We start from the raw sequence: 62955 nt of genomic DNA on the forward strand, positions 1-62955 counted from the left end.
CAAGGGATATAAAAGGTGTGAACTGCCATTCTGACATTTTTAAATGCTGTTATCTTCAGATCAAAGGTAAATTATATGGTTACTCATGTTTGGAAAAAATAACATTCATTTTCATATCATAGTGATGGATAACCCTCATCTATTATCATCATAATAATAATTGCAACATTTTAAGCATGATCTGTGATGATGACGACAACGATGATGATATAACCAAAATACACAGGAAAAAAATTGTCGATATTTCAGGGGAACTCCCCTTGGCCTCCCTGTAGTCCTAACCTTTCTGCGATAGAACTCCATATCTCTGATAAACAAAAAGGTTAAAAGCATATTAGAATATTGTAATGAATGATTAAATGTTATCATGACCATTCTAACTCGTAAGGCCCTTAAAAAGTAACTGGAAGCATGGCTGTTCTTAGCTTCCATGCAAGAACTCCTTTATAAACATATGTTATTGACCCAAGAGTGAACTCAAAGTAAAAGGACACTAAAAGTCAGTCAAGACTAATTTAAGCACTGCAGATCTGTTTATTGCAGCTGGTACTGTACAAATGTCTAACTTACTTATTGTGACAATGGTATACACACACACACACACACACACACACACACTGGATTTACATATATGGCCCGAGCTTCATTCAGATAAAAGACAAAAGTCTTTATTGGGCAACAGTTTGGTTCACAGAAATGCATTCTAAGGCTAAGGCAGAGGTAGCAAAAGCACAAGGTGAAGGAAGAGTCAAAAACATAAAAGCTAGGTCAGATACCTCAGGGAATACGCAAGCAGTAATGGCTGGAACACCAGACACAGAAGTAATAAGATGAACTGACACAGGGGAAGGAAAACAAAGAGACTATCACAACAAGGAGCATGATTGGCACAGGAAACACTAATTAGAGCAGGGCAGCGATTAAAAAAGGTCGGAGATACGAGAAGAACTGAAGGTTTAGTATTCTAAAACAAAGAATTAATGAAAAACAACCTTTTACAGCAGCATACAACAGCATGTAACATAAATCCTCTTCCCTATGTAGCAATAAATATCTTACTATATTGATCGTCGTGTATGTATGTACACATGACTGTATGTACCATATCTCCTCCTTAACAGCTGGACCAATCTTAACGAAACTTTGCATGGACATTGTTACACATACAGCAATTATTAGCACTTATATATTCTTTTAAAAAGATTTCCTATAAATCTTATAAAAGCCTTTTGATTTTTGTATTCATCGGCCCCCTGTAAACGTGATGTCACGTGACATATGTCACCTGCACGTAACTTAATAGTCACCAAAATTTGTATTTGTGATGAAATTTTGTTCAACTTACTACTAAAAACAGAATAAAGACTTTTAAGGTGCCGTTTACACGAAGCCGTTTTCACTGGAAACGGTGTCGTTTTGATGCGTTTCAGCCTTTCGTTTACACGATGGCGTTTCAGAAACGATCCGCGTTTACACGAGGACATGTGAAACGATGAAAACGATGTAGTTCCCATGCCAGGCCACAAGTTGGCGTTGGTTTTCTCTTTGCAGTTTGTTTACGCAAGACGCGCATGCGTGGAGTGACACAGTAGGTAGTGCGGCAAATTGTTCATTACTTACAAAACGGCCAATGTGAGAGGTTTTGTGTGGACAGATGATGAGGTTGGATCGCTGCTGCACACAACGCTGAATTACAAAACGGTAAAAACACAGGAAAAGCATAAGAAGCACTCGTGAATCCGCGAGTACTGTTTATCAGTTTGCGCGTGCGCGAAAAACTGGCCGTCGCAACCATAGTGCGCATGTGCGAGTCGACCGTTTTCAAATCACCCCGGTTTCAAGTGTTTACACGAAAACGCAAGCCGGTGCGTTTCTGAAATGCTCCACTCTGGACCCCGTTTCTGAAACACATCGTTTTCACTCTGTTGTCGTGTAAACAGAAGGGCGAAACGCATCAAAACGACACCGTTGTCGTGTAAACGCAAGGCCGAAACGCATCAAAACGACACCGTTTCAAAATGAAAACGGTCTCGTGTAAACGGCACCTAAAACATCCATTGGGTGGGTTTACATGGAAATCTTGTGTGCTTGTCTACACAGCATCTACTATGTTATACTGATTTATGCTACAATATTGTGTCATTACTTCATTTGCATTCCTGTATCAGCAGCATTTGAATGTGTCAGCAGGCCTAGATGGAGTTAATGTACGACTGAAGCAACTGAATGCTAATTTAATCCCATATTTAATCCCATAAAGTCTTCCTGCAAAGTCTAATTAATCCAGCTGGCAGATCAAAGAACAACAGTTTCATATGAAAAGCACAAAAGTCGAGTTAATGTACAAGTAGCATAAAATGGAAATAAGACGCACATTCAGAGCAAAGGTAAATTATACATTACAGTAAACCAATGAATATTTTACAAATAAGTAGAAGGTTATTTAACATTCTATTTAGTTAAGCAAGTATTTGCTCAAAATTGTCTTGATAACTTTTAAGATGTACTCTCCCTGATTGGTGTTGCAGCTTCCTCCCAACTCACAGCCTGCTGTGTGAAAATCAGAAAATGGACGTTAAGATTCTTTTTGTACTTACTAATGGACACTGCATCTAAGCCAATTTGCCATTTGGGGACCACGCAGCCTTTCCTCTAATAAGTGAGAATTATTCAAAAGCATCAAATTCCCCATGGGAACAGTAATAATAATCATATTTTGTTGCTTTCCCTGCTTATAAATCTGTGTCTGAGTCACAGGTTTGTTAGTGGGAACTTCAGTGACACATAAACATGTAGCGCAATAATAGATGGTTAAGATATACATGAGGGGTTAATTAATAGAAGAGTTGCTATGCTTAAATATCCCTTAAATACCTCTCTTTGAGAGCAGCTCACACACTTGGATCACTGGCAGAGACTTATAAAAGGAGCCGTGCTGAGAAACCCGTGTCTCACTTCATTTAGCTGCCTACTATGTGGAGACTTCAGCGGGAAGTGAGTCATTCCCTCCTGCTCCTGTGCTGTTGGTGAAGAGATGAGCTACACGACCCCAGCGCATGATTAATTAGTGATCATTATCCCATCTCCGCTCCTCTCAGTGGGTGCTGTGCTTTTGTCCTTGCCTTTATTAGTATAGCTAGCTACACAAGCCTTAGGCGTGACTGTGGGACATGGGAATGTGTGTGTCACAGAGGTCTGGCAGAGACTGTCCGATATTCCGATCATATGCTTCTCTTTTTTTTTAATGTTACATTTTTCTCTATGAGATCAGGCTGAAGAGGGAAAATGAGGAGAGAAGGAAGGAAGGAAGGAAATCTTCAATAGGGTGACAGCTAGGGTGTCATTAGACTCCTTTCAGAGAGGGGTGAACAGTAGTGTTGATGCGCTCCAGCTAAAACGCGGCTTTCGTTTTTGGTTAAAAAAAAACAAAAAACGAAACAAAGTTTTAAATGAATATTCATTCATCAAAAAAGAAAGAAATAAACAAAACAGACATTCCAATTTTCCACATAATGTTAGTGGATCTGTGACCGGCTGGGACATTTCCAAGAAATGTTGCTTTCCTTCACACGAGTCAGTAAATGTACCAGACTCGTGTGCAGTCAGAGGCCTCTTCTTTCTGTGCTGATTATAATGCTAGTATAATCCAGGCTACTACTGTCATTTGATTCTGATGATTATTTCACCCAATTAGCTCATTTGAGTACAGGGCAATTACCCAGTGACATCTTGGATAGTGCGCCCATATTTTGAATTGCATTCAGGCTTTAAATGACTGGCTGACCTGGTACCATGGTCTACAATGACAGTGTCCTGTAATTACCTGAGCGGGGGCCTCATTTAAGACCATTAAGAACATTATCTAAAAACAAATTTGAAAAATAAAGACTGGAATCAAATTAGAGATTTAAAAGATTTAAAAACATACCAATTAGAATGTTTTCATTTTGCTTCCAGTTTTGTTGCCACTGTTGATCTGCTCGTATGTGTATTCTTCCACTGCATACTTTGAATTGTGTGTATGTGTGTGTGTGTGTGTGTGTGCCTCTGTAGGTTTAGTTTAGTTTTTTTTTTTTTTCTGGCAAAAATTTAAAAGAATTACAAGAGTAACTTCAGTCTTGACTTTAGCTCTACAGATTTTAGGGCAGGGTGGGGTTGAAGGAGTGAAGTCCAGCTTGCTTTTAGACATCGTTATAATGTGCATGTGGATTTTTATTGAATTGAAAATGAATGCATGTTTAAAATATAGCTATTTAGGTTACTGTGGTATTAACATTTATAGTGACCTTTGCACACTACTTCCTTTACAATTTTACTCATGGAAAAGATAAGCTGTGCCTCTAATTTTGAAGTGCTCTTAGTCCAGGAAGGGATGCTCCATAAAAGCACCACCGAGCCCTTAGAGCTGACCCTTCTCTTAACACCTACTCGGACAGACTGCACACCTTCTGATTACCTCTCATCTGGTGTGCTGCGGCCATCACACTCTCCAATTACATCTGCTAATGGAGCAGCCTCTTCTCCAACCTGGCCTTCCATGTAGTTAGGTGTGAGGTAGCAAATGTGAAACAAGAAAAAGCAAGATTGCTAAAAGTCAGGAGAGCTTCTTCATAATTCTTGTTTCCCCAGAAAGGGAAGAAAAAGGAAAGAAAAAAGGTGAATTGACAAAAATAACAAATAAATTAAAAAAATAAAATCTGTTCACACATGCAAAGGGACTGCTCAGTTCCTTGGGGCCAGCGGTTTCATTAAAGGCTAAATTGACAATGAAACCACGCTGGGAAAGAAAGGGTTGAAACTATTACACATATTGTGTGGCCACACCCCCAATCAACAATGTCACAGCTAGTGTTTATTAGCTGGAAGCACCTGCAGTGGCATCATTAGAGAGAGGGCATGCTGTTCAGTAAAATCTCATAGGGTGCAAATGCAATGAAGTGCATTTATGCCACAGAGCTGCACAGTTACCGAGCTCTGTTCCCCAACTTCATTTCAGAGCCAGAACTAACATTTTTAATGCCACCTGTAAAGCAGATGTTCAAAAATTGTGAAACCAATTTTCAGTTACTTAAATAGGGCTAATTTAGCTAAGCACAGAATTTACACAATGGACCACCTGTTAGTTTTAAGCATTAGCATAAAACTATTTTGTAAATAGCAAAAGACACATGCACACAATTTGGCAGATGGTCATACAGAATTTAGATGTATTAGGTGGTAATATTTAAGCTACAGACTCAACATAATATTTTTTGCAACTTCATGTTCCCCAAAAAGCAGAAATACAAAAAAAAATATTTAAAAACAGCACATTATGCTGTTTGTTCAAATAAACTTAAAGATGTAAGACCACTGTAAACCTGTAATAATACTGACATTATTCTTTTCTCCTAATGCAAAGGCTGTGGCAGGTATCAACAAAACAAATCCACGTGATTTACTTTCACATATAGTTCTGCAGTGACTCACTAGCATTTTCATTGGTAACCAGATTCATGCTGTTAAGCCTTGCAGTATGGCTTCTAACTCTAAGTTGCAGTTGTTGTTTAATCTGACCACAGATGTTACACTGAGCAAACAAGTTGGGGCTGTGGTAATATTGAATCATGCTGGGGCACAAAGCATATACTGTGTGCTTTCATTGCTGTGACTGTACTTTTTGAGCTGTCGAGTAAACCACACGGGCCAAAGCTTGACATGATGCGAACACGCAAATTGCACTATTTGCTACCACTGCTTTACAGCATATTGGGTTAGAGGTGAGTGAGGCCCCTCTGGATAATGTCAATGGCTTTAACACGATGCTGTAGCAGCACTCACGCAGATAATGAAACAGCATTGCTCTGGGAGGTTAATATAGGGCCAAAGCTCTCCAGAGCAGAGACAAATAACATAGTGAGATCTTACAGATCTTACCAAAGAAGGTGAATGACATTCTGCAGTATATAACCTTTTCAAGGGGGCGGGACCCGAGATAAACTTTTCTCAAATTCCCAGAGAGCAATTAAAGTGATGACAAATGATAGCACAGGATACCGTTGATTGACATATGACCTGGTTGTAAATAAATTTGAGGGTTACCTAGGCAACCTGAGCCTTAAATGTCCGAAGCAACTGGCTGGCAGCTTCAAAGCAATATTGCAAATCGCTTCCATTGTGGACACAACTTAACAGTGACAACCTCCAATTGCCTGGGTGTCACTAATGTATTTACTACCAAGTCATATGTCAGTCAATGGTATTCTTCACTTTAACCGGCAGTCACTTCAATCACTCATCTGGAAGTTGAAAAAACTTTATCTCGGGTCCTGACACCTCTCCGCTGCCAGTGGTTATTTCAGTCATGCTGCTTGAAGTCGTGGAATGTCATTTACCTTCTACAGTCTCTGGTCACCACGCTGCTTTCAATTTCAGTTTATAATTCCTCCTAAACAAAAGGTGTTGCCACTCAGACAAAAACTCTGCATCAGTGCTGGTATAGTAGTAGAAGAAGTTGAAAACAGCATGTCTGCGAGATACAGAACGGCAAGTATAATTGGCCCATGATGGAGGCTGTGTTACTACGATCTAACAATGAGATCATGAATGTGAACATAGTTTATCCTTAAATCATGGTTACTGGACTGGTTCTTATACAGCGTTTTTCTATTCTGCTTGAGCACTCAAAGCATGTCTCATTCACCCATTCACACACATTCATAGAAGCATTATCTACATCTTAAGTGCTTTCTATCTAACACAGACAACCACACTCTGATGAATGCATTGAGACCAACTTGGGGTTCAGTATCTTGCCCAAGGACACTTTGGCATGCAGAGTCCAGCAGCCACCAACCTTCCGTTTAGCAGGTGACCTGCTCTACCTCTTGGGCCACATCCACCCCATCAGTCATCTTTCATTTAAAAGGAATATGCTGAGAAATACATGCATTTATGTATTTGCTTTCTTGCCAAGGCTGTGACGAGACAATTGATACCACTTTCCTGTCTGAAGGATAAATATAAAGCTATTTCACATTTTCCAGTTGTTATGCAATGGTAAACTAAACAGTTGCAGGCATATTTAGTGTATGCAGCTTACTGTTCCAGTCATTTAAATATGGGAAAGAAAATAACTAAATAAAGTTTATGTCACAAAGTGTCAAACTATTCATTTTAAAGGCACATGGTGTACTTTCAATATCTGATACTGTATAAAACCACATTCATTACATAGGTAGACATTAATGAACTGCATCTAATGTGGCATTAGAATGATTGATGGGGTATATAGTATATAACCTTTTGCCTGTCTGTTAACATGACACTTTGGGGCATCCTAGTCTGACCACAACATCTTTGCTGTTACTCTGACGCGGGAGTTACTTTTCGATGTCACTATCAAATGATGTAGGCTAAAGAAAACCCAAATTAATAAAGATTAGCATTGCCCTCTGCTGCCTTCTAGCCTCCCTTCAATGCCTTTTTGCTAGTGTGGAGCTGCTCTTCATATGCTTACACAACATGCCTTTGTGAGTTATCTACTCCAGCTATAAAACCCTGTGCATCTGCAGGCAACAGGATATCCTGCTGAGAAATGTGGCAGGATAACAGCTGCTGCTGATTTCTCTGGGCTTGCTCGATCATGTCCAATGGCAGTGAAGCTTTTAGAGGACTGTCACGGAGCAGAGTGGGGCCATTATACACTCTCTCCACCACTCTGATGGAAAAAGGGTTGAGCCCATCAGAGCAGTGCTGAGAGCCTCTGTACTGACAGACCGTGGCCAGACAAAGGGGAATCTATCTGCGTCCGAGCTCTCCGTGGGAAGTCTTTGACATCCCCAGCCAGCTGTGCTGTGGGGGAGAGCTTCTTCCATCATGTTTATCGACTGGGAGCTGTCCTGTAATTGAAAAGAGCTGGAATGGAGACTGTCACTTTGACTCCCTCTTCATGAATAACTCATCGATAGCTTTATGAATAACTAATCAATGATCCTGTGTCAAAGATCAGATGCGCATCCCTGCAGATCGTAGTTGGAGGAAAACACTCAGGACTTCGCCTCATTAGACTGAAGTGTAAATATCACCTCACCATCTGTCCATACTACAGGATGCAATTATCTACACTTAAAAACTAGAGACCTTCCTACAGTGGGATCTATCCAGCTACAACACCCATTAACCTGCTGACATTTGGACCCATGAATCTTCATTGCTACATTATATTGTATGTTGGATGATTGTGGGTATATTGATATATCATGCAGATAAAATCTGTCCATGGTTACCTATTAAAATATTCAAGATCACTGTACAGCAGGTTCCTGCCATGATCACACACAAACACAGATTTACAAGGTAAAAACAACAGCATCCATGATGTAGGCACTGCGGCTGGTTAAAATGTACATTCCTAAAATAAACAAGCTTGATTCACTTGATTGTGTTGGGAATTCCCAAACCAACCCACAGTCGGAGGTTGGGAGTTAGATAATATGGCTTGGAGTGACCTTTGCTGAACACTGCTTTGATATCGTACATTCTGGTGAGTGAGTCTGCAATTGGCATGAGCAGAGCAGAAAAAGGTCAACCCAGCATTCAGCCATACATTATATTTAGGAAAGTGGATTGTTTCTTGGAAGTGAAAGGCTGCTTCACTGACCAGAACCACTCCACTACATACATACACAAAAAGGAGTCAAATATTAGTTTTTATGCAGAGAATTTCCCTGTTTTCAATGTTAACAGCAGTCTTAAAGGTTACTGGGATAAAAGGAGAGTACATGAGAATATGAAGACTATTGCATAAGGCTAAACTTGACCTTTCCTTTGCAGTCACTGTACTTGGTTAGTTAGTTTGGTTAGTGAGGAGGCTGGGAAGGTTGCATTTAAATAAAAGATGTTCTTGCTAAATGCTTCTCAGCATTATTAACATTCCCACACAATCGCACTCTTTGGCTTACATGTAGTTTGTTGGGATCTGGTCACCCTGTGTGGAAGGTATTTTCAACATTGGAGGAGGCATTCGATCTCAGACTGTTCTTGATGTCTTTTTATGCAGATTGGGTTTGAACTGAATAGTGAGGTAGACTGTTTTTCATTCCACCCCTTCTTAACTTTCCTAACATTACCTATTTAAGTTGCAGCTTTGTCTAGCAACCATTAATTTTCAGTCCGGAGACATCCGCCCACTAACACATCACTTCTTGAGCTACAGATTTCTTATGACACTCAAATAGCAATATCCTTCATTTTTTCTTTTTCAATTTGATATGTACTCTCACTTTATTAGGTATACTTTGCTCTAAGGCAGTTCTGAAGGCATCTTTTACCTCACACTGTTACACCACCACCAGCAGCCTGAACCATTGATACAAGGCAGGATGGATCCATGTTGTTTACTCTAAATTCTGAACTTACCATCCAAATGTTGCAGACTTATCAGACCAGGTGGTGCTTTTCCAGTCTTCTGTTATCTAATTTTGGTGAGCCCATGTGAATCATCACTTCAGTTTTCTGTTCTTAGCTGACAGGAGTGGCAGTCAGTGCAGTCTTCTGCTGCTGTAGCCCATCTGCTTCAAGGTTCAACATATTGTGCGTTCAGAGATGCTCTTATCTGAACGATGGTTGTAACGAGTCGTTGTTTGAGTTACTGTTGCATTTCTATCAGCTCGAAGCAGTCAGATTATTCTCCTCTGACGTCTGGCATCAACAAGGCATTGTCACCCAGAGAACTGCTGCTCACTGGATATTTTTCGGATCATTCAATACTGTGAATCGCCTCCTTACTGTGAATCGCCACCTTATCGTGATGGAGGAGTTTGTGTGTCCCAGGAGCTATGTTGTCTGGGGGCTTGTCCCCCTGATAGGGTCTCCCATGGGAAATTGGTCCTGGGTGAGGGGCCAGACAAAGAGCGATTCAGAAGACACCTATGGAAACGTCAACAAGGGAACTGTTTAACCTACCAGGGTCCCACCGTGGAGCCAGGCCTGGGGAGGGAGCTCGAGGGAAAGCATCTGGTGGTCGGGCATTAGCCTGTGGTGCCCGGCTGGGTACCACAGAGATGACACGGGCCCGCCGTCCTGTAGGCCCACCAACCACAGGAGGTGTCGTAGAGGTCAGGTGCAGTGTGTGTCGGGTGGTGGCCAAGGGCAACCACGCCACATTCAAAGTCAAAATCACCTTTCTTCCCCATTCTGATGTTTGGCTTGAACTTGACTAGCTGCCACATGGGAACTTTGACACCCCCCCCCCCCTTTTTTTTTAAATCATTGGATATGATTTTGCATAGCAGTCATATGTGGGTAATTCCAGTTTCATGACCTTTCAGAAATTGTCTCGACATCCATTAAAACTCAGACGTAATTTTAAAACTGTTTTGCTGTCAGCAAATCCTGAAAAGCAGACTTATTAGAGATGCAAGGCTTTTGTTAGATGATAGCAATATAGCCGGAGCAAACAGCAAGAGTGGAAAGAGTAAGAGCTTGATTATGGCCAACAACGGGTTATTACTGCATGCCTAAAGGGTACAGACTGACTGGAATGGCCACAGAATTACAAACAGTTCATGATGATTCAGACTTCCAGTGAAGTAGCTGACAAAAAGTTATGCTTTTTCTGTCCTTTGGGCCATAAAAAGTATAAACAGTCCTCACTCGATAGATCTACTTCACACTTGTATAAAATGTATAAACACTTGCACAAAGGGAGTTAAGTTGGGGTTTCGGGTAGGCCGACTGCTTTCTCGTCACTGTCACTATATTCAAGCAGGGTGTTAAACCCCCCTCTGTCTGTCCTCTCTGTATGTGTGTAAAGAGAGATGAAAAATACACAGAACAAAACGAAGCAGAGACTCTCACAGCGAAGTGAAAAGGAGCATTTATTTTATATTGCTCATGTTAAAAGACAAACACAATGGAATCCATGCTGAAACACCTAAAGTGACATTTTGCTGGTTGACAAGAGATAAATATTTTATTCACATTCAGCATATACGCATACTTAACAGCAGCACATGGACACTGTTTCTGCAACATAAATGATGAAGGACCTGATATTGCACGGAAGGACAGGTGTCACCTTTATCCCTGAAAGGCAACTAAAATGTTCAAGCAGCACTGACACAATAACTGGTTCACATAGCAACATTTTGACCTTTAATCGTCACCTGAGGCGCTCCAGCGAAGAGCAACACATGACTAAATATCAGTGGATAAACCAATGAGGGAGAAACAAACCAGTTTCTCCATTTCATCGTATTACCATAATGTTATAAAACTGTTCTAAATAAAAACAGTCAGTAACAACTGCTTCAGTAACGGGATGGTGAAGATACTGTGCCACCATGTGGCTTAGTGGCAAATATACCCTGACCTACTCAGACTGTGTGGGAAGAAGGTCTGAATGAGACCCACAGATAGATCAATAAACACATGCTGTGACCATATGGCAAAAAAAATGAAGCTTTTGATACAAAGGGGAGTCGGAATAGCTTGACACGACAACTTCCTACTGATAACTGACGGAAAGCATTTGGATGTGACGACGAAAACCCCTGATGTGTCGTTCAGTGGAAGAAAACTGCCGTCAGTGTTTGACTAATTAATGCACAGAACAGTACATGAAAATTTCTTTAGAAAACAATCGGAACAATAGGAACTCACTACGACATTAACAATGTGAATAGAAAAATTAACGAGAAAGATTGGGTTGGAAAAAAAATTTAAGAGCAGAATGTTTTGCATTACAAAGCAGCGTGAAAAGCAGCGACTGAAGGGAATACATCATCATACATCAGTTTCATTCACAAAGTTTTGGCCTCAACTCCAACCCAACAATTTGCTTCCAGTTTTACAGACCGTGTATCTACTGACAGCAAGAGGATGGAGTGTTGATGCAACAATTAAGCACATTTCTGCTGACATTTATTCACAGGATCATGATTATTGTCATTCTTCTTCTTTTATTGCTGCTCCTGGCTCACATTACTCATCGCTACAGCTATAGCTTCTATTAAAGGGTTCAAGTGGTGACCCTCTTTCCACCTGACAAGTAAATGCTTTGCTATTTGCATTCAGGCATATCAGTATCCCTTGTAAATAATAACACACAGGCAAACATTGTTATCACACAGCAGTGAATGTGGCATTTGGGGTTCAGGAGCTCCAGTCGCACATTTTCTCAAAAGCCCTAAAAAGTTTAGGTTTTTAAAATAACTTCATAACTTTGTGCCATTCGCCCTCAGCCACTCTCTGGACTGGCAGAAGCAAAAGTCTGTTTACTGGGGTAATATTGCCCTCTGTAGGTCTGCTCTAACAATGCCATGAGAGATCCTTTTCGTGTTTGCCTCCCATTTCATTTAGTCATCTCACCTCAGTGAGCAGGCTAAGGTTAGCCACCTAACGGCGGCTAATTCGCCTGTTGAGCACAGCACAGGCCACATTTGGGCTTCTGATAAAGGCCAGGAGGAGGTAAGAGGAGAGAAAAGGGGAGTGAGAAAGGGCTGAAAAGCAGAAGTTAAGAGAGGGAGAGGGAAGAAAAATGTGTGATGAGAAGCCAAGAAGAATGGAAAGGAGAACCAGTGAGCACAGAAGTGTAATTTTAAAGATCTATTTGAAATGTGTATTTGTTACCCTTTTTTTCCTGTCATATATATATATATATATATATATATATATATATATATATATATATATATATATATTTGTCACAGTACTGGATGCCAATATCAAACGTGACCAGAGTTTCAAGCAATGAGGTCAGTGTGTATAAGTAAACCCTAATAGCCAAAAGCTCAGGCTTCACGCTACCTTAAATGTTCATTTCACGAGAATGAAAAATCTCCTTTAAGTTTGAAATGTAAGAAAGAGAGAAAAGGGGTGTAGGAGTGAAGTAAAGAACAGAGGGGTGAAGGAGAACAGGGGTGCAGAGAGTAATAATATGCATCTAATCTTTATGATCAGCAATCCTAATAGTTAATTTACATTTTCTGCTTATACGTGATTTTTTTTCACTGATAAATGAGTGCAGCTGAGAAATGTGAAGAAGAAAATAGGACAGAGGGACCAAGAGTAGATCGAGTACAATACAGTAAGACAGAATCCCAATGACAAAACAAAGTAGTCTCTACACAATATTTTCCCTCAAAAGAACAATGTTTTCCCAAATTGTGTACAGATTTCTATTATATCTATTATCATAAACAGCTTTAAAACTGTGCAATAACTGCTGTAAATGGATGAAAAAAATATTTCTATCTACTTCTACTTTTGAACCTGTTGAAATTAAGATATTAAAATGGCTTTAGATCTAAAAGGGTTTGCAACATGGTCTATCGCATCTCCAGTGCTTCATTTCAAACCTATGGTAGTGATGTGCAGCAGCCAAATTACAAGAACTGTCACTATCCAAATACCTATGAACCTTCCGGTATATTTTACACCTAAAAACATGCATTTAACAGTTCCACGTTAAAGCAATTTCAAAAGAAATATTCTTCATAATGCTCCTTGGGAGCAGCAACGGTACATGAGTGTCACATAACTACAGCATCAAATGAGGTACATGCATTCTCTTCTTACTTTCCAAGGTAAGGATGCAACCAGCCACCCCCCAAAATAATAACAAAATAAACACACAAAATAAAAACAAAACCAAAGATTGATAATCAGCCATGAGAAAACAAAATATGACCACTTTTACAAGAGAAATATGGGTACATTAACCAAAACAAAGCAACAGTTACTTCCATCTTAATGTAACAGGGTTCAAGAAAGATGACAGAGGGGGCGGACTTAAATCTGCTGTTTAGAAGAGCAATGCGTGCATAATTTTCTCATAATTTCTCCTGCAACTGCTAGCCTTGGCTAGACACTTTGTTACTTGGAAATTTGACGTTACGAAGTCATTTGCTATCATACAAGCTCTTCTGCAGAGGATATACCACGTGTGACTTGACAGCATCAAAGCGAGCTGACTCGTTTCTTCCAGAGTGCTGGGATAATATCAGCGTACAGTGATTTAAATGGTCTTTTTTAACCCAAAAAACAAACAAAAGCTGATGTAAAAGCTGATTTGGAAATCAGCAAAGAAAAAGGGCACTCGAAGGATTATCCTAGTCTGAAAACACACTGTGACTGACTCGTGAGTCTAAAGTCCCCTCACGTCATCATCATCTGTAAGTCAGTGGTAGGGTGATGTATGAAATCTTACAGCAGGTAGCATCATTTTTGTAATTTTAAAATATTTATGGTCTTTGTTTTGTATTCATCTAAACAAACTGTTACAGTGCCCTTGAATGTTCTTCACAGGAGACTGACTTCATATTTCTAAATATTCTGTAACTGTACACATGGCGTGTATCCTGAAGATAAGCATGCTCAGAAGAACTCTCTGTCTGGGAAGCAAAGTTTAGGAAAAGGATGCCTGTCTGCTTCCTGTTCCAACTGCACCTCTAATAGTCTCAGAGTCTCTGCTTGGCAATTTGGAACACACTGTGGACAAAGGTGGGAAGAATTTGCTCTGCCAAAGTGGTCCACAGATGGTGCTTAATCCAGAGCAACCTCTGATATGGTGGGTAACATGAAGGTTGTCGCTTTCTTTGATTCCTTCATTTTGTCCAGGCCAAAGAGGAGGTCCAGCTGAGTGACTGGTCGCAACCGCTGCTCATCCACAGGTCTGCAGCCAAGGACACAAGAGATCAGAGGTCAGGCACTGAGGCCTAATAGCAGGGCTATACTTCCATGCTGCACACTGTGTACAAGATGTACTACAGCTGCAGGAGAAAGTTTGAGAACCATTTAGAAATTTATATATTTCCACATAAATCCTAAAAGTAGAAAATGATCTCTCACATTGCCACCATCAGGGGAAAACCCAATGACAGTGGTGTGCATGGGAGGGCTGCACGTCACTCTGCAAAGAGAACACTGCTGCCCGTCAGCAGTTTGTTAAAGATCACACAGAAATGCCAGAAAGCTTTTGGAACAATGTTTTGTTGACAGATGAGACCAAAATAGCTGTTTTTTTTTTGTGGTTCAAATAAAAAGCTTTCTGTCAGGAGAGAGGGAAAAGCTGCATTCCAACATAACCAAATTCCATCTGTGAAACATAATGATCCTGTCACGATCTGTTTCTGTTTCTCAGCATCTGGGCCAAGACGGAGCAATGAATTTTGAATTTCAATGTCAGATTGTAATGGAAAATGTCAGGACATCTGTCCAAGGTCTGAAGAGAAAGTGGGCCATGCAGCAAGACAACAACCCTCAGCATGCAAGTATTTTACCCAGAGAATGGATAAAGAATTATAAAGTTTATGTTTTGGAATGGCCCAAATCCAACTGCACTCAATGTAAAGGCTGTGGAAGGATCTGAGGCGAGCAATTGCGAGAACTCCACATCCCAGAGATGAAGCTGTTTTGAAGATTCATCCAAGTGGACGTGCAGGACTGATTGTCAGTTACCAGAAATGGTTTGCTGCCATTATTTTGCAGAAGGGGGTCACACCAAATACTGCACACATATACACCCCTCACAGATCGGTAATAGTGGATAATTCCTACTCAATAAATTAATGAATAATTTTAATTGGTTTGCCTTTTTCTGATTTTAGGGCTTGCTTTAAGATCTGATAATGTTTTAGGTCATAGAAAATTCACAAACGTTTTCTGCAAATTTATCACTAACATAAGCTGTTTTTGACATAAAAGAAAAAAATATGCTGTAACAATTTTTTTTTTTTAAACAACATCTGTCTCACTGAACCAATGATTACTGAGGACCACAGTGACGGGGTTAAGAGCCTTCGCTATTTTCTTTAACCTCCAGATTCTTCTCCTTGGTATTATAATCAGAAAGAGCTCATCCATGAGCGTGTTTGCTCAGAGTTCTCAAAACTTAAAAATATTCTTTCAGCAACAATAGCTTGCACCAACAGCAGTTTCAATAGTCGCTTAGCAACAGCTGAACAAAGGGTTACCCAGATCAGAGATTTTTATACATCTTTTCTATAAGTCTTTTATATATGCTCAGAAAATAAAAAAATCAATCATCCATTTCTAAGAGTGTCTAGTTTAATAACAGTACTGCGTGATGCTGACAGTTGTATATGTAAAGAGTCAGAATGTAATCATTTTAATTGGTATCATTGTTTTATTATAATCACTGCTATTGTGTCGTCTTGAAGCTGTGAAAAAGCTTGAATATTTTTGAAGAAAACTGGATGTAATGGTTTATTTGTGGGAATATTAAGTTGAATGTAAGGCCATGTACCAGTAGACACATCAGTCAAATTAATATGTGCCTTAGTCACAAAGTGTCACTGAAGCTCAGTGGACACAAGTGCTGTGAAATCTTGTGGGTGATGAGTCTGAATATGAGTCATACTTTTCCTCCTCCTGGCAGTCCTGTAGCTGCTGAGCGATCTGCCTCATCTGCTCCTTGCGGACATAGTCTCGTACTCGGTACATGGCAGCATCGCGGCAGAGCTCCCGGAGGTCACTCCCAGAGTAGCCTTCTGTCTTCTCTGCAATCTCCTTCAGATTGATGGCATTGCTCAGCTGAGCAGAAAAAGACATCAAGCAATGTGAGATGATTATACAGAACTGAGCTGTCACTAATCTTTGAACTGTGCTTGTTGCTGTCAATCAAGTGCCAAGTAATCATGGGTGATCTGATTCATTTTAATGTGAAATGACAGTGGAAATACAGGTGTGAAATGAGTCTATGATAATGGCACAATAACAGCAGGGCAGAACAATTTCTTCTGCGGTTGACTAGGATAAAAAGAAATCATCTTACATTTTCTCCTGCCAAGATGAGCCTCAGGATGTCTTCTCTTTGCCTTGTGTTCTGCAAAGAGAGGATAGTTGTTCTTAGGGAAGTAAAGCATTGTGCCGTCTAGCCTCTGAATTCAGTTTGGTTTGTAATGAATTAGTTTATCACAAGTTATATTCAAGTGCATGGATCTCCCTTACAAACTGAGGAATCTCTGTATGTGCCTGCTTGGCTGTTCTCTAATTTTGACAAGTGATCTACTTCAAACTCAGTGGATGTACAGCTGGAAACCTGAGAAAGTACAATGTTGAGTTTGAGGCTGCCGAGATGGGTGTGTGTGTGTGTGTGTGTGTGTCTCATTTTCAGGGATGGTTCCCTGTTTATCAGGCAGCGAGTGGATTCTCTATGGATATTCCATACACTGGTTATTTAGTTAACTCTTTCATATACTGGGCAGATTGTCATATGCCAGTGAACACATTATTTGCTCCTGCCGGTTGTTGCTTGCCTCAGAACTAGCATTAGTTTAACCGCTCCAGCCACAGACAGTACAAAGGATGGATGTAGCTAAAAAGCCAACACTGTGAAGCCAACACGAAAGTGCCTTAGAGCTGCAGGGGGGTTTGGTGGGTTTTTGGGATACCCGTTCAGTTTTGTCTTTAGTGCTCTGTTGGGTTGACATCAAGTGACTGACTTTGCAACTGAAGCCTTGAGAAACTCATGGGTTGCTTTTGCAGAATGCTTTGGGTCATCATCCATTTGCACCGTGGAGCGCTGTCAAATCAGTTTTACAGCATTTGTCTGAATCTGAGCAGAGAGTATAGCCATGTACATTTCAGAATTCAACCAGCTAATTTACATGATCAATAAACAATAGTGTCCAGGTTCCACTGGAAGCAATACGTACCCATGCCATAACAATGCCCCTGTCATGTTTGACAGATAATGTTGTATGCTTCGGAGCTGTTTCACTCCTTCTGTGTGCAGGCTCTTTCTGATGCTTTCTGGCAAAGTCTAATCTGGTCTTCTTGTTTTTGAGTGTAAACAATGGTTTGCACCTTGGCTGTGATTCCTTAACTATGAATGTAATGCTTCTGTGTTAAAGCCCTTGAACTGAAGTTGAAGTTAAAGTCTGCACTTCAATCACTTGATTGATTTAAAATCCACTGTGGTGTTGTACAGATACAAAAAAAATATGTCACTATCCAAAAATGTACAGACCTAACTGTAGACAGACTATAGGCTGCTGGTGTATGTGTACACATCTTACCGGCAGGCCGATATGAAAAGTTGTGGGCATCCTGCGAAGAATGGCTGGATCCACGTCTTGCGGCCTGTTCGTGGCTCCCATAATCATAACCTAAATAATAAAAAAATCACAATGAACACATTATTCTAAAACAACTACCTGCTCCATTACAAATGTGTTTAATCTGGCAGATACATTGCAGTGTAAAAAAGCATTCTGGTTGCATTACCTGGGTGGTCGAGGAGGTGTCCAGGCCATCCCACAGACTCATGAACTGGGCTTTCATCATAGCTGTGGCCTCGTGGTCGATACTGGAGCGATTCCTTAGAAATGATTCTAACACAGCACGCAGACAATATTTAAACAAAACTAATCTAGCTAATTTGGCCAGCTCGCTAACACAGCCAGCAGTTGGAACTGCAGCAGTTGCTATTACACAGCATGTGGGGCCAATGAGTGCCTCAGACCAGGCCAACTTATTACAATTTGCATACATATTGAACTCATAGGATTAAAGTCAAGATTAACAGAAAGACATGATACACTTTAGATTCTGTGTGAATTACAGCTATTGAAGGTGCTACAATGTCAATCACAAGGTCAATAAATCCACTTAGAAACCATGGAAAGAATGTAATCCGTTCTGAACAATATCCTTCATGTCTAAATAAATGAAAATTAAGATTGGTCACATCACACAACGGTGCAATAAACTAACATGCTACACTTTTGACATGTGTCCTGCAAGTGAAGCTTACCAATCTCATCAATGAAGATGATACAAGGCTGAATTTTGACAGCTAACGAGAAGACCGCGGCAGTCAGCTTCTGTGATTCGCCGTACCACATGTCAGTCAGCGTGGAGGCCTGAAGGTTGATAAACCTGCATCCCGATGCTCTGGCTGTTGCCTTGGCAATCATGGTCTTACCACAACCCGGAGGACCAAACAATAAAACACCTGTAAGGACAAAAAAGTAAAAGTTTTAGAATTCATTGGTTTTCATAACGTCTTGTAATGTCTGAACAAAAACAAAATACAGATCTTTACTCTCACTTTTGCAGTTTATATAGTTTGTAATTCATTTTAATCTTCACTGGCAACTGCGCTGAGAGTTTCTTTCCTAATTTGGGCGTTTGTAACACGTGTACCATATTTGGCCAGGCTTAATCGATCTCTTCCCAGAAGCATGTTTTTTTTTTTTAAAGCTATGTGATGCAAACAAAGCCTGAAGTCTAAAGATTGAACTTGAGTTCCAAAGCAGCTAATTTTGGAAGCTGACTCATCCTGAAACGCTGTAAAGCTTTGTGCCGAGCAGTAAAGTCTCGCCACAGAAAGTACAACATTCCTCTCAGAGATCCTTCGCTGTCAAGTGGATAAATCTTGTCAAGTGCTTTTTGGCACACAACTTAAACCTTTATTTAACCAGGCAGACAGATTAAGAACATGTTCTTATTTACAACTGTGGCCTGGGAGAACACAGACAAACACAAACACAGAACCATTATGTACTGGGTAGATTTTGACAATAATTAGGCAGATAATGGTAAAAAGACAAACTGGTCTTTCATGCTGGGTAGTATTTGATGCAAAACATTAGTGTGCATGTTGAAAAAAACAGGACTTTGTTCTCATTGTTATAGATCTACAAATTTTTGAGTATGAATTTAAAGGGCACACGTGATCCCAAACATGCACAGAGCTACATTGGGCAAAATGACTAATCTCAATTTAACTTAACATATATTTTAGGAAAAATCAAACTGAATACTGAAAAAAGGTAAAATAAGCAAAGAACAAAGCCAACACTGTTACTAGAAACTTATATTGAATATAGGTTTTCTGAATGTATTTTTTTAAACTAAAAAAAACCCCAGAATAAATCCCATTCACCTAATGGCTCAGTCATACTAGAGCACTTGTGTCACACTCAAGGCCCATGGGTCAGAACCGGCCCGTGATATCATTATATCTGGCCCGTGAGATAATTAATTATAGCTATTAGTAATGGCCTGCCAATAAATAGCGCTCCCACCACTTATACTACATATTTTTGCCTTTGAGTGTGACTATATTTGAAGTATACTGGGATGCCATGCTTAGAGAGAATTCTTCTGAGTATCTCTGACAAGCCTGCCACATAAGGGACGACAATGTTGTTCTGCTTGTCATTCTTATTCTCTCTCCATATCCCAAGGACAAAACCCCCAAACACAAGATAAGCAACGTAGTGCATGCTGTCCAGTGCAGTGAAGAGTGCTGAGAACTCTACACTGAAGAGAAAACAAACAGCCTTTTCACAAACGAATGGCACAACATAGAAGAGCCACCTCAACAGGACAAGACTCAGCTGTACATCTGCATCTAAAGGAGAAAGGGCACTCTTTTGAGGATGCCAATGTTCACAGATGGTTTGAAAGAGAAAGAAGCCATCTATGAACATCCATTATTGAACAGAGGAGGTGGATTATGTCACCAACTTTCCCCCCGCTTACAGTGCTCTCCTGAGCTCCCTCCACAGGTGCCTCAACCCCCATTCACACCTTTGTTCAGGTGACCTCAATAGGTCACTTGATACAGTTGGGCGAAATCCCAAATTGGTTTCACCCAAAACCACTGATTGTAATGACCCATGCCTCCTTTCGCACCTTGGCACATGTGATTATACACATGAACAATAGAGCGTCACAACCACCTCCAGGAGACTACGCCCACTGGGGCTTAAATACCTGGGTTTCTCCACCTTTTGGTTTGAGAACTGAAGAAGGCTTTCCAATGAGAGGAGAAACGTCTTCAAGAAACAAAAAGTAGTCCAGTCGCCCTTTTTTCAAGCTCCAGAGACTTTCTTGTTTCTGCACTTTTTACTGATATCACATCACAGTTTTTATCTGGAAAATTAGCTAATTTTCATCAGCTTGAAATATTCTCATTCCCTGATGTTATTTTTGAAGAAAAATCTAATTTTATATTTTATTTAATGTGTTGAGGAAAAACATTCAAATTCATATTGCTGATTAAAATATTGTCAGTTTTAGACTGTTCAGTTTGGCCCACAACTTAGACTGTGTTTCAGTTTAGGCCGGTTCTTTGATTGGGTTTGACACCCCTGCACCAGAGTAAAAACAGGATGGCAACCTCTTTGCAACTAGGAAAAAATCAAAGGTTGTTCTATGACTACATTTAATTTTTTCACATTTGGCGACTCATTGGAAGTAGTTGCAGTGACGACTTCTAGCTGATTGCACAGGATGCCTGGTGGGAGGTAACATTTCTCCAAATAATCACAGTCTGACTTGGATTGACAGGAAATCACACTCACACAGACTGGCGATGTTTGCAAATACTTGCTGTCTCATTAAGGACACAAACCCAGGCAGATTGCCAACACGCACTCAATCTGAGTCAATGTGCACTGATGACCTCAACTTGTCCTTGATGTGTCTTTTTGCAACAGGGAAGTTGAGTCAACTGGTTTCCAACTGGTCGTATTCTTCAGTTCAAGCTGCAAAACTGAAAACTAACTGTAACAATCCATTACGTATTAGAAAAATGTCAATCCTCCAGAGAAAATGAAATTGGGTTTTAGCTGAAAATAAAAATATAGCTCTGACAGATCTGATGATGCTGGATTCATTATGAAGCTCAGCAGCTTTGTTCTCAATAACTTCCCTGTGCAGTGTTCAGCTGTTGCGCGACTCAGTGGCAAAGACAACATAATGAAAAGGGGAGCTGTAGTTCTGACACGGTTAATCTGTTATACATGAAAACATCCTAAAACTAATTTTGAACGTAAGTGTTTTAACCATGTTTAACTGTATTTCTGTGAATGTCACATCTGATCCTTTTATGTGCCTTAAAGGGAACTTATTAAGCTTGTTTGCAGCTGGATCAATGGATACTACTACAGTAGCTATGCATGACTCACAGTTAAAAATATCCTTATCTTATACAGGACCCTGGTGCAGCCCCTCAGTTCATCCATTGTCAGTGCCTATTTAGAGCAGTTTGAGGGACCACTTGTACATGCACTGTCATTATCATTATTTGACACTTTGGCATGCTTCATATAAGCATCCATAATTTAACAGTATTGACATGACGGAAATAATAAAAATACTGTCAGCTGCCAGTGCTCCCCCTCAGTCTCCTGGCAGTAAAATCTTTAGGTGGCAAAAATCCCCTGGAAGTACAAGTTTTAGAAAGCATAATTTCCAGGTCTCAGTAGATCTTAATGGGGTCCATATGGACCCCATTAAGATCTACTGAATGGGGTCCATATGGACCTCAGTGACTTTATTCACCACATGAATTCAAAAGCAAATGGCTAAGTAAGAACCAGGAACAAGAAATGCTAAAATCATGATAAATATAAACCACTGAGAATACTGTCTGTGATTGGCACCTCTGACCTTGAGGCCAATGTCGCCGAGAATAAAACTTGTCCAAGATTTTTAGTAGATGCACCTATGGTATCAATTTGAACATTGTTCTCTGGGTTATTGCATTTACAATGTTGAAACTTGCCTGCACGCCCAGCAGGGTGACGACAATACCCCACGAGGGGTAAAAAGCATAACAGCTCCCCTTTAAAAATTCTGAGTAAAATCTGATCATAATACTTTCATATTAGATTAGATTACATGCTGTGGTACCTTTGGGAGGCTGAAAGAGTTTGGAATTCACCAGAAGATGTCTTTTCTGAAAGGGCAAGATGACCGTGTCTTGAAGCTCATTGATAACCTCATCCAGACCTGCTATATCTCTCCAGGACACCTGCAGGAAAGTAGAGTAATGCCAAAATCTCTGAGTTCTTCCAGGTAAAATCCAATGATTAAAAAAAAAAAAGAAAAAAAAAAAAAAGGAATAAACACATCACTGCGCTTTATAATCTCAGTGTCATGGATTGACGATGACACCTGTTACCTTCATAGTTAGTGGATCAACTAGATGAGATGCAATGCTCATCTCATATTCTGTTAGTTTGACCCCCTCAACACCAATTGTCTTCATCAGCTGTTCTGCCTGGAGAGTCAGGAAACACAACTTAGCTGAAGACACAGAATGATCAATATTGTGCTAATTTGAATTTAATTTATGCTATCATGATATATGTTAATCAGTCAGAATGAAATAAGGAAATGTATTAATTTCATACATATATAACAAGACACAATCATTGTTTTGAGTGTACAATAACAGATCATGCTTAGTGCGTTATGAGCCAGGAAAACGCCTATTACAGCAGAATGCACCCTGAGGCTACAGTATTTCACAGATTACGTGTTGATATTGTGTGCTGAAGCATGTCATACCCTTTTCTTGGCTTGGTTTTTCTGTTTGGAGGTAGGATCCATTGCATCCAAGACCCATTTGATGCTGTAGTACGTGGCTGCACCAAAGACGGTCAACCTCACTAACATGCCTACCACTTCATTCCTAGACAGCGGCCGCATCAGGGCCTCTCTGGGCAGATCTTTCAGCAGCATCTCTGTCGGTTGATGTCAATCCATCGGCTGGATAACAAGGTAGAAAAATATAGGACATGACCTTGCGATCCGCAAGCATAATGCTCCACTCTGCAGTGTGACTGACAAAACACGTAACTTAATATTGCACAGCAGTATCTGTAGGCGTACATTACATTTACATTTTACCCGTATTAATTGTTAAACACCGCTGCAAATAGAAGTGACACGTTGTTCAGGAAGAAATATTTATTTACCTTTTAAAATTTCCACACAAGGTAGATTAAAGCTGTTCTGTTTTCATGAAGCTAAACATGCTGTCATTTATATTAAGTTTAGAATACAAGTTAAATCCATGATTTAAACTTTGCATCGGAGAAATGGAGTTAATTCGCAAGCTAGCATCTCTGGGAGAGCTAAAGCTAATAAGAGGCTGAAGCCGCAACCTGAAAGCAGCAAATTACGAATTTAACATCGCGACATTTTGACCTTACGCTGGCTAAAACGTTTCAGCCCTGCTGTGTGTGGTGGTACACATATACCTCTGCTGTAAAGTAAAAGACAAAATAGTAACACTTACAAAACGGGAACAGAACGAAATGCATTCAGAGTGCAACAACTTTTATCGCTCGGGTAGGAACAAAGAACTTAGTTCCAGGAAGCAACATGGAGTTCGTACAGTTGGCCACTGGATGGCAGAACTGCCACACAGATGATTGACACATCAGCACCATGGACAGCATCTACATCACTGCAGCAATAGCAGTCCATATCACTGCCCAAAGTAAAGGTGACAGTCTTGGGAGAACATTAGTTTTGGTGGCAAGTAAGTTGTGGACTTGTTTGTTGAACTGAATAGTTTCTAAATGTTTTAAAGTTTCTGGAGGAATATTTTGCACATATATTTTGTGCAAAATTTCAGCAACAGAATGGAATACCGTAGCTGCATAATTTATAACCACATCGACTATTGTTTTAAATTTTCACAACTTTAAAATATTTTATTATTCTGTACAGTCAAAGACTCTACAGTATCTTTTGCTTATGGAGTGGAATATTTTCCTGGGGGTGTCTGTGGCTCTGTCAAAAAGACTGCGATTGGACACCCAAACATGGGGTATGCTCCATGCAAATGTACCCCAGTAAAAGATAGCACAAATCTCAAGCCATAATCTGTGTTTGGTTTCCACTCATTTCCAGCACAGTCTGATAATGGATAATTCAGTCTTCTAAACAGCAGCCTCAAAGATAAGGCTGTAACAAATGGCCTTCTCCTAGAAGCAATTTATCACACACGGGCCAAAGGGATTGTTAATTGTCACAGACTCTAAGCTAAATTTGAAGATGCTTTTACAGCTGTTATACAGTCTAGTCCCTATTTTTATCACTGTATTACTGCTGCGAAGAAATGTGAAGTATAAAAGTGTAAAAAACTGTTAGAACAGTATAATTTACAGCATTTTACATCAAATGATTTAGTGAATACTCAGGTTTCTGCAAATTTACCCCAGGATATACAGCTCCTGCATTAACCAGAAGTCCAAATAAACAACAGTCTGGCCCAGTTCATCACTTCATTTGAGCATGATTAGCTACATTTTGTATAATTCTCCAGAAAATGGGAATTGTCTTTTTTTAATTTTCATTTTTTAATGTGCATTTGTGTTAAGTAAAATCCTCCAAAGCCTCTACCCTGTGTAGACCAATTAGTCGTCCAAATTGGATGCAGAATTACATCCTGCACAGTTACAGCTTCAGCCATCCAGTGAAGTTAAGTCCCCCCCTTGTTGTGGAAAATGGCACACTGACTGCTATTCCGCACACCTTTGGCTGTGAAAATGCTTCATAAAAAGCTTCAATCCCCCTGTACGGCAGCAGCAAGTCCCAGGAGATAGCAGCCTGACTCGGCCATTTTGATGGGTCTGGGCATAAAAGCGCAGGCTTGTGTATCTGCAAAGTGCAGCTGGGGCTCTACATTCCCACAACGCCTTGCACCTTGCCCAAACAGCCACTCTCAAGCGGGTGGGAGTACAACAAAAGAAGAAAAAAAAGAAAGAAAAGAAAAAAAAACATATTCAGCTCCCTGTCAAACCTCCATGATGCGGAGGCTGAAATAAAACTTAAAGCTAGCTGCTTGGAGCTTTCACATGCCAAAGCTCCATTCTTTGGAGAAAACAGTCTGGCAACTGATTGTTTTGCTGTTAGAAATATAAATCCCTGTTGAGTGATAATGGTTCTGCCACTATGCTGTGCTGCACTACATTTTTTTTTTTTTTTAGTTTATATATGTTGACTTTTTGTGAGTGACAAAAGGACAATGGGATTAGTTTACTTTTTAACTGCTCAAGTTAAAAGTGTTAGTGTTAAAGTGTTAAACACTTAAGTAAATGCTGGTCACACACAGCATTTAATTACCCTTTCAGTCTTAGAGGAAGAAAAATTACCTGGAGCTGCACAGGATAAGGAATCATTTGGGAGTGGATTATTTATTTGCCAGCAAAGGCTTTATTTTTGAAAACACCAAGTGCAGAACTACGTGTCTGTCTGTCTATGATTTTATTTGAAAAACAAGGATATTTGTGATTTCTAATCATAAAAAAACAATAACAGCACCATGGATCATACAGTATGTGTAACCATTCTCCTTCTCTTTAACTACCCTTTTTGGCACCTATCTGTTGATAACTGCTCAGGGACATAATGTGATTCATGTCTGTCATATGACAAATAAGCCCATCATTGTCATTTGGCATAGATAAAAACAGAGGGATGAACAGGCAAGAGATACATGAAAGAACTAATGTCTGGGTGAGACTCTGTTCAATACTGCTCAACAAAGGGATTTCACATGATGCTGAGGCTTCCTCAGGCATCTCACACTCTTTGTTCATTTTGCCAAGGTAACTCACGCAAGTCGACAACCCGCCGACATTGCCAGAGAAGGATGATAACAGCTGTAGTTCCAGACAGACAACCCTCTACTGTTTCCTCAAATCTGCAGGCCTCACTATGGTTACTGTTGCACTGGCAACACACAAAAAAATGCTTAAAAAATAAAGAGATAATTTGTTTTTATCTTCTCCTCCATCACATGAGACGAGAAAGAAGACTATGCATTCCAAGTGGCACATCAATCCATGCATATAGATTAGGTTTCTGTCAGACTTTCTGATGTGGAAATCACTTTGTTCAGTCAATCCATGTCTGTGACTGAAATTCAGGGTAATATATGTATATTTGGATATACATACTGCTTGAAAAAATTACAGGAACACTTTGAAAACACACCAGAACTCAATTGGAAAAAAAACATGCTGGATTTCTATATTGACATGGGCTGGCTAATGTGTCAGAAACAAAAGGCCACATCATTTGATGAAAATTATCAACCTACAGAGGGCTGAATTCAAAGACACCCCAAAAATCAAAGTGAAAAAATGAAGCAGCAGGCTAATCCATTTTGCCGAAATTTCATTGCAGCGACTCAAAATGGTACACAGTGATTTATACGACCCCCACGTGCTTGTATGCATACCTGACAACACTGGGGCATGCACCTAATGAGACAACAGATGGTGTCCTGGGGAATTTCCTCCTAGGTATGGACTTCCTGAATCTGGAGCTCCTGGACAGTCTGAGGTGCTACCTATGGTGTCAGATGAACCAAAACATAATCTTCCAGAGGTGTTCTATTGGATTTAGGTCAGGTGAGTGTGGGGACCGGTCAATAATACCAATTCCTTCATCCTCCAGGAACTGCCTGCATACTCTCACCACATGAGGCTGGGCATTGTCCTCCACCAGGAGGAACCCAGCACCCACTTAGGGTCTGACAGCGAGTCCAAGGATTCATCCTGATACCTAATGGCAGTCAGGGTGCTGTTGACTAGCCTGTAGAGGTCTCCATGGACATGCCTTCCCAGACCATTACTGAACCACCATCAATCGTTGCTGAATGATGTTACAGGCAGCAAAACGTTCTCCACAGCTTTCATGTCTGTCACATGTGCTCAGGGTGAACCTGCTCTCACCTGTGAAAAGCACAGGGTGCAAGTGGTGTACCCGCCAATTCTGGTATTCTATGGCAAATGCCAGTCTGGCTCAGGGCACAGGGCCTGCTAGAGGATGTCAGGCCTTCAGGCCACCCTCATGAAGTCTGTTTCTGATTGTTTGGTCAGTCGCAGCCCCCAGACACTGGAATAATCTGCCACTTTATATTCGTACTGCTGAGTCTATACAGTCATTTAAATCCTCTCTAAAATAATACCTTTTTACCTTGACTTTTAATTCAAATTCAGTTTGAGTCTCATCAGGTTTTATGTTGTGGTGTCTCTTGTTTTAGTTTGTTGTTAGTCATATTTATTGTATCGTGTTTATTGTATTTGTTTTTATGTTTTACTCTATTTATTTTATTGATCTATGGATCTATCTTCCTTATTTTGTAGTTGACGTGTAAATAACTCTGGTCAACTCTGTTGTTTTTAAATGTGCTATATAAATAAAATTGACATTTACATTGACACCAGTGGCTTGTAGGGCTGTTTTGTAGGGCTCTGGCAGTGCTCATCCTGTTCCTCCTTGCACAAAGGAGGAACATCTATCTATCTATCTATCTATCTATCTATCTATCTATCTATCTATCTATCTATCTATCTATCTATCTATCTATCTATCTATCTATCTATCTATCTATCTATCTATCTATCTATCTATCTATCTATCTATCTATCTATCTATCTATCTATCTATCTATCTATCTATCTATCTATCTATCTATCTGTCTCTCTGTCTCTCTGTCTGTCTGTCTGTCTAATTTGAAAAACATTTGTGATATCTGTAATCGGTAGTCATAAAAAAACAATAACTGCAGCATGCATCCTACGTGTATCATCTATCTATGTGTCAGTAGAAACATCTGTGAGGTTAATAGTGAGAAGCCAATTAAATACCAAAATAACAATAGTGACAAGAGTGAAAAGATAAAACATAGGATAATTACATTAACCGATGTGTGAAATCCTAAGACAGTGTTATATAAGAGACACATTTTCTCGGGAGAGCTAGCAGAACAAGCTTAAGTTACTGTCATGGAGTGAAAGTTTGAAAACGGTAACATAAGCTGATTTCTGTCGCCTGGAGACACTGAGAACAGATATAACATTCTCACATGAGATGGATTTTCAACACTTTTTCCTTTCCTTAAATGCAGACTTAAAATGTGTTATCACCTGTCATCAGTGACAGGATGTTGGGCCTGATTATCTCCTCGTAAAATGACATGCAGCCGCAGTGTTTGTGCAGACCTCCAGGAGAATGTCACAGCTGAACAGGAATTAGAAGGAGTAACATGCAACACTTAAAATTAAAAATTAACTTGTTTCTGTTCTATTTTATATCAGTTTAACTTAACAGCTGCATTAAATGTTCATACATAGATGTGCTCCTGATTTCTACACCTTAGCTTGGTGGGCTAAGTCTTTATTGTTAAGATGCTGAATACTTTTCTTTGCTTCAGTGTACTGTTGTCATATTGACTTGAGACAGTTGTAATTTAATGATGATATAAACCTGACAGCTATAAACTTAACTTCACTTTTAACTCCATTCTTTGTACTCTGCTTCCTGTTTCACCTCTGACATTTGTGATATTTTCCCCTGAACATTCTTTTACATGGTGACACTTTATATGCACTGAAAAAGAATAAATGCTGCAGTGTAGAAGAAGTATTTCAGACTGGTTTATTGCAGTAAAGTGGAATCCAATTTAATGCACCCCCCACCCCCTACCCGTCAAAAACAAAAAAGAAAAAAGAAAAAAAAAAAGGGGGGGGGGGGGTGATTAGCAAATCTTCCTGGAAAATGTTAATACATTTGACTGCCTAAATGCATCTCTATAACAGGCCAACGCAGTCAGCAGCTCCAAGACATAACCACTGCCACAGAATGGCATCCTCAGAGCTCACGTGAGAAACTGGACCTGGATTCATAATCTTCACCTCGCATAAAGCATGGTGAGCACGGGAGATGAAATTGAAATGAGCACCTCAAATTCCTCAGGAAGACTCTAATAAGAAAAGCCCCAGGGAAAGTCAGATGGGGGGACTGGTGTCTGCGTACGTGTGCAAACGTTGGCAGTCCTTATGTGGGCTTCTAAAAAGCACAGGAGTGGCAAAGCTACCCTGACAAGGAGGACGTTTAAGTTCAGAGCGTGTGAGACTTGTCCCGTCGAGTGAAAACAATTGGCCAGCTCCAGCTCCAATTCATCAAAGTGACAGCACTTGGCCACGTGGAAATGAATGAATAAATAAAGGAGAATGCATTCAGTGTGCAGATAAAGAGTAGCCTGCTGGGTAGACACTGTCAGAGAGGGCTGTCAGTATGTATACTATTCAGCCCTTGCTGGCAAAATGACATCCTCCAAGACTGAAACACTTGCATGAGGTTCTCTCCTCCCTACTATACATCACATGCAAATGATTTGTGACAGTAGAAATAAAATGTAATCTCTACAATCCCTCCTTTTGCCTTCCATCTGCTGATACCATAACCCGTACAGGGCTGTTGTCACGTGGAGTAGTTGACCTTGGAAACTCAAGCATCAACATCCTTTTCTTGACTTTCAAAAAAACAAAAAACAAAAAGTGTATGTGCCTCATGTGGATACTGAAGGTTTATTTCACCCTCTCTCCCCTGCTCTTGAGCTATGACCTGCCATGTATTCATTATTGATTATCACTTTCTGTTGCTAGAGAGTTGCCCTGGTTACCTGTAGGCATCTGTGATGCAATACAAGGCTCCCTTTATGTGCAAGTCAAAGGAAATAGAAGTGTCTTTGAAAGGGATGCTAGGATTGTAGGAGCCAATGTGAACTTAAGATGGGGTAACTTCAGTTTGTAGGTGTATAGTGTGTTCTTCATTTGTTATTGTTGGTTGTTGCTGTTACTGCTCATGTAAGGCCTTAAGTGGCATTAGATTTAATTGTAAAAATCCATTTGTTCTGTTGTTTTAGTTAGCTATTGAACTAAGCACTGCACATGCTCACTAGGACACAGATGTTAGAATTGAAGTATGGATTTGCGGCAGAGCCAAGTGCGGTGTAAAAAGGTTTTTTGATCATATTGCAACTGTAATTCAGGATTGATGCTGTTATTATCTAGCTACCATCTACAACGTGGATCATCGTAGGGATATTTTCATGTGTGTCTGATCTGTGAGAAGCTTGGATGTATGTGAATGGAAATGTGACCTGGATGAACATGATGGTGGAAATAAACACTCAAAAATACTACCTGGTTCTTATTTGACTGGAGTAAGAAGTAAGAAAGATGCAAATGAGTCAAACCCATCATTCTTGCCTGCTGCTAATACCGGTGAGTGGCTTTGAAATTACATTTTAAGTTTGCCACAACAAGAATCATACAGTAGAAACACAGAGGTCTTCTTACTGGATTCTTCATCTCTTCTATCTTCAGGGTGAAGAAAGTTGTGGAAATAACTGAAAAACCAATCATATAGTTTTAGCATAGTCAAAAAAAAAAAATACTGCAATATTTCAGTAAAGATACTTATTTTTTCTTGCCTATGGTTAGATAAGAGAATTGATAAAATTTTCATGTCTTTGGGTTAAATATGAAAGTATAGCCAGCAGGCTCTTAGCATATGTGCCAGCATTACTCAGGACCTTCCACTCTGTACGTTGTGTACGGGTATGTGGCCGCTGTAGCATACAGATGCCATGATGCATCACGGTATCAATCTTCTCTGCTAACACTTTCCCAATTTTCCATATTGCCAAACTATCCCACAGTATAAGTATGAATGAAAACTCTATTTTGCAATAGAGGCCTGAGAACATTTCTGCTGTGTCATTTGTCACTCAAAGCCAGTTAAAATGCATCACTCAGCTCTAACTTTTTATGGGATTTCTCAGATCAATCCATCATCACTCGAACAAAACAGATTTGAACAGCACAAGCAACTTCTTTTCCCCCCTTGTGTGGACAAAAAGGCTCTTATTTGAGCTGGGCTCCCTCAGCTGTGGCATATCATTCTGAGAGCGACACGTTCATCATAAATTACATACAGGCAGCACGATGGCACCCAACTTTAGCCTGAGGTAAGCAGTGGGTGGTGTGGAGAATCTTGTGTTGCTTGGCTGCACAGGGAACAATATTGATTAACACTCATGTTTCTTTTGAATCAATCTCCATCACCTTTTGGCCATTTTCTCCATTATATTTCATTGGGGAAGACGGATGATGGAGATGGCTTGATGTGTGTAGGGAGCCTATCTGTTGCACTGCAGAGATTCCATCAGCAGATTTAGTATTGTCTCCATCACCACCAGAATTGGCTAATGGAGGGTGGCACATCACTGTCACTACCTGCAACCTCCCCCATCTTCCATCTTCCATCTTTCCCAACCTCATCCTCTCCTAACCTGCACCCTCGGGGATCCAGAGACAACATTTACTTTGGCTGATTAAAACTCCTGCCAAATAACACCTTGAGTCCCGGCTAGATGCCCTCAGTGACAGGTGATGTGCGGTTTTGTCTTCAAATGTACCAGAAAACAATACACGTGTTACTCTCTGCATGTATATTTGAAGTAAAAGAATAATTTCTGGCTTGATGCTCCCACATCTGTGATGCATAAATGAAATGTCTGGTATGGACACATCACTGTGCATTTTGTAGTCGATGCATCAACTCTTACCCGAGGCAAATCCGAAATAATAGAACATTTTTCATGTCAATCAAAGTCCAAAGATAATGAATATCTTTCCATATTTCTTTATTTATTCTTTGACAGGATATTAACTCAGAAGCCATATTTTGCACCCCACCCTGCCCACCCGAGACCACAGCCACATGGCATATTTATCCTCAAAAACAATCTAAGTTTTGATTGTTCCCCAATAAGCCCCGAGTTGCTGGATAGAGCCTCTGTGTGGAGCGGATCTCACTCAGCTGGTGTCAGCCAGATTTATTTTTCCTCCCAGCACTGGAGCTTGGTTGGCGCTCAGCTCAACCCAAACCCCCTGGCACTCTAACCAATCTATCAAGTCCATCAGTGTTTCATGTAGCCTGGGGGACACTGGCTGGCAGCCTGAATGAGCTCACTCTTCCTCTTCCTGCTCTTGCCATCGCCTGCTCTCCCTGCTAAACATATCTGAGCTCTAGATACCCGCTGAACTGCTAGCTGTCTGGATTTCACTCCTTAGCTTGATTGTGAAAGCACCAACACTACCTTCTTTTAAAGAATAGAATGGAAATAGCAAAGAATGTGTGTCATGGTGGTCAAGTGGTAAAAATCCACATAGTAAAAGGCAATAAAAGCTTTTGCCAGAGAAATACAAATATACAAATTTAACAACAACCCCCCCCCCTCCCCCCGCCCATTTAAATGCACATAGCCACTTGCTTATTTATACACCCAGGAGCAATAGTAGCATATATGGATTGTTAGTAGTTCTGTTTTTGCTGCTCAACAAATTCTGGAGGCTTTTGAACTGCTATATATTTTGCTACAGTGTAAGTTCACCAGCTAGCTGCTAACCCTGCCCCCGAGGTGCAAAACACAACAACATTTCACAAAATACAACACTGCAGTCCACTGTGATGTCGCTACCAGGCACTCATCAACAATAGCTCCTTCACATTACTCTGCACTCTAATGGTATTTTTGAAGTTAAAGGCAGTGCCTTTGTGGAAAATGAAATTGTAGGATTCACAATAAAAAATTAATTAAAAAAAGAAAACACACACACACACAAAAGAATAAATGTGGTGTAGGGCAATACACTGAGAAATATGCTGTGTTGTATACTAAAATAACCTTGTAGTTAGAATTGCTCTCAAAAGGCACCCAGTAAGGCTTCGTGTGCATTTAGTTTTGTTGAAAAATATATGCTGACTTGCCAGCTGAAAATTGTGTGTGGTTACTTTTTATGTGGCTGTGAATTACTTGGAGTCTAATTGTAACCAAGTTGTTCATTGTTTCTTACTGTGCTTCACTGAACACTAAAACCCTTTTACTATTACTACTTCTACCTCTCCGTTAAAAAAACAATAATATAGTAATTGGTCACATTTTTAAACTGTGCAGGTTTCATGCATAGTGAGAGTGTATGACATAACAGCCATTTATTAAGTAAATTACACAACAAATGATGCTGTTCTGAAGACTGAATAAAATCTTGGTAATGTATCTGCGCTCAAGTCTTAATGCCTGGATGACAAATGTCAAATTTTAGAACATAGCATCACTGGAGAATAAACAGCTATGAGAGCATGATGATCCTCTGGAGAAAAAGAGTGGTGGTCATCTAAGCTGCCTGGTGCCTGTGGGAATGACTATGTTTTTGGACAATTTTCCCTAGATGAAATTTTCACAGCCAGGCTCAAGGCAGGTAGGCGAGGTACGTCTGATCATGTTGATCTTGTTCGTATCACTTTTGATCTCTACCTCCAGGGGCTCAGAGCACAGACAGGAAGTTTTCAGGTTTTGTTTGGGCAGTTGTCTGGACACTGACTTTTTTTTCCCCCTGAAGGACTCACATAGGTTGGACTTATACAGGATTTATAGAATTGGTGCCCAGTATGAGCTCATCATACACTCCCTGGACAACAAGAGTGGGAACTAATAAATTACAGCCTTCCTCACATCACCAGAATCTTGGGTTTAACAGATAGTCTTCCACATTCAACAAGAATATCAATCTGCTGTTGGCTGGTTGTTCCCTGCTCCTCTCCCAGTGTCATTTCTGCTGCTTCACTGATTATGCAGACCATGGTATTTACTGTCTGCTATCCAATTTCTCCAACTCCCCATTATCACAGTTACTATAGCCTCTTTTGGTGAAAATTCTGGTAAACAAAATCTTGAGAGCTATAACCCTGTTTCCCCCCCAAATAGGATGCTTTGTTTAAAAAAAAGAAAAGAAAAAAATCATGATTTAATTTAAAGACTATATTCAACATAAAATAGTACAATGACAACATAAAGTGTACCAAAACTGTGAACTTTTTTTTTTTTCAAAAGATTTTCTCATTTTAAATTTAATGTAAAAAATCAAAGAAGACACATATTTCAGCCCTCAACTTGTTTTAGATTATTAATACCAAATATGATAAAAATACTGTACCAAAACATGCACAAACATGACATAACATGGATGTACATACGATATATAACATGCAGTTCTGGACAAACTACTTTAAAAGCTAAGCTTTGTAAACCAATGACCAATTACTTTGCATTGGAAAAGTGTGCTGTTAACTTCCAGGTGCAGCACGATTGTTAAAATAGGAATCTATGTATATAACAGACATCCTCTGTGATTCTGGAAAGAACCTTGTGCTATACCTTTTTTTTCTTTTTCTTTTCTTTTTTTTTTTTTGAATGGAGAAGGGACCTTTGGCCAACCTCTGAGCTCAAAAGAACACATTTACACAGACTGTGATTATGCTCTCAAAAGGTCATCACAGTGAAAAGTACTTCTAATCATGTATCTAGTTTAAAATCAGTGAGAAGTGGATTAGGACTATTTTAAGAGGTCCTGGCTCTCTCCATCATCTTCTTGTTGCTTAGTGACAGGGTTGCTGTGGAGTTTCTAAAGGAATATTGACCTCCCATACTGTCATGCCAACAATATATTTATGTTCGGACTCTCCAAGGGTAGTTAATATACTGCTCAGAATGGTAAATGGACTGATTTTTATATAGTGCTTTTCTACTCTACGTGAGCACTGAAAGCACTATATACAACATGCCTCATTCACCCATTCACACAAGCACTTTTTTCTATGCCTAAGTGCTTTCTATCTAACATTTGCACTTGCGGTTCAGTATCCTGCCCAAGGATCCTTTGGCATGCAGACTGGAGCAGCCAGGGATCAAGCCAGCAACCTTCTGATTAATAGGTGACCTCCTCTACTGTACCTCCTGAGCTACAGCCCCTCAATTAATGAGAATTAAGATTATGGTGCATGTACTTTAGAAACATGACTTGACATTTTGATGTAGTGTAGTAGAAATAAGCAAACCACAACACCAGTGTTTCAGCCATCTCACCCATTAAAATATTTTACAAGAAATACTCAGTTAATTATTTACAAATGCACTACAAGTTAAAAACAATGTGAGACTAGATTATAAAGTGGGTGGCCAAATGCCCCATTGACCCAGTAAAGTGTTGGAGAAATTCTGAGATTTTTAGCAGGAGCTTACATTGATATTCTTATTAGATTCTGAGTTAAATCAAACAGTGGGCTCACACCAGCCAAACATTGGTGAGTTCTTGGAGTAAAGTGCTTCCAGGGCCCTTTTACACAGGGGTTGTGGATCAGATATACAGTACTGTCCAAAAGTCTTAAGCCACCCTGCATTTAAAAAAAATTTTTTTTTAAAAGGAGCCAGACTTGTAATTTGTTTAAGTGGGCTTGAGCAATAGTTCTTCAGGCTTCCTGAAGGTCTTTCAAAGGAGAAACACTGACATTTGAATCATTCAAGCATACAAAAGATACCTAACTCAAGGGCTGAACCAATGTTTTTCTACACTTTCTTAAGGAAGGGTTGAGGTGTGCCAAGTTACACAAGAATGTGACTAAAAATCAGTGGTAACAGGTCTTATCAGGACCAAATCAAATCCAGATTTGAAAATTTTGGTTCATATTGTTTTCAATATGGGCAGAGGTCATGAGAGAGGTACAACGGTGAGTGTCTGCACCCACCCATAGAACATGGTAGAGGCTCTGTTGTGGTTCGGGGCTGCTTTTCAGCCAATTGTGTTTGGAAGCTTGTCAAAAGTGATTGAATTATGAACAAAGACAAATACTGTCAGATTTTGATCCACCGTGCAGTTGAGTTCATCATCGCAATGATTGTAAACACACTGCCAATGCAATGCACTGGATAGAAAAACATAACTGAAGACTATCAGTCATGGATTGGCCTCCCCAGAGCCTGGACATCATTGAAGCAGCGTGGGATCTTGACAGAGAACGGCTAGCCAAAGGCATCCAACATCTAAAGAAGAGCTTTGAAAGTCCTCCACGAAGCCTGGAGAACTATTCCTGAAGGCTATTTGAAGAAATGACAAGAAAGCTGCCTCAGAGAGTTCAGGCTGTGTTGAAGAATTAAAGGTGTTCACACCAAATACTGACTTTCAGGCTTGTTAGAACTGTACAAACTCTGTTTTTGCCTCATATGCTTATTCTAAAGAGCTACTGGACTGAAAGGGGCTGTTATGTCTCCGGTTGTTACTGTGAAAATCCTGGCATATTTTGTCATCACAACCTTGGCCCAGCTCTATGATGAATGTAAAGCTAGCTATACATTGTGTCCTTTTTTGAAAAACCTTTCAGAGTCATGTTAAATATTTATTTGAAAGCATGTTTTAAATGCAAACCTCTAATGAGGTAAGTTTGGAGAAAACTTCAGTCAAAAAAGTAGTCTAGTGCAACGTTCCTCACAGGCTTTTCTTTTCTCCTCACACACAGCAAATTACATGTGTATGAGTACTTCTTGTCTTTATCTTACCCACCAGTGGGTGGAGGGAGGTTATGTTTTCACTCCTTTTTGTTTGTCTGTCAGTCTGTTAGCAATATAACTCAAATGTTTTTGAACCAAACCTGATGAAACTTTGTGGAAATATTCCTTAAGGGCCAAAGAACATATTATTTTATTTTTAAAGTCAAAGGTCAAAGGTCAAGGTCACCAAACATTTTCAAAATACAAAAAAATCCCTATCTCTCATCACTGACAAAATTTTCAAATTCATATCTTTTTTTATTTTTTTATTTAATGAGATCAAATTTGGTACTCAGGCATAAACAGTTACTGTTGATAATTCATTTTTCTATTTTAAATTAAAATACAATAATTCAAAGCGAACTACAAACCATACACAAAAAATCACACACATATATACAATTCATGTCTCGGCAAATGTGTGTTTTTCTTTGTTTCATGTAGTGTTTTTAGTGGTGTCACGACCAACTGCCAAGGCTACCAAGTGGACCCGAGCGCAGACACAGACAGGGAGACCAGAGCTATTTTCAAACAATTTATTGAAAACACAGGGTTGCTGAGACTCGACGCTGGGAGCTGGATCATGAAGAGTATTTCTGAATACCATTAGTTCACTAGCAGTGGGCACAGGGGACATACACCAGTGGCGTGGATGTGTCTCTTTGTAAGCAGAAGCAGGGCGATCCTTGAGGGGAGGTACGTGGTTGCTGTGGGGGTTCAGATGATCTCCAGGAGGGCAGGAATAGGCAAACAAACAGTGAGGTCCATAAAACGTGGCAAGTGAGCTGGTCCAAAAAACACAGGTAAGCAGCAGTAAGACAGAGCCACATAACAGGAATCAGGTGTGCAGGGTTGCCCAGCTTCAACCTCTGGTTGCCGTGTAGAAACTCCATGGCACCTGCCTCCTGGAAAGGTGAAAGAGAGGGAGAGAGAGAGAGAGAGAGAGAGAGAGAGACTACCACAGCAGCAATACACCAGCATCCTGACAAGTGGATGCAGTTAGGATACATAAACTGAACAAACTTTATCCAGACTATGTGCCACTACCTGTTCATCTGGATCTCATTTTTTAATATACAAAATATAAAAACAAATGTTACTATTTTTAAAAGCCAATAAATTAAATTTCTATTCTCTGTGATCTTGTAATTTCTGATGGAGTACGACAACACTGGGTGGTATTTATTTCAGCATAGAAAATATGGGGTGCGAGAGGTAAGCGCTCTGCTGAGTGCCCTTCTAGTCGTCTCTTTTTTCAGTCTTTGTTTACCCAAATTTTCTTTATGCCAAGCTAACTCTCTGCTTGTTTTAGCTTCATATTTAGCCTTACAGACATGAGAGCGGTTTCAGATTTCACATTAAAAAAAATTAATGCATTCATTTTGCTAATCCTTTAATCTTTCCTGCATCACACAATAAGGTGCAAACAATCACACTCTTTAATCATTATAAAAACACTAATGGGCCAACACATCATTAAATTCACATCATCATAAAAGATATTAAAACTCCATAAGTAAAAAGCTAAATGGTTCTTGCTCTGGGTTATTTTTTAATAGTGCCCAGCTGTCCCCATGGCTGAAATAAGACAAAAATATTAATCTCTCATAAATAACTGTAGAAATCCAAACTCATGCCTCGGCCCTCAGACATGCAGACGTAAAAAGTAGGACTACAGTAAACTAAAGGAATACTCCCAAATAAAACTAGGAGGCAGAATTAATAGTTCAGCATTATAATTTATCAAACTGCATATCACTAGATTAGAAAGAAGATGATCATGTTTATGGAAAAAAAAAGAAGAAAAAATTGATTAGCACAGCACAGCCTTCATAAATTAAGTGTGCTACAAATATGCATTTATCCTTAGGTAAGCAGTAAACATTTTGTGCTTTGAAAAGTAAACTTGCCTTAACTATTGTTACTTGTTGCTATGCGGGATGGTGGGGGACTCACTGGAGAGGCAACTGAGAATAGCACAACCACGATGCTTTGGCCCTGTATCATTCCCATGTACTGTATTTAACTCTGTCAGTGTTTTTTTTTTCTGCTGATTGCACTTGAATCTGCATACAGTGGAAGCTAAAATGCAAAGGATAATGATATTCAGCAGTGGCACATAAGCTTATAGGATGTCCCTTCCCACTCCCATTAGCCTGAGCCTATAGCGACCCAGCCCTAACTATAAGCTTAATCAAAAAGTAAAGTTTTAAGCCTAATCTTAAAAGTAGAGACCATCTGTCTCCCCTGCACCAAGAACCGTGTGTTAGTGACTGTGAAGTATACGTTTCCAAATATTTGCCTGTTGTTACACGCTGCAGTTAGAAGTGTCTGAATTCTACTCTGTTGATGTATTTTTTGAATGTGTTAAGTAGACTCTTTTGAATAGAATTCTGCTGAGTCAGTTTGTGCATGCGGCACACACATACTTAGTAGGGTTTAGCTGAATCCATCTGAGAATTTGTTGTAATTACTGTGGAGGGAGCTGGGTCAGGTTCAGTTTTACATTTTCCACACTAAACTGCTTCTTGCCACTTTTGGGTCATTAATTGCAAATCCTTTTCTTAAGAATAACTTTGCTTAATACTGTATTATCAGGTATTTATGCTTCTTCCCCCTTTCCTGTGCTGAGGCGTAAGAGATGTGGTGTGGCACTTTGGTATGGAGTGACCGAGTTTTTAAAATGAAACAATACAGCACAGCCTTCAGATATAAATGAAAACAAACAAACAAACAAACAAGCAAAAAACTGCAATGCAAAACTTTTTTACTTTGCACTGGTTGTGGTACCGTTTGTAAACAGATGTCAGTACTACAGATGAAGAACAGCAGGGAGCAGAACAACATTCTGAGAAAAAGCATCAAAGCAGCCCTGAGTTAAAGTGACAGGCATTACGCCCAGGTAACCACACACACAACTAATGATGTGATCCCACATTCAACCCAATCTGCAGAAAGAATCAAGATTTTGGATCAAAATGATACCCAGAAAGACTGAGATATGCTATTTTGGCAAGCATGCCCACCGCTATACCACAGGCTTGCTCATATAAACAAAGGCTGAAGAAGAGCTTGGCTTAATGGATCAGAGAGCTGAGATGGGATGCTAGCTTAAAATGGCACAAACATTCCTCCCCTCAGGCAGTTATTTTCCAAACAGTGGCATGTTGCTCTCTCTTTCCACTTAAGTGGCATATGCTCTATCTATCCATCAAGGGCATACTTTTAGAGCCAAACATTTCACACAGTAGTCTCACAGCCAGTCATATATAAAGTACCAGTCAAATGTTTGGACGCACCTTCTCATTTAATGCTTTTATTTTTTTCCTTTTTTACTACATTGTAAATTAATGCTGAAGTCATCAAGACTGTGAAGGAACACATAAGGAATCATGTTGTAAACTTGAAAGTGTTAAACAAATCAGAATATGTTATATATTTTAGATTCTTCAAAGTAGGCAATGCTAGCTTAGATGACAGCTTTGGACATCTTGGCATTTTCTCACTCATGTGTTTGAGACCATCAGTTGTGTTGTAAAGAGGTAGAGTTGGTATACAGTGAATAGCCCTATTTGAGTAATGTTCTAATCCATATTATGGCAAGAACTACTCAACTAAGTAAAGAAAAATGACAGTTCATCAGTACTTTAAGAAATTAGGGTCAGTCAATCTGAAAAATTTCAAGAACTTTGAAAATATTCTCAAGTGCAGTCACAAAGACGATCAAACTTTATGATCAAACTGGCTCTCATCAGGACCGCCCCAGGAAAGGAGGACCAAGAGTTTCCTCTGTTACACAGGATAAGTTCATCATTGTTACCAGCCTTAGAAACCACAAGTTAACAGCACCCCAGGTAAAAGCCCACCTAAATGCTTCACAGAGTTCAAGTAGCACACACATCTCAACATCAACTATTCAGAGAAGACTGTGTGAATCTGGACTTTATGGTCAAACTGTTGCAAAGAAGCCACTTCTTTTTTTTTTTTTTTTTTTTTTTTTTAGCCTGTCATGTCTGGCATCTTTCACAATCGGAATGATGATCCGAATGCACTGATGTACCAAACATATTTGCTTTGACAAGAACAGCTCTATATGTTTCCTATAGGCTCTTCTTGTTAATGTTTGCAATTTTATTTTTATTTATTTATCTTTTTATTTAGTTATTCATGCCAAGTCTGACAGGCAACAAGGAAGGGGCAAGAACAAGAGGTGGGGGGGAGAAAAGGGGGGGGGGGGGGAGAGAAAAGGAAGAAAGGAGATAGAAAAAAAATAATAAAAAAATAAAAAAATAAAAGGGGTTGATATACTCACACACACACACACACACACACACACATCCATACAACAATAATACAACAACAATAAACTTGTGTGTATGTGTGTGTGTGTGTGTGTGTATATGTAGGTGCATATGGGTGTGTGCAAAGAAGCCACTTCTAAGGAAGAACAACAAGAGGAAGAGAATGGCTTTGGCCAAAGAATACAAAGAATGGACATCAGACCAGTGGAAATCTGTCCTTTGGTCTGATGAGTCCAAATTTGAGATTTTTGAGATTGTCTTTGTAAGACGCAGAAAAGGTGAGCGGACGGTTCCTACATGAGTAGTTCCTCCCATGAAGTATGGAGGGGGAAGTATGATGGTATGGGGGTGCTTTCCTGGTGACACTGTTGGCGATTTCTTCAAAATCCAAGGCACACTTAACCAACACTTAACAGCATTCTGCAGCAACATGCCATCCCATCTGGTTTGCACTTAGTGGGACCATCATTTATTTTTCAACAGGACACTGACCACAAACACACCTCCAGGCTATGTAAGGGCTACTTGACCAAGAAAGAGGGTGATGAGTGTTGCTTCAGATGACCTGGCCTCCACAATCACCTGATCTAAACCCAGTTGAGATGGTTTGGGATGAGTTGGACCGCAGAGTGAAGGCAAAGCAGCCAACAAGTGCTCAGCACCTCTGGGAACTCCTTCAAGACTGTTGGAAAACCATTTCAGGTGATTACCTCATCAAGCTGATTGAGAGAATGCAAAAAAGTGTGCAAAGCTGTAATCAAAGCAAAAGGAGCCTCCTTTGAAGAATCTAAAATATGAAACACATTTTGGTTTGTTTAACACTTTTAAGTTTACTACATGATTCCTTGTGCGTTCCTTCATAGTCTGGATGACTTCAGTATTAACTTACTATGTAGGAAAAAAATACTGTATGACTGGTACTGTATAGTAAAGATATTTTGCATGAGAAGTACAGCTTCAGTGTAATGAAAACAGAGTGCTGAATCCTCAGTGACTCTCACTGTGTTTTTTTCTTTTATAATATTAAGCAGTACAAAGCTAAAAACCATGATGTTCATTTAGAGAGAGCAAACAAACTATGGATGCAGTTTCAGTTATCACAAGTGATCATGAAACTCCATTGCACAAATTGCAGACTTTTGCTTCCACTATTCAGTGTAGACTAAAATAAACTATAAGGACTCTGCTGTCTTCAGTAAAGTACCACTTCTCTCTCTTTCCTTCCGTTAATCCCAAGCATGAATCTGAGCGTGACTATCAGCAATTATATCAAGCAAAGCTGATACACAAAGAGAAAATGTTTAATCTTTGTAAATCACAAAGTTCAGTCAGAAATAAATACAGCATTGAAAATTGGCTTAGAAAACACTGGGCATGACTTTCAAGCTTTTGTGCAGTGTCCTTTGCCCCAATTCCCACTGTGCTGTACTGCACAGAAGCATGAAAATCATCGCATTGAATAAATGTTTTGCTCACAAAGGAAGCTATTTCATTGCACTTTTGGTGTGCACAGTAAAAAGAGACATTTTCTCCAGATTAATTTCTGAACAGAACACCAGAGTGCACCAGAAATTATTGTTGTATTTAACTTGCATAGTAGAGAAAACCCTTATTACAAAGAAGCAGGTCTCAAGTGTGTGGTCAATGTTGAAAAGATAAGAACTCTATGAAGCCTACCAGAAACTTACTTGATATTTTACAACTGGGTTTGTTGTAATTATGTGTGTGTGTGTGTGTTCGGTGACTTTTATTAACAGCAAAGCAAAACTTTTACCATTAATATTTTATTTAGGTGAATTATATTTTCTGTTCTCATTATCAGCTGTAAATGCACTAAGATATGTCAGTATCTGTCCAATTTATATTTTTAGAATTTGTTTTACATTACCCTTACAAAGACATCCAGAAATATTAGGTCTCACACTGGCTTTTAATATTTCATAGCAAATTTTACCAGCTACTTACAGTTCTGTGCAAAAGTTGTCCCTTATTTCTTTATATTTTTCTTCCAAGGCGCCAGACTTTCTTATAGTTTTTTTAAAGTGGTCTTGAGCAGTAGTTCTCCAAGCTGTCTGAAAGTCTTTCAAAGTTTTTCCTTGTATTACCTTCTTTGTCTGCTTTTTCACTTATTTTCAGTTCAGTCCTTGTACCTGAACATTTTCAGGGGAATGTTTTGTTTGTTTGTTTATCCACTTAACACTGACCTGTGAATCAAACAAACAAAAAAAAAATGCCAAAAATGACAGTTTGACACAGTTTGACAGCAGATGGAATCTGCAAGTCATGTCCTTAAAAAAATAGGAAAAAAATCCAGCAAAGACCTGACCCAGGAGTTGAAAGATACAACTGGCTCAGTTGATCATCTACTGTTCTCTGAAGCCTCATCAGAAATGGTCTCAGAGGAAAGGTGGCTGGCAAAGAGCCATTCTTAAGGAAGGAAAACAGGGAGAAAAGGATGAGGTATGCCAAATTACACAAGGTCTTACAGTATGGAGTGATGAATCCAAATTTGACATTTTTTTTCATATTGATGCCAATATGGACAGAGGTCAGGAGAGAGGTACAACAGTGAGTGTCTACAGCCACCTGTAAAACAAATTAGAAGCTCTATCAAACATAGTTGGGGATCTTGTCAAAATTTATGAAATTATGAATACTGAATCAGATTTGGATCCACCATGAAATACCATCTGGAAAGCATCTGATTGACACCAGCTTCATTTTTCAGCATGACAATGATTCTGAATACACTGCCAGTGCAGTAAAAGCATACCTGGATAGAAAAACACACAACTGAACACTATCAGTCACGGATTGGCACCCCTGAGCCTGAACCTCAACATTATTGAAACAGTGTGGGATCATCTTGATGGACAACAGAACAAAAGGCAGCCAACATCCAAAGAAGAGCTTTGAATGTCCTTTAAGAAGCCTGGAGAACTGTTCCTGAAGCCTGCTTAAAGAAATGACAAGAAAGCTGCCTCAGAGAGTTCAGGCTGTGTTGAAGAATAAAGGTGGTCATACCAAATATTGATTTTCAGATGCATTAGAATTGTACAGACTCTGTTTTGGCTTTATATACTGCATTTCTATCCATGTTTGCACACATCTATTTCCCTTTTTTCATAGTAAACCATAAAGAAATGAGGAATGACTCAAGACTTGCACAGCACTGTATGTGCCCATGTTTTATCCACACCAGTCATGTTTATTTTAATTGGTTTCAATCAGCAGTCATCTCTGAATAACACAATCAGCACTGAGAGACAAAGCAAAATCGGCACACTGGCACACTGGAGATGTGCATCAGTATCTTCTGTGTAATTATGCCTTGACAAATTATATTCAGCTAAAACATGAATTTACAGAATTGGACAACTGCAGTAAAGTGTTATTTTGTTTTCTAGCTTGACAAAACAAACCCTGATGATCCCATCCTGTCTCTGCATCAATTAAACAGTAAGTGGACTCTTTTCATCTTCTTTTTTCTTGGGCTACAGGAAAGTATTGACAGGTGTCTCAATCCTGTAGATGAAACAGGTGGCAAACTGAAATGTTGTATGTGCCACCAGCTACAGGTTGAGACATCTGTCACCTTGTATTCTTCTGATGCATCATTTTTTTTTAAAACTTGTGAACATGTGTGTTCATCCCACCCCCAACACCAGTCTCCCCTCAAAGAGAGCAAAATGTACCACAATGAAACCCAGAAACCAAACATTCAGCAAGGACAGAGAAGCACGCAGAAACAGCAACAGGCAGTGTCACAGCCACCAGAATCATCAGAGCCCAAACACCAAAACACAGAGTGGTGATGAGAAACTGGACAAGCCCACAAACCTAGAGTGGCTGCAACCAACAGTGAAGACCAAGCCACAGTGGACACCAGCCTGCTGAGCCAGAAACATGCAGGAAGTCCTCTGCCAGTGCCTGAGGCCCCTGCTGAGATCCAGGGGCCATACTTCACATTCTGGTTCCACCCTGGGAGCACAGACACCCATGAAGAGGAGCCCATGGCAAAACAGGAGCCGGGGAACAGCAAACAGACCCAAGCCCAGGAAGGACACCAGCTGGCACAACAAAGGCCCTGGGGCACATCCCCAGTGGAGCCCTCCTGAACCCCCCACCCCCACTACCTCCTCCATCCCTGAGGGCCAGATGAAGGGACCAGGCACCGGGCTCGCTGGAAGGACCTGGGCCTGCACCATGTAGGCCAGCAGAGGACAGGGTTGACAGGCAGGCCAAGCGAAAGAAAAGTGAAGGGGGAAAGGGAGAAGTCCCCACACATCCGTATCACAAACCAAACTACGCCAGCTCAGGTGGGGAGGGGAAAGCACGGTACCTAGATGAAGGGCCGAAAAGAAATGCCTTTCCATATGCCTACCTATTTCAGGCAACCCAGTTCAAAGCCCCACAAAGGCGAGTTGGCAGGGTCCACCAAGCCCCACCTATCCCCTGTTCGCAGTGCCCCCCAAATCCAGCACCAGACCCGACCTGCCCAGAACAAAGAGACAACATAGTAGACGAAAATATGGAGCCCCCACATAGCTGCCACGGTATCCACCCCACCAAAGCACGCCATGGAGCCAAGAGAGGCACACTGAGCCAGCCCCCACCCACACAGAGGACAAGACCCCATAAGCACCGGGTCGAGGAGAGAGACAGCACATTGCCACATTGAGATATCTGCCTAAATGAATCTACAGTGTTAGAAAAAGTAGAGTAATGCAGATATATGTTATTTGTTTAAGTATATCCCCCAGTTTGGAAATTGGGTGACATCTATAAATTATTATAACTAATTTAATGTATTTTTCAGTTGACTAATTGGAATTAAAAAAAAAATATCTCTTTGGTGTGAACCACACCTAAAGTGTATAGAGGGATTGGTGGGTTGCATTAAAACAGAAAGCAGGTGGGGTAGGGAAGAACAAGCCAATGACACTATTACTTGGCAGCCTGACCTGCAATGTGACTCTCCAGCACCATCCAAGCCTGGCCCTATAGCAAGTCCTATAGTGCTCTATGTATACATACAGTAGCTATTATAAAACTTGAGCGTGTGCTAGGCTAATGCTCTGCATTAAAATAAGTGAGACAGGTGAGGCACAATTCCATTTGGCAGGAGACCAGGGGAACAAAGGCAGAGCCAACACCCCCCACCCAACCCTGCGATCCCACCCCACAGACCCAGATCCCAAAGGAGGTCATAGCCCACAGCAATGGCAAAAAGCAGGTCCAGAGGATCCACCCAGGGATTCTCAGGGGGGCAAAAACCACAGGGATGGGACACCACTGACAGAGTGGAGGGCACAGAAACGTCCACAATCAAGTCCAGTCACCAGGGTGAGGTGAACACAAACGGTTTTTTCATGCCAACTGTTTTTGACCTGTGACATCGAGAAAGAAAAAGAGGACAAACTCCTTGGTGCACTTTAATGACTGCCCTGCCTGCAGCACTCCCAATGCCTCTTCTTTATTTCTTTAATTGGCTTTCATCATGATCATCATCGAAGGACTGCTTTGCTTTCACCATTTAACCGGTGCAGATTACTGACTGACTGCTCTTTACCAGCAGGACTTCCTCTTTTCTGTTGTTGCTTATTGTAAAGAAACACAGCTGACAAAAAAAAAGTCATGTAAACATGATTTCTTGGTTAGAAGAAATATAGGTTAATTGGATACTTGGCTAATTTTGATGAAAGATAGATTTTATCCTGTTAAAATGCAGCTGAAATTTCTGTGTCAAAAGTGGTTTCAGCAAATATTCAAAAGTGGAACAATGCTCTAAACCAACTTTGTTTAAATAAATGTGCTCTGACAGTTTTAACTGCCAAAAAAAATGACCTTTTGTTTTGCATCCAGAAAACATTTCATTACAAGATACGGTTTTATTGATATTATTATTCCCAACCAACGCTGGCAAATATGACACACTGTAATAAAATCAAATATCGCTTTCTATTGAAACAATTGCTTAAGAAGCAACACAACAGAGCACTGCTGCTTTGGTCTTGTCTGGATTTGTTAGAATGAATTCGGGCCACTCGGGAAGCACAATGAAAGGCTCTTGTTCCTCCCCGACAGCGCGTATAGTCTTTTCAATTGTGTTTGTCGGTATTCTGAAATCTGTGAAATGTTGGGCCGATGTTAGAAGGAAAAAAATCTTTGGCTCATGTCTTAGAGCAGCGGCTGATGCTCAGTCCCTTGGGCTCTGCAACACTGCTGCTGCCAAACCCCGGGGGCCTTTGCTTCTTCTTCTAGAGCCTACAGATCAAACACTCAGCACAGGACTGTCAAAACCCATCTTGTCATGGAGAGAAGAGCAGACTGAGTGGCTGTGATACAGTTTACTGGTGAGAAAGGAAGACCCAAAATGACTTTGCTTTGACTTTTTGGACCGATGTGTTCAGTCAGCAGCTTCTTGTGACTTACTTACATCTCAGCATGTTTAGAAATGTGTCCTACTTACTGACCATACCCTTGCTGGAGAACGCTGAATCCTTAAGGAGGCTTGTTATAAAACAACTTATTTCATGCCCCCATATGCCTCCGGCGGTTGGAAAAATGCGTTCTGTATGTGTTTTCTTGAATTCAGAGAGCAAAAAAAAAAATATGGAGACAAAGCAGGGAAACAACACATAATAATACAGGGGCAAATAAACAGAAAACATGGCCCTGGGCACTGAGCTGTATCCTGGAAAGATTAATGAGCGTTCATGTGGACCCTAAATTTAAATAGCATTGCCTTAAATACGATCTTGATAGGGTATAATTAATTACCAGCATGCAAACCATTGTTTTCAGTAACATTATTGTATATGCAGAAAAGTTACAGCTTCTACAAATGAAAATCACTACCTTTCCAAAACATGTCTTCATTGGTGGTAAGCCAGCAGGTCAAGAGAGCATAATTTGGCATCCACAGAGCTGCTGGCTCACTTACTCTCTACTCAAACTAGAACATGGAAAATAGGACTTGTGATCCCATTTTCAAAAGGCAGAACAGCACCTTGAGGGAGAAAATACTCTCAAGAAGGCAACAAGGACAGTGCTGCAGCTATTTAAGTCAGGGGGACGTATGGAACAGCACAGTTTCTGTAGAGTAACCTGAATAAATTATGGAGTGTCTCACACAAGCGATAGAGCTCCACTAAGAGAGTGTATAGAATGCACATGTTTCACCTCGTCATCAATCAAGCATGGAAAGCAATCTAAATCTGTCGATACAGGATGGTGAATAACAATGAGAGGTCCTTTGTGAATGGAACGAGAAGGCCTATGTAGGCATGCAGCCAAAATATAGGCAGACATGGAGGCAAAGCAAGATTTCAGCTGCTCGGCTCTTTCAAGATCCAGACTTGGCAGAGTTTCTAGTAAAAACTTAAGAATACAAACTGTATATAGATACAAACAGCAAAAGTTTTCAAAGCCTGCTCACAGACTGTATTTCCTGAAACTGTTATCATGCAATCAGTATCTCCCCCTTTTTTTAGCACTAAGTAAAATACATCTTTATTTTTATGACACAGTTGTCCCTACGTGACACTATGTTTTTCATTCAAGATAAAAAAAAAATAATAACAAAAAGACAGAAGGAAAAGTAATGAGCATTTTCTAAAAGGTTTTACTTTGAGGGCAATTTGGCACATATTACTGAAGCTCATTGGAGCGGGAGCCCAAATTATTCATGGGGGAACTTTTTGTTTTTCAATATGTTTTCAACAGAAGTGATTGAGACCACAGATATTGTTCCATTTTAGATTTTTAATAGGTTTTAGTTGTATTAAAATACTTTTTAGAAATACTGGAGATGTCACAGAATTTCTAGCAGTTGACCCCCAACCTCTGTTGTCCATCACAACCAGCTGCTGCTTTTACAGACTTGTTTCAGCTTCGGTATTTTCAGTATTTAGCCAATGAGGAGCTTAAAATTTATTGCAGTTATTGTTTGAAAATGAGGGCTATGTCATGTTGTAACTTTTGAATCATAATGACAAAATACTGGCACTCACTGATACGTATGCTTCGCAGTGTTTGTTAAAGAGCAATGAGCCATCATCAGCGTAATTTGAAAAAGACACGGCAGTGATGGCAGTATATGTGAAGCCCAAATGCAAATCAAAGACTCCAATTACATCATAGAAACCATGTGCCAATGACTGTCAGATGAAAAAGAAAATAGGAAAAAAATAATAAAATAATGACAAGAATAATGTCATCAATAACAATTAAAACAAAACAAAACAAAACAAAACAAATCACAGTGTTATTAGAAAATCTCTACACGAGTATTATAAGATCATTTTTAATTTGATGGCATCAACTCATCAAAGTTGGGACAGAGTCATGTTTACTGTGTTGTTTCCCCTCTACTTTTAACAACAATCTGTAAATGCCTGGGAACTGAGGGGACCAGTTGTTGGACTTTTGGGAGAGGAATGTTTTCCCATTCTTGTAGGATTCTAGCTGCTCATAATACATGAATTACAATAGAGCACACAAAAAAAGTAGTTCTTCTTTTAAACATTAGGGATTTCGGTTTGCAGTGCATGAATCCAGCATGCTTCCCTTTGATCGTGTCATCTTTTAGGGGGCAGTAACATTTTGATACTTTGGAACACACATGATGGACAGCTGCATTAACATATCTGGCCACTGGGGAGCTTTCATCTCTGTTCTTTGTTTTGCTTCTATGTCTTTTATGGGTTTTGTAACTAGTAGCAGATATAAATCTCATTTTTCCTCTAGTCTAGTATATTCAGTTAGGACTAATTTGTGAATGCCCTCTTATTACCCAGTCTTTTTAGTTTTGTACAGTATGATTAACACAAAGCAAGCAGACCAGTTGCAGTGAACACGCCATGTGAGCTATCACTGACACACTGTATGTCGTCATTGTCTTAGTAACTTAATTTTTCCACCAATGTTTTCAAACCAGCAGTGTGCAAATCTGATTGATTAGGCACCGTCAGTGTCACATTGTACCATCTGCTGGGATCATTCTAAGCAATTCAATATCTATCCAATTTTAAAATCTTTATGACATTCCTCTTACTTCCTTGTTTGTGCAATAACTTAATTTTAATACAGTATTGAAAATCAAAATGGGAACATTAGCACGTTTTACTAGCAATGTAATGAGCTGGTGAGCTTATGATTCTGACGTCCATTGCTTTACGAACTTAACTTATCTTAAGTGGCTGCGGTACTGTTGAAATGTCCTTCAGTTTGTACCGCTGCACCACAACATTACGATTTGTTGTGTTTACAGAAGCAACAGTGAACACTTTGGATCCTCATCCAAATACTCATATTTGGGTGTAAATGGTGAATGGATGGGTTATTTCTACATGAGCACTCAAAGTGCTTTATACAGCATGTGTCATTCACCCATTCACACACACATTCACACAAACACTTTCTACATCTAAGTGCTTGCTATCTACCATTCATACACAATCACACTCTGATGAACGCATCATTGGGAGCAACTCGGGGTTCAGTATCTTGCCCAAGTATATCACCAACCTTACAGTTAGTAGATGACTTACTATACCTCCTGAGCCACAGCCACCCCATGTACAAAAAATATGAAACTGTTGACAATAAATGGCCATAAAATGCTGCTTTTCAACAGTGACTCTTTTGTTTTTTCTTTAGGCCTGCCACTTCTTCTTTTGTCCTCCACTTGTCCAGTTTCTTCAGCTTTTTTTGCATGCATCACAAGATATGTCAAGTTTTTGGTTAGTCTTTGAGAATCACCTTGTTGGTGCAAAAATGCTATTTTATATCTGTGTAGCTGTGTTTGATATTTTATTTCAAGAAAATGTAACAAATGTGTTTTTGCAACAGGGTGCTAGTAACAAAGTGCCTAAAGCTACAATTTAAAAATTTGCTAAGTTGTCTTTTATGTGTATACACAACAGTAGTTCATCCCTTGAGTTAAGCTTGAATGATTCATAGGTCAGTGGTAAGTGGCTTTACAAACTGAAAAACATTCCTCTGAAAATAGTCTGGTACATGGACCAGACAGAAAATGAATGAAAATGCAGAAAATGTACAAAGAAAAACTTTGGAAGACCTTCAGAAAGCCTGGAGACCACTTTAAAAAAGTACAAGAATTGTCTGACTCCTTGCAAGCAAAATCTAAAGAAATGATGGTGTTACGAGTCGGCTGCATGTGCAGGCAGAGTTGGACCCAAACGCAGGACGCAGAGGCAACAAACTTAACTTGAGCTGCTGTTTAATGCTGAGGTTGCTTGAATTAACAGAAGTACAAAATCCCAAGGTTAAGGCAGGAGCAAAGTCCATAAGTCAAAATGCCCTGACAAACAAAACTAAAACACAAGAAAGAGCACACAGGTTGCAGGAGTACTAATGGAAAACACAGGGAGATCTAAACTCGAAAGCTACAGGGAACTTAAGGAGACGCGAAACAATAAACAAAGAGTAAACTAGAAGAAACAGACTGAAGAATTTAAGCAATAACTGAACCTCAAACCCCCCAGAACACTGGGCAACAGGCCCAGGATCGTGACAGACGGGGGAATGAAGACTTTCCACAATACTGTACATCATTCTTTGCCTTCCGACAACAGTCTGAAACAACCTGTTCATGTTGGTCAAATGTTAAGATGAGCAGCCTGTTTGTTCTATTTACAGTTACTTGCAAGTATAACATACAAACAACAGGTTTTGAGATTTATGCATCTGTAAATCTGGCATTGCTGCAATCAGTGTGTGTGTGTGTGTGTGTGTGTGTGTGTGTGTGTGTGTGTGTGTGCGTGTGTGTGTGTATGTGTGCACGCATGTGTATGAATGACTTTGAGCAACTATAAAGCACTTTGCTCTATTCTCAGATAATGGCACTTTATTCAGAAAGAACTGTACATTTTTAGAAATAGAGTAGATTCTTTTTTTGTTTACCACTCAAGTCATTTTGCTACTGAAGTTACAGACACAGACACACACGCACACACACTATAGTATTTTGTGTGTGTTTTGTTTGAAACATTCTTCTTGTATGTGGCTTATATAAACAAATGATTTTTTTAATGGTTTTTGAGTTTTTGTTCTGATCAGTGCACCATCGTATGTCATTGAACCGTTTATCCTTCAAGTAACCAATGCCTAAATAGTGCTGCATACAGAAGAACAAGACTCTAGCACTACAAATATGACTCAGTACACATTATTGTTGCTGTACTTGTCTTTTTTTCTTTTTGCCCACATACTGGTTTGTTCCATTTTTATCTAAAGACCATAAGAGTAAAGAAGCAATTGATCTTTGAGGTTGAGCAAGTGCATTTTCCAAAGCAGATACAGAAGAGAATCAATTTGAGGCAAGAGCGCACAGCGCCACAATTGTTTGTGGGTATCAAAGGCTACCCTTTTCTGTCTCATGAAACCAACAAACCATAAATCACTACTGACTGGACAGCGTGGCTGATGTTGGCTTCAGAACCACTTGTATTAGAATACCAACATTCCCATTAGAGAGGTAAATATGAAGGCAGATAAGCCTCAGAATGTAAATGCCAGGAGTGATATGGTTTTCGGTATATTTTACCTAATAAAACATATTTTCCATCAAAATATATTAAAGTACAAGAATACACGGCAAATTCAGTTACTCTTCATTTATTTTCCCTAATACAACATCTCAAAAAAAAGGTGTCATGGATGGACCCTAAAAAGGGCTCTAACATAAAAATTAGGAATTCGTTAATAAAAAAATTATTTTTTAAAAACTGAAATGGGAACTTGTTCATGTGAGGCTTGTCCAGTGAAGGCACAGTCTCCCTACATCACTGACAACTGAGATATAAGCCATTAATATCCAATCCTGTACATCCCCAAATTTGGTATTCTTTTCCCAATTTTTAAAAACATAATAAAAAAAAAAAATGAAACAAAAACAGTAGTTTAACTGTGCATGAGCAACATATGTGTCACTCCCAGAGTTGCCAGTCTTTTGCAAAATATAAGAAGAAGAAGAAGAAGAAGAAGAAGAAGAAGAAGAAACAGCCTTTATTGTCCCACAGAGGGGAAATTTGGGTGTAACAGCAGCCGCAGTTATTATAAATATAAATAAAGATATAATAATTCACACTATTAAGAAAAGAATATATATAAAATCAACAAACAATATTAACCTTAATACTACTAATAATAATAATAACACTATATACAATGGACATATACAATAAGGACATGTTCACTTATTTATTGATTATGATTTTGTCATCCATAACCAGTGTATACAATAAAAATACAGACTGGCAACACAGAAGAAATCTGACAGGCAGATCTTTTATCCACTGACAGTTAAATATGGTGGAGATTCTTTGATAAAATGACCAGTGTGGATGTTCTCCCAGGTGTGACAATAAAGTTTAATGTCCAGACATTTATGAAAAGAGGATTTATGAGGTTCAGCAGAGTTAGAATTTAGCATCAAGTTAGCTAGCCAGGAAGAACACACTAAAAACAGACCAAACTTTAGCCAAGATAACATCTGAGATGATCCATCCACAACACAAGGTTAGCCATTAAAATGATGCTTAAAAAGTCGGCCCAAAACTGATTGTTTTCTGAAGCATTCAATTCAGTTTGATTCAATTCAATTCAATTCAATTTATATAGCTCCAAATCACAACAAACAGTCGCCTCAAGGCGCTTTGTATTGTGGGTAAAGACCCTACAATAATACAGAGAAAACCCAACAGTCAAAACGACCCCCTATGAGCAGCACTTGGTGACAGTGGGAAGGAAAAACTCCCTTTTAACAGGAAGAAACCTCCAGCAGAACCAGGCTCAGGGAGGGGCAGTCATCTGCTGTGACAGGTTGGGCTGAGGGGAGGGAGACAGGACAAAAGCCATGCTGTGGAAGAGAGCCAGAGATTAATAATAATTCATGATTAAATGCAGAGTGGCGTATAAACAAAGTAAATAAGGTGAATGAAAAGAAACAGTGCATTATGGGAACCCCCCAGCAGACTAGGCCTATAGCAGCATAACTAAGGGATGGTTCAGGGTCACCTGATCCAGCCCTAACTATAAGCTTGACCAGAAAGGAAAGTTTTAAGCCTAATCTTAAAAATAGAGAGGGTGTCTGTCTCCCAAATCCCAGCCGGGTGCTGGTTCCACAGAAAAGGGGCCTGAAAGCTGAAGGCTCTGCCTCCCATTCTACTCTTAAGTATCCTAGGAACCACAAGTAAGCCAGCAGTCTGAGAGCAAAGTGCTCTATTGGGGTGATATGGTACTATGAGGTCTTTGAGATAAGATGGTGCCTGATTATTCAAGACCTTGTATGTGAGGAGAAGGATTTTAAATTCTATTCTAGATTTAACAGGGAGCCAATGAAGAGAAGCCAATATGGGAGAAATATGCTCTCTCTTTCTAGTCCCTGTCAGTACTCTAGCTGCAGCATTTTGAATCAGGTGAAGGCTTTTCAGGGAGCTTTTAGGACAGCCTGATTCATTCAAATACTTGAATGAATCAGGCTGAATGAATACTTGTACATTCAAATACTTATTGTCCAAAACATGTGGGCTGTAGAGCACATGGTGAATTTTTAAAGATTAGCTTAAAGATTTGCTGCACAAGTGCTAATCGAAAAGTCAGAGAGGATGAGGATGACCACTGATTATTTATGCGAGGATTGTTTCTGTTAAATAAAACAGGACACAAAGCACTATAACAATTAAAAAAAAATACAGGCTCAATCAAAACAGTACAGTAGATGTTTGGACCCAGAAACAGGGTTGATATATTACCACTTAAAAACGCAGATAAAACACACACACACACACACACACACACACACACACACACACACACACACACACACACACACACACACACACACACACACACACACACACACACACACATATACACACACACACACACACAATGAAATCATTCACTGGTGAGTTTAAAAATGATTAGAACTGTCTTCTAAATATCTTGGGGTCCACTGACATACATTTCTTCCTGAAGTTTAGCTGTATTTTTTGACATTAATGATAAACTTTGTGAATTTGCCATAAAAGTAAGTACCAAACATTTACAAACAACAAACATTATAAAGTGCTTAAAATAGACTTGCTGACTGGCTATGAATGTGTCTGCAAGCTGTTTTGGTGTTGTGAGTACTGCTAGTTCTCTTAAGGTCAGACATACTCAAGTGATTGGCTTTGACAGTCATAAATCTTTCATTAGCTAAGAGAGCGCCCATTGTGGAAGTGTTTGATTTTCCTGATATAGTGTGTCCTTGGCATATTTTTTCAAGAGAGCACAGGTAATACACTTAACACATTTCAGTGGAAATGCTCTGTGCAGGTGGCGATATGTTTTTATTAACGATAATCATCTGTAGCAGAGCACAGCAATGGTTATTAATTGTTGATTTTCCATCACAGCAGTGGCAAGTGATGCATTTTAGCCAATTACAGCGATTCACCAACTAATTGCTAAGGTTATTGAGGAGCAAGATAAAAGCTCTCCATTCTTCTGAGAACAACCTTGGACAGATTGCCACTCAGTCTGAAAGACTGCTCTTTGAAATTTCTCATGCAAGTCTGAAAGTTTGTTTTCAGACATGCTGTAGGTTGAATGTGCTCAGCAGAGGTAAGGACTAGTGTTGTCACCAGTGTTTGTTGTACAAATGTCCCCTTTAAGGACTACATCAAGGGCATCAGCAAGTTGCCTACATTTGAACAGGCACAGCTGATTATTTAGATAGATAAGAGTAGAAGGCTCATTTGTATTCAGAGATGAGTAAAGAAGGAGAAGTGAGTACATGGTGCCCGGGCAGGACTGATACTTGCAAATGAAAGCAACCCACAGGTCAAATCAATACTATGTCTGTGATGATACTGTAAAGTAGCAAACCAAGGCCGTTTATATCTCTAATAACACCTACTACTTTAACAATCCAGGGAATGGCCACAGCAGGTAAGTTTCAGAACTCACAAATACTCATGCACACCATCTATGAAAAAAACGTGGGGAAAAATACAGACAAGAATGCACAAATTTTATTTGAATAAATATTCTAAATTCACTTCTAAGATGAGTCACATTTGTTGAGAATTTTTTTTTCTAAATTTACATTTTCATTCTTTTGTCAGCCAATTTCTGACTGGCATTTAAACAAAGCTTGTAGTATTCTAGAGAGGATTGACATTTGCATTGCTTTGTTTTTTCACTGCTCTGCATGTTTGGAATGATAAAATAGTCCTAGATAAAGTCAAAGCCTCTATTTCTTGCATTTCCTTTCAAATAAAGGGGCTACACCTGTAATTCTTACTTTTTGGAGGGCCTGCTCACACATGTACTAGTTCGGCTGGGCACCCCGGCTAGTGAACAGTTCAGTATTGAGTCATGTGAAACACTAAGTACACTGTATTGCTAAAAGTATCCGCTCACTCATCCAAATCATAGACTTCAGGTGTTCCAATCACTTCCATGGCCACAGATGTATAAAACCAATCACTTAGGCATGCGGACTGCATCTGTGAAAGAATGGGTCACTCCGAGGAGCTCAGAGAATTCCAGCGTGGTGCCGTGATAGGATTCCACCTGAGCAACAAGTCCCGTCGCGAAATTTTCTCACTTCTAAATATTCCACAGTCAACTGTTAGTGGTATTATAACAAGGTGGAAGTGATTGGGAATGACAGCAACTCAGCCACAAAGTGGTAGGCCACGTAAAATGACAGTGGGGTCAGCAGGTGCTGAGGTGCATAGTGCGCAGAGGTTGCCGACTTTCTGCAGAGTCATTTCAATTCAATCATTTATTTAACAAAAATGTAAATAGATATAATGATAGATTATGAGAAAAGTAAATACACCCTTGGGCTCAGAAACACATATCACTTCCTTTAACAAATACAACTTCTCACAGGCATTTATGTCTTGCAGGTACATTTGCCCCACAATTTCTGACTGGCTTGTTGAAAATTTTGATCACTTGTCTGTTCAGATTTAGATTGAGGTGCCAAAAGTACTTATTAGGTTTAGGATAAGAAAATCGTTTGTCTTACGGAGTTTAAAGCAGGTGGCTTAGGAAAAGTATCTTGTTGGAATGTATTTCCTGAACTACATTTAATTTTGACAATGGCTCTTTTCTAAAATGTGTTATATATTTGCAACCTAATCAGAGTTCAACAATGGTGGAAATGGGTTGGGGCAGGTGTCTCTGTGTGTGTGTGTGTGTGTGTGTGTGTGTGTGTGTGTGTGTGTGGGGGGGGGGGGGGGGGGGGGGGGGGGGGGGGGGGGGGTTGCAGACAGAATCCGTTAGAAGATCATCGAGGTTTGTCTCACCTATTCTGTTTCAGTTTAAGAAACTACTTTCATGTTGTAAACAGTATTTTCTCCCATTATTAATAGACTAATTATTATTGTTAAATTTTAATTTAGCTCAGAATTCAAATACCAGCACGTTTTTGACTAATTTTCAAAAAAATGAGCAAAAACAATATGCTTTGGATTTCATTCAGACGGAAAAAGGATATTAAGAAGCTTTTTTTTTTCTGTACGCAAGAAAATTTCTGGAAACAGCAACAACAGAATGTGGCCCAAATAACTGAATAATTACAATATCTATATGAAGAAATAACATATTGGAATACATGTATGCATGCTCAGCAAAAACCATCTTTGATAGAAGAGTATTTTCAGGTCTCAAATGTCAGAACTGCACCACCAAAGTTGCACATCGAACTCCTGGCCTCCTTCTCTTTGTACTTGCTGGTGCATGGCACAATGGGAGAGTCATCACAGAGCTCTGGAGGTGGTATGACCCAGAGGTGAATCAGGTAGAGAACATTGCTTTGAGCCTATGGGCTTTGAAACTTTGAAAAACACTGGAGAAGTCATGGAATATGATTTTCTACCATGCTTCCACGCCTCTCCAGATGAATAGAAACCCTGTGGAGAAGGTACATTAGAGTTTTTGATCACGCCATCTTCGCTTGTGTGGGCTGATATGTTGATCTCAGGAGAACTTGGCAAGCCTTAACCAGGGATCTAGAGAAAGTACATTTATTTTATATATATGGCATTTCAAAGAAAAGTAAAGTTTAATCTTTCAGGAGGTAACACATAATCAGAAGGATCACCAAGTCAGTTGCATCCACCCATTTAGGAAGCTTTTTAACTCATCTCAGGCCACCACCCACATGCATGAGTATCTGAGTGTCCTATTACATCTTTAGCGTATGGTGAAATTGATTCTATTCATCCGTGTTATTAGAGGCCTGGAGGGCAGCCAATGAAAGGGCAGTACAGTATGGCACAGCAGAGCACTAGTGAAAATTCAATTAACTGCCTCCATCTTTGCACCACCTCCACATGACCTGCATCAGTAGGTTTTGCTGATGACCAACCTATGTAAATTGATGGCATCCTTGGGTTGTGCTTCAAACAAAACCAACATGTTGACTGGCTGAAAGGATTTTAGGTTAATAGAAGATGGAGGGGCTACACGTGAGATGTTTGTTGGGCGTCCTTCTATTTAGATTTTTGCACATGTGCAACCACTAACAATGTGACATTATGTGACACCATTTTGGACATGTGACAATCATGGTGACAATGTAGGATCAAATGAATAAGGTCCCAGTCACAGAGGCTTAGAGACTAGTCTGAGACCATCTGGCAGCCACTGGTCTTGAGGGAAAAATTTGTATTGCCTAACCTGTTGCTAGGGTTTGCTGAGCGTTGCTGGCACTTGCTCAAGAAGAAGACTCAAGAAGACCTTATTTGTCATTATAGGTAAACATATGGGAAAATGATTGCAACCACTTATCACTAGGGAAAAATTGGTATTCCCCAGCCACTTGGCAAAACCCTCCTTGTGATTGCTGGTCATTAGCAAATTGCTGAAATCAGATTTTGAATGGAAGTGATGATCTTGTCTACAAACACAGGGCAGTTACTCTCTGAGTGGTAGTAAAACTGAAAAGTATGACACAAACCAGAAATGGAAACACTTTGATTTCAAAGTAAAAGTTGCATGTTGGCTTCAGTACTGAGGCAGAACCTTTACTTTGAAGGTGAACCTTCTCCATTGTAAGTTTGCGTTGCGCTCTTTTAAGTTGGTCCACCACTCAGCTAGTAGTCAGTATTTGCAGAGAAACATGAAGAACTTCAGGGAGCTATAGCAATCTGCTAGCAACCAAAGCAATCACTAGGAGGGTTTTAGTGCATCCGATTCCACCCAGCGAGATCCAGCAACCTCCACTAGCAACTGGTGGTTGTATCACTTCCAATGTGGCAGCATTGCATTGCATTGTGCTCATGGCGTCAGGTGAGAAACCTCAGTATCCACTTAAGATAGCACAACTATAACTGTGGACAAAACAGTAGCTGTAGAAAGTCAGCAAGAGTTCCATTTCAATAAACACATTCAAATTATAACTCTCTCCTCTATTCTCTCTGAAAATAACTACTGTGCCATCAGTGAATATTAATTTATCTCCCAGCTGCAGTTCATGTATAACCTGTAATTTTATTTCTGGGTTTGTGCACTGCAAAACTGGCAAGTGGCTCATATCTGCTGGATAATGCAAACCAGCTTACTGTGTGCTTTTTTTTCAGGTTTGCTGATTGACCTTGACATGTCTATGCAAATGTGGTAACCTACATTTACTCTGTCACTTACCATATTTATGGAAAATCAAATTAAGCCATGGAATGTTGAAATGTTTTTATTTCTCTATGGCTGCTGAGTATGTACACATGATCATTTGCCAGCTGCTTCCATTTCCACAAATAACTTTTTTTTTTTTAATTATTATTACTGACTAATTTATGTTGCTACTCATATTGCCTCTCAAACAGAAATAAATAGAAATATGTGAAATAAAAACCAGCAAACAGAAATCCTGTATGTTAACACAATGAAAGCCATCTATGTTGCTGATTAGTTTAATTTAATCAGTTCAATTTGTTTAATTGCAACTCAAAACATAACAATTTTTCACCAATTTTTTACTACAGAGCTCATGATCAGCTTCCTAAAGCTGACATACAGATTCAAATGTTCATTCATTCAGTGTGAATTTTGGTAGGTCAGAAGACCAACTGGGAAAATGAATTTCTAGATATAAATTTCCAACAAACTGAGCAAAGCTTAATAAATCTTGATAACATCAGTCTTACTAAGTGAGAAAGTTTTCTGAAAACTAGAATTTTATATTGTACAATACATGAAAAATTCAGCTTAACTTCAAGCTGTTTGTCTTTTTTGCAGTGTAGTTTCTCACTGGCCAATGTGACTTGTTTTGACAAAGAGGAATAAAATGTCACACCCCTCTTGTCCTTCCCAGTACAACAGATCCCCAATTCAGAGAGAAAAGTCCTGCCAATTTGAAGTCTTACCCAGTTGGAAGTGAATGTCCTTGAGGTGTAGAAATAATACAAGTTATTATGGCAGCATAAAATTAGCTTGGGACTAGATCCATTGAATGAAATTAGAAACTAGTTTTGTGATATTTGGCAAAGAGCCACAAAAAGCATCGGGGAACTGCAGGAATTTATCAACCGGCAGGTCTCTAATATTTATAGAGGACATGGCTGCCTGCATAATGTCTATCATTCTTCTATACCGAATGACAAAGTCTACTGTAGTTAAAAGGACATGGCGGCATTCACTCTGTTCTACTTTAGGGAATTATATCAAAGTCACATTGGGTGGCATTCAGGAAGCTTTGCAAAGCCTTTGAACTGATCTATTCATGTGTTCATTACTTGGGGAAACCACAGAGGCATCACTGAACACCACCCTGGCGCACACCAGGTGCCTTTGCTAACATTTTTAGGCAAGTGACATAAACACCAGTTCCAAGCAATCCACAACCCCCAAATTGGATTGTGTTTCTTCATCTTTCATTTGCAGCTCAGAACAAAAAGCAGCGCATGACAGAAATTTATCACCCAGTATGCAACTTAAAACTGTCCTGAGCTTGCACAGTATTTCAGCTTTCATCACTTTCGGGCTGAGAGAACCCATGGCTTTGAAGCTCCAACTCACTTTCTGATTTTAAGACAGCCCTAATGTAGCTTTACTTCATGAACTGCTTCTTTAAGACAGACTGATCATAATACAATGAGTCATTTTTGCAGTATGTTATTCAGCAGAATAGTCTGTGATCTGTCTGGTGGAATGAAGCTGCAGAAAAAGTTCAGTGGCTTAGGGAACCTTACTGTAGCAAATAACCTCAAATGTTGCTATGGGTAATGCATTCCCCCTCAAGTCATTGTGGTGTTTTGGGAAATAGTGCCATTAAAGTCATCACAGTCTAGGATGTGCGGAGAACACAGTGAGATGGGACCAGTGAAAAAGGCAGGCTGACCTTGATGGAGCTTATTAGCATAAAGCAGCCCTTTGGGCCTCGCACACTGGGTGGAGTTTAGTGTTTGGTGTGTGCGTGCAAATGTCATCAGCTCTGCAAACTGTTTCATATAAACTTGTGTTATAGAAACTCAAAAAATAGAAAGAGGGCATCACAGTCACGGTCACTGTTTAATGATTTGTAGCGTAAAGCTGTCATGATCCTGGGTCGGTGACCCAGAGTTTTCAGTTATGCATTTTCTAATTCTGCTTTTTATTTTATTTCTTTGATTCTTAGTAATTCTAATTGTTCCTTTGTTTGAACCTCAGATTATGGTATATTATTCCTCATTTAGTTAGTATGCTTCCCCCTGTGTTCCCTAATTAAATAATGTGAGTTCTGTGGTGCCCTAATCTGTTCCAGTCTTGTTTCTGTCCACCGTGTCTGTGTCTTCCCCAGTATGATTTTCCCTCCCTCTGGTGTCTTGTTGGCTTTTCCAGTGTTATCCTCATTCATATGTACTGAGTTATTGTATTTCCTTCGGTGTGCCTGCCTCCCTGTGTTGTGGCAGGTCTGCTGTTCTGTTCCATGTTTACTTCCTGTTGTACTTTACCAGTCCCCTGCCTCGTGTCTTGGATTCAGTGTGTCCCCTGTTCTGTGTGTGGTCCTTTGTGTTGCCTGCATTAAGTCAGTGTCTTCTCAGTATTGTTTATCCTCTGTCTCTGTGTCAAGTTCTCATGTGTAAGTCCTGGTCTCAGTGTTTATTGCTTCCTGTCATATTTTGATAATTCCCTGCCTCATGTGTTTGTATTAAGTTTACTTCCCTTGTCTTGTTTGTTTGTTATTACTTCCAGCTGTGCTCCCACCTGTTGCCTGTTTCTCCATTATCGCTCTATTTACTGTCTCGGTCTCCCCGTGTCCTTCGTCAGAGTCTCTGTGTTGTGGTTGTGCCCACACCTATCCGTGTCCCTGTAATCCTAGTTGTATTTGCCCAGTGTGGGTTCTGTGAGTGTAGTTCCTTGTTCCTGATTAGTTGAGACCTGCTTCCAGCCGTAGATAAAGATCTGGGTTCGTCTACTCTGCCTCGAGTCCTGCATTTTGGGTCCACACACCACACAGTCTGCCTCTGTAGACCATGACAGAAGTAATGGGTTTTAGAACACACGATGCACAAAAGATAGTTTAAACGAATCGGGTGATTTTTTTTTTCTAAGCCATCAGCTAAAAATGTAATTATTTAATTCATTTACACTTTTTTGATGAATTGTAAATTGTAAATAAAGACAGCAACATTATAGTCCACCCTT

The 62955-nt window shown here is 39.8% G+C and overlaps 1 protein-coding gene across 1 annotated transcript; it reads right to left on the reverse strand.

Annotated features, from left to right (window-relative positions):
- Positions 1-12691: 12691 nt before the first annotated feature.
- Positions 12692-24111, reverse strand: atad1a (ATPase family AAA domain containing 1a). Its single transcript, XM_030736892.1, has 10 exons — positions 24047-24111; positions 23314-23514; positions 22925-23023; positions 22654-22774; positions 18761-18961; positions 18232-18338; positions 18024-18113; positions 16778-16828; positions 16364-16536; positions 12692-14656 (listed from the first exon to the last, which is right to left on the reverse strand). The coding sequence occupies exons 2-10, from the start codon at positions 23485-23487 to the stop codon at positions 14527-14529; spliced, it is 1146 nt and encodes a 381-aa protein (XP_030592752.1). The 5' UTR covers positions 23488-23514; positions 24047-24111; the 3' UTR covers positions 12692-14526.
- Between the last annotated feature and the right edge of the window lie 38844 nt (positions 24112-62955).

The sequence above is a fragment of the Archocentrus centrarchus genome, chromosome 9 (assembly GCF_007364275.1).
Source record: "Archocentrus centrarchus isolate MPI-CPG fArcCen1 chromosome 9, fArcCen1, whole genome shotgun sequence".
NCBI classification, from domain to species: Eukaryota; Metazoa; Chordata; class Actinopteri; order Cichliformes; family Cichlidae; genus Archocentrus; species Archocentrus centrarchus.

Coding starts and splice junctions, on each gene's coding strand:
- atad1a (XM_030736892.1), bottom strand. CDS start 23,487: ATGCTGCTGAAAGATCTGCCCAGAGAGGCCCTGATGCGGCCGCTGTCT. Junction 18,962..22,653: donor ACTCTTTCAGCCTCCCAAAG/GTACCACAGCAT, acceptor TTGTCCTTACAG/GTGTTTTATTGTTTGGTCCT. Junction 16,537..16,777: donor TCATCTTGGCAGGAGAAAAT/GTAAGATGATTT, acceptor TTTTCTGCTCAG/CTGAGCAATGCCATCAATCT.